This window comes from Hemicordylus capensis, chromosome 6 (assembly GCF_027244095.1).
Source record: "Hemicordylus capensis ecotype Gifberg chromosome 6, rHemCap1.1.pri, whole genome shotgun sequence".
Lineage (NCBI taxonomy): Eukaryota > Metazoa > Chordata > Lepidosauria > Squamata > Cordylidae > Hemicordylus > Hemicordylus capensis.
The window spans coordinates 116,298,012-116,370,100 of record NC_069662.1 but is presented as its reverse complement, the minus strand read 5'-3'; the positions used below and the strand labels follow the sequence as shown (position 1 = coordinate 116,370,100).

Below are 72,089 nucleotides of genomic sequence, written 5' to 3'. Positions count from 1 at the left end.
CCTAGTGAATGTCCTGCAAAATAGTAGGCTGTGGTTAGATACATGGACTGCATTTTTGTGGGGTGGGTAGTAGTGGTTGTCATGTGAATCAGAGAGGGAGGGAGAGGGAGGGATGGAGGGAGAGGTAACTGTTGCTTCTGCTCCCTGGTACACTTTCTGCCAGTTCAGACAGGCCTCTTGAAAGAGCTCATAGTTATGCTTTCAAGAAATGCCTTTTATCATGTTTGCCTAATAAAAAAGGCATATTTCTGAAAAGTGTTTTCTCAAGAGGACTAATGCATATTTACTTTCTTTTAGGATAGTTGAGCCAACAATGATAGCAATCAATCAGAAAATCGTTCATCAGTATACTTTTATTATTCTGTGTCTCAAACTATCAGATGAACTCCATTTTATTTTGTGGGTAGTTTGCCTGATGCACCTTATGAAAACTGCCTTAATGTTTTTAACACTGACACGCAGTGAATGTGCTGATAGACCAAGGCAAAGCAAAGGATTATTTATGTCTGGAGTGGATGGATAAGAGATGAGGACAATTTTCAAATGGATCTTTCTCCAGACACTGATAGTCCATGAACTTTGTAAGATCTGGTTCATGTTAGCTCAACTGGCTAATGGGTTTTCTGACTGTATGGTTTTGAACCCCATAAACCCCATAGCATTTTCTTTGTATTATTTGAGGTCATCGACATGACCTAACAGTAACTGCAAATTAAGATTTTCACCAATATCCTTTGGCAAGTGCTGGCAGGATCAGCAACAAAATCATCACCCCATTTGCAAATAATGCAGAACCGAGAATCCAGTAGACCCACGGTTCCGCTCCCTGCCCCCCACCCAACACTTGCCTATCCACATTAGGATTAAATGGGCAGGAACCAACTTCAGTCAGGGATACTGCAGAGTGGAGAGGGAACTGGCTGTGTGGGCTTCCTTCTGGCATGAAGGAAAGCCCTGTCAGCCAATCACAGCTGGAGAGAGGGATGTGCTTCCTCCCTCAACTCTGGTTACAGCTAATGCAGCTGGCAGTTCAGCATTCAGATGTAACGCTGGCAGCTGCAAACAGGGGCGTAACGATAGGGGGGCAGGCAGGACACGTGCCCTGGGCGCCACTTGCTAGGGGGCGCCAAAAAGTACCCTCGCCGATCCCCTGCCTTTGCAGGAAAAAAATATTGTTGTGATTTTTTTTTGGTGTGCACTGCAGCAGTCTGCCAATTTCCAAGAGCTCTCCCCCTCCCCCTCCCCCCTGTCCCAGTGGCCCCCCCCCCATTGCTCAGCTCAGGCACTGGGCACCGCGGCGTGGGCGCCTAAAGTTTGCAGCAGTGCCTGCTTTGCAGCTTCGTCTCTCTCTCTTTCGTGTCACATCACAGTCTCCGAGAGTCTGCTGACGCTCACCCGCTGCCCCGTCCCGCCACCAGTCGCGCATGCGTGTCGGGAGGACACGCCGCGCATGCGTGTCTGGCCTGCCTGAGACTGGGAGGAGAGCTCGCCACGCCGCCTTCATGTGCACTTCCACTTTGTCTTGCCGTGTGGTGCGGTGCGTCGGGCTGTGCCTGGACAAGGAGAGGAGTGGACTGCAGTGGAAGGATCCCAGCGTACTGGACAAGCAACAAGGACGGAGTTCGGAGGACAAACAATAGGGGTGTGTGTGTGTGATCTCTTGTCTTTTCTTGCGAAATCTCATCCACTCTGTCCAGCCTCGCTAAAGGCTGAAGGGGAAAGGGTGGCGGGGGAACAGGGATGACGACAAAAAACATGCAATCTAAACCAAGACCCAGAAACTGGGGGCGTTCTGAGTTTCTTGCAAACTTGTGTGCAGTGTTGCTCCTTCCTACGTGGAGTGGACACTGCTGAATACTTGGGGATTGGCTTAATGCTATGTGCTTCCACTTCGGGTTTTTTGTTTAAAATGCTTTTAGCTAAAGAAAGAGGCAAGGCTTCACTTTGATTTCTTTCTGAACGAGAAAGTCATTCAGCTTGGTGTGCTCCTAAGTTGTGTTTAGGCCGACGTGGTTTCCCAGCGGGGCTCTGTTTGGGAGACCATTGTCTGCTGTTGGTAGGTGCGTCCTGAGGTGTCCACAGCTGCGTGTTGGAGATGGGTGTCTGTGGGAGAGAGGGAGGGAGGGAGGCAGGCGGGGGGCGGGGGAGGAGCCATGTAGAGAGAAAAATTCAAATGAGTATCTCGTATGGAAATATGAGCTGCAGTGGCGGGGCGGCAGGGGAGGGGGAGGCGCTGAGCAGGGAAGGGAGAGCTGATCTGCAAAGAAGCGAAAAATTTTTATGGTTGAAAGTGGGGGTTGGGGGGCGCAAAGGCGAGCGGACAACACGCTCTCCCTCTCGGCCAAGTTAGGGATCCTCTCCAAATGCCTGCCTCCGCTCGCACAAGGAGGAGGAAGGCACTGCGGGCTGGCCTTCTGCAAACCGCCTCCCTTCTTCCTCCCTGGAAGAAGGGGGGGGAGCAATTTCAGTGTTTGCCCTAAGCACCGTTTTCCCTAGTTACGCCTCTGGCTACAAACCTCAGGTAGGGGCAGTGAAACTCACTACAGCCTGAGGTTTTAAATTGGAATTTGGGAAAGGAAACCTTGGGTCACTTTTCTGATGGAACCAGAGTTTCACTAATTCAGATCTACAGGAAAGTCAACCTCAGGGTCTCTTAACTCCAGTTTCCTGTTAGGTGTGAATGGAGCCTAGAGACCGCAGGTCTCGAACTGTGGCCCATTGGCTGTTATGGGATTCCAACTCCCTTTATCCCCAGTCACATGGCCAGTAGCCAGGGATGATGGGAGTTGTAGGCCAATATCTGCAGGAGGGCTGTAGTTTGAGATCCCTGCTGTGGACTTATTCACAAGTTGTTACAGTATATCCAATGCATGTATAACCTGTGTATAGTGTTTGCATCTGTACACATGTACAGTTATTCACACTTATGTTCAGTACACATATAATGGTAAACTTAATATCTGTTCTATGCATTTGAGGGGGCCTGCACCCAGATTCACTTTTAAAATTACTGTAATGCACTCTACATGGGGCTGCCCTTGTATGTAGTTTGGAAACTACAGTTGGTCCAGAATGCGGCAGCCAGGTTGGTCTCTGGATCATCTTGGACAAATTATGTTACTCCTGTATTGAAAGAGCTACACTGGCTACTGATAAGTTTCCAGGCAAAATACAAGGTGCTGGTTATAACCTAAAAAGCCCTAAATGGCTTGGGCCCTGGGTATTTAGGAGAACGTCTTTTTCTTACTGGACAGAGAGCGAGCAATCTTGCCTAACAAGCATACTTGCTCAAGAGCCATCCCAGAGTTTGCTACTAAGCCACGTGGCAACAAGCAGGAACTCTTTCCATGGACAGGAACTGTCTGTGATTTCTACAGCGCAGTAAGAAGTCAAGACTTCCCCAGCCATGGTACTCTCAGTCTCTGCCTCGTTCTGAGCAAATTGCCTGCTTGACTGCTAGAAGATTGCATCTCTCCCAAGTTCCTGTTCTCCAGCTACAGCCTCTTTCCTTCAGCTGAAAGCCCCACCGCTCTCAAGCCTCTGATCCTGGTAATATGCTGCCTTCACAAGCCTTGGATCCCTCTTCCCTCCTTTCTACTAATCACTGCCATCCCTCTCCTAAGCCCTCTCTCCTTCCTTCTTCTCTCTAAATGTTTTATTAGGATTTGTTAGATTATTAGATAGCTGTAATTATTGATTGCACACACATACGTTAGTTAGGCACATTACACTACACTTTGTACATGTTCTTATTTTATCCTGATGAGCAACTTTTTATAATAAAGCCCATTGAACTTTCTGAGTGTGTCTCTCTCTATCTCTGTTTGTGCACCCAGATCCTACATGGTCACCATCTCCAAGAACCAATTCAGTTTGTGTATGATGTGACTTTGCCTCTTTCCCTCTGAGCATGTACAGAGTGCGAAACCATTGAGATCATCAGGAGAGGTCCATCTGCATTTGCCATCAACTTGTCTGGTGGCCACTCAGGGATGGGCCTTTTCCGCTACTGCCCAAAGCTTTGGAATGCGCTCCCTGCTGAAATAAGAGCCTCTCCATATCGGACAAATTTTTAAAAGTCTAAAGATGCATCTGTTCACCCAGGCTTTTAATTAAATAGTGTTTTAATAGTTTTAACATTGTTTTAAAATATTTTAAAATTTTAAATTGTTGTAATGCTTTAATCTTTTCTGTTATCATTTATTTTGTTTTAATTAATATTTTAACTTTTCTGTCATTTATTCTGTTTTAACTAAAGTTTTAACCTTTCTGTTGTAAACCGCCCAGAGACGTGAGTTTGGGCGGTATAGAAATATGTTAAATAAAATAAAATAAAATAAAATAAATGAGTGCATATACAGTTATTTACACAAAAATGTGTTCATGTGTGTCAGATTCTTGTAAGCATGTCCAGTGCAATGTCTGAACAGGGCCTAAGTGTCTGTCTTTTCCCAAATGATCTTTCTTGCCTTCGTTTCACATGGATGGTTATTTGCCCAGATATTGCACAATTTTTCTATCCGTACACAGGCTCATGAATCATATTTTAAAGACCTTCAGCTGATGCAGAAAGTGAACTACTACTGTAGCTTTTGTATTTGTGTATTAGAAACCTTCTTGAAGAAGGTTAGCCTCAAGGGTTAGGGGATCTGTAGGGGTGCAAAGACTTGCGTTTATATTTCTAAGCCTAACTCTTTTGGAAAATCTTTGGGAAGCCTGGTGGAGATTCCCAAATCTTTGGGAACCCTGGTGGTGATTCCTCTACTATTGTGAGTTTTAGTCATAATCCAGCTTGTGTTTTCTTTGTTTTATTGAATTGTTTTCTTGTTTTTATTGATGCTTGTTTGTTTTAAATTTCCGTTAGCTGCTTTGGGCTCCACTGCTGAAGGAAACACAGCATATACATTTTAAAATAAATTAAAATAATTTATGAGTGTCAAAGATGCCCTGGAACAGGGGCGTAGCTATAATGGAGCGAAAGGGTTCAAAGAACACGGGCTCCCAGCTCCTGAGGGCCCTCCAGCTCCACCCCTCCCTATTTTTTTCATTATCTCCCTCACTCTGGGGGGCTGCCAGAGAGAGGGATGAACACGGGCCCCCTCTCCCCTAGCTACGCCTCTGCCCTGGAAACTGCAATTAGGCTAAAATTGTTGGGACTTGGAGATGCTTTGGTGTAACTGTTTCACCATATGATTCTGGTACCATTATCTATATTGTTTATATATGTATTTCAGTTTTCACTGAGTGTTTGTGAATGTAAAACAGATTTCCCTCCTGTAACAATGGAGATCTACACATGGAAGCAACTCCCAAACATATATTCCCTTGCTGGATTGGTACCGAAACAAGCAGGCTGGATGTGGGTCTAGATGTTATGTATCGTCTGACACAACAGAAAATGGATGTGGAGTCAGGCACACATTGATTGTTTATATCCTCCCTCTCCTCCATCATAGAATTCAAGACAGAATATCTGGGATTGCTGGGCAGTCTCCCAGTCCAGGCATTGCCCAGACACAGACCTGCTGCTTAGTTTTATTAAAGTGACTGTATCATGCACTCTCACACCATGCCCTTGGACCATTGCCATTTGCCTTGTAATGCAGAGGTGTATCCCGAGCCAATGTTCCGAAGTGCGCATGTGTTGCTACAATTGTAAGGGCCATGCTAGCCAGTACGTGGCAGTTACATGAATGTGACCCCTCATATTTCCCCCCATCTTAAAAAAATCTACAGGGAGGGGAGAGATTTGGACCATGGCATGGGGGAGGGGGTTATGCGTGGGGCTGATATTACAATTTTAATTGTCTGTGTCGCTCTGAGACAGATTGTGACTATAGGATCTCTTCTGTGGCTAATAATAGCTTGGGAGAGGTGATTTTGGATCAGGGCCATGTAACAGGGGCAAAGGTGGGAGGAAATTTAGCCTTGAGGTAGCAAGTATGAATTGTTCCCTTTGCTAAGCCGGGCCCACTCTGGTTTGCATTTGAAAGGGAGACTACATGTGTGAGCATTGCAAAATACCCTCTGTAGGGGATGGGGCTGCTCTGGGGAAAGCATCAGTTCCCTCTCTGAATATCTAAGAAAGGACTGAGAAAGATTCCTGCCTATAGCCTTGGAGAAACTGCTGCTATTATGTGTAGATGGTCTGACTCAGTATATGGCAGCTTCCTATGTAATTGTAACCCATTCTTACATTCTAAATTCCTGATTCAAATTATGCCCTCCCCCAATGACATTCTGAGATAGGAAATAGAGGGGGTGGGAGAGTTCCAGTCATGTGATCCATCACCTCCAGTTTGGTCCCCAGTAAACCAATAGTGCGATCAAATTCAGCATTCATGTGGGGAGAGAATGACCAAGGAAGTCTAACACAGACACTTTGAATTTCAGAAGAGGAAACTTCTCCAAAATGAGGAGTATGATGAGAAGAAAGCTGAAAGGGAAAATCAGGAGAGTCACTTAGCTCCAGAATGCATGGAGTTTACTCAAAACCACAATACTAGAAGCCCAGTTAGATTGTATACCCAAAAGGAGGAAAGGCACAACTTAGTCTAGGAGGATGCCAGCATGGCTAACAGGTAACATCAAGGAAGCCATAAAAGGGAAGCAGACTTCCTTCCAAAACTGGAAGGCCTGCCTAAATGAGGAGAACAGAAAGGAACACAAATTCTGGCAAAAGAAATGCAAGGTGACAATAAGGGAGGCAAAAAGAGAGTTTGAGGAACATTTAGCTAAAAGCATCAAGGAGAATAACACAAACTTCTTTAAATACATCAGATGCAGGAAACCTGCCAGGGAGGCGGTTGGACTGTTAGATAATGAGGGAATAAAACAGATTATTAAGAAGGATATGGAGGTTGCAGAGAAGCTAAATGAGTTCTTTGCATCTGTCTTCACGGCAGAGGAGACTGAGCATATACCTGTTCCTGAAACAGGCTTTTTGGGGATGGAGGTTAAAGAACTGAGTCAGATAGAAGTGACAAGAGATGATGTTCTAAACTGTCTGGAAAAACTAAAAACTAGCAAATCACCAGGGCCGGATGGCATCCATCCAAGAGTCTTCAAAGAATTCAAATGTGAAATTGCTGACCTCTTTGCTAAAATATATAACTTATCCCTGCAATCAGGCTCTGTACCAGAGGACAGGAAAGTAGCAACTGTAGCACCAGTTTTCAAAAAGGGATCCAGGGGTGATCCAGGAAATTGCAGGCCAGTTAGCTTAACGTCCGTTCCAGGCAAATTGATGGAAAGCATCATCAAGGATAAAATTGTAAAGCGCATAGAACAACAGGCCCTGCTGGGAGTGAGCCATCATGGCTTCAGCAAAGGTAAATGTTGCCTCACAAACCTTTTGGAGTTCTTTGAGACTCTCAACAAGTGTATGGCTCAAGAGGATCTAGTTGACATAGTATACCTGGACTTCCAAAAATCTTTCGACAAAGTTCTTTATCAAAGACTCCTGAGAAAACTTAGCAGTCATGGGATAAGGGGACAAGTACATGTGTGGATTGCTAACTGGTTGAAGGACAAGAAACAGAGGGTAGGGATAAATGGAGAGTTTTCACAATGGAGGGAAGTAAGAAGTGGGGTCCCCCAGGGATCTGTACTGGGACCAGTGCTTTTTAATTTATTTTTTTAATTTATTCATAAATGATCTAGAAGTTGGGGTAAGCAGTGAGGTGGCCCAATTTGCAGATGATACCAAACTCTTTCGAGTAGTTAAATCCAAAATGGATTGTGAGGAGCTACAAAAGGATCTCTCCAAACTGGGTGAGTGGGCGACAAAATGGCAAATTTGGTTCAGTGTTGGCAAGTGTAAAGTGATGCACATTGGGATGAAAAACCCCAACTTCAAGTATATGTTGATGGGATCTGAGCTGTCAGTGACTGACCAGGAGGGGAATCTTGGGGTCATGGTGGGCAGCTCATTGAAAGTGTCAACTCAATGTGCAGCAGCTATGAAAAAGGCCAATTCCATGCTAGGGGTCATTAGGAAGGGGATTGAAAATAAAACTGCTAATATTATAATGCCCTTATACAAAACTATGGTGCGGACACACCTGGAGTACTGCGTACAATTCTGGTCACCACATCTAAAAAAGGACATTGTTGAACTGGAAAAAGTGCGGAAAAGGGCAACCAAGGTGATCAGGGGCCTAGAGCACCTTTCTTATGAGGCAAGGCTACAACACCTGGGGCTTTCTAGCTTAGAAAAAAGACAACTGCGCGGAGACATGATAGAGGTCTATAAAATCGTGCATGGTGTGGAGAAAGTGGACAGAGAGAAATTCTTCTTCTTCTCACATAACACTGTGGTATCAAGCATGACGTCTCCTCAGCTAAGCAGGGTCTGCCCTGGTTAGAAATGAATAGAAGTGTGAGCACTGTAAGATATTCCCCTCAGGGGATGGAGCTGCTCTGGGAAGAGCACCTAGGTTCCAAGCTCCCTCCCTGGCATCTCCAAGATAGGGCTGAGAGAGATTCCTGCCTGCAACATTGGAGAAGCTGCTGCCAGTCTGTGAAGACAATACTGAGCTAGACCGACCAATGGTCTGACTCAGTATATGGCAGCTTCCTATGTTCCTATCCCATGAAATTGATTGCCAGGAAATTTAGGACCAGCAAACAGAGGTACTTTTTCACACAACACATAATCAACTAGTGGAATTCTCTACCACTAGATGTGGTGCCAGCCAACAACCTGGATGGCTTTAAGAGGGGTTTAGATAACTTCATGGAGTAGAGGTCTATCAACGGCTACTAGTCGCAAGGCTAAAGGCCACCTCCAGCCTCAAAGGCAGTATGCCTCTGAGTCTGAGTACCAGTTGCAGGGGAGTAACAGCAGGAGAGAGGGCATGCCCTCAACTCCTGCCTTTAGGCTTCCAGCGGCATCTGGTGGGCCCCTGTGTGAAACAGGATGCTGGAATAGATGGGCCTCCTTGGGCCTGATCCAGCAGGGATGTTCTTATGCTCAATAGTGAAAACATTCAAGTAACAGTTTCCCAACATAAATTACTTAATGCATCTTTCCAAACTCTTTAAAAATAGTTATGAGAGAGACCCTTTAGTAAGGCAGTCAGTTATTATGGTTTTGCCCTACGATGTCAAACTCCAGAGGCCAATTGATGTTCCTTATTGCAGGGGAGGATGTTCACCACCGGGAGATGCAAAGCACATCTGGAATGCTCTGAGTGGGAAGTCATCTGAGCTTGTAAGGTGAAATATACAACTCCCACCTCCAGCTCAAAGGAGGGACTGATGTAAGGTGTGAATGTGAATGAACAAAGAAAACAGTAACTCTGCAGCTTCTGGGAAAGGCAGACTGAATGCAAGACCAGTCAGCTCTCAGTGCAGTCTTGCTGGAACACTTTTGCGGTGTAGGGGTGTCTCTCTAGGGATCTGATATGAGATAGTGGACGCTGCCTGGAACATATGAATACGAACGTGACAAATATTTATATATCACTTTTCAACCAAAGTTCCCAAAGCAGTTTACAAAGATATACATAAATAAATAAAATGGCTCTCTGTCCCCAAAGGGCTCACAATCTTAAAAAGAAACATAAGGTAGACACCAGCAACAGCCACTGGAGGGATACTGTGCTGGAGAGTGCTCACCACTAAAAAGGTGCCTCTTTGCTTAGGTAGCAGGAGATGAAGCCGTCTTATAACAAGTCAGACTATTGGTCCATCTAGGTAAGCCCAGTATTGTCTACACTGATTGGCTTAGTATTGTCTACACTGATTGAAATCCAAGATTTCAGGCATGGGTCTTTCCCAGCCCCACCTGGAAATGCTAAGGATTAGACCTGGGAGCTTCTGCATGCAAAGCAGATGCTCTACCACTGAGTATGGCCTGGCAGGAGTAAATGCTGTTCACCTTCACCTGATGCTCAGCTTGTGTAATATTTGTAAATCAAATATTACAAAGTCACCATAAGCCTCCATGATCTCTCCTCCAAAGGAGGATTGTATAGCACTGTCCCTGGAACTCTGCATCACTCAGGGAAGTGTGCAACATTATATAGGCATTTTGTTTTCATCTTGCACCTGAGTTTCCCATTAGAAAGCCAGCCTTTCTAGTGGGAGTGGTATTTACTTTCCAACAACGCCACTGCGGTATCTGCCCCCCCCCCGCCCACTAGCGAAGTACCCTCTGTACGTCTACATCCCTCATTTGGCAGATGACCCTTGCTGACCTTCAGCCACTGCAAATCCCTGCATGCTGTAATGTGGATGGCATTAAAATGTAACACGTACCTGCCGAGACCAACATTATACTATTTATGAAACCATATAATTTTAATAACCAAACTCAGCAAGATTTTATCACCCTCCACCTGTAATTTAGAACAGCTGACTCATCAGCCCATAATTGCAGCTTGCCAATGCACTGCTTCACTAAAACTAGCAAAGTGGCATGCTATTCTATCACCGCTGCATAAGCACCCCACCATCTTTCATTTGTCTCCAAGGGAATCCTCTCCAGAGAGTTATAGTTAATTAAAAGATCAGATTAATGCAGGGAGGAAATCCAATTGCAAACTCTTCACTGCCTTGCTCATTAGAAATATCTATATTTTTTAATACCTTCATGATAAATTAGCTTTCAGGAATATTTTTGTTGTTTGAAAAATGGGCAGGTGTTTGAAAAGGCAGTTTGCTTTCTATCTTAGCTATGCCTTTAAAAGAGAACATCATTCCCTCCTCTATCTCTTTGCACATTATTATCACATATTTATGCTATACTCATGGCCCAATTTTAAGAGTCGCTGCATCAGCAAAGAAGTAATTAGGCCAGAAAAATATATTGACAGTTCTGTGTGTGCTCTATGCCGAGCATCCAAAGTCAACAGGAAGAAAGCTTAAATTCTACACCAGAGGAACCTGAGTTCTATAATCAGATGAAATACAACGAAGTGGGAACTTCCTCTTTTAGAAAGACATTATGATTCTGGACATTATCCTTGGGGGCCTGTGTGATGCACAGCGTTGTGGAGCTGTAATGCCCCAGGGATGTTGTGGACTCCTCAGGCAGCCTCACCCAGTGCTCTGAATGAGTGGTTATCCAAGCCCTTGCTGTTGCCGTTTGCCCCATTTGCAACAATGAGGGAAAACTGTATCATCACTCCTTGTGCTACCAAGCATTAGGTGTGCGCAAACTGGCTCAAGATCGAGCTGATTCATGCTCGAGCCGGCCATTTTAGAGGCCTTCATGTGCTTAGAGAGGGCCAAAATGGCCTGAAAATGGCCCAAAACAGTCTGTGGGAGTCCAGGGGGAGGCCAGCAGAGTGAAGGAGAGCTGCTGGACCCCTCCACAGCTGCAGCAGCACCCCCCAAGGCTGCCAAAACCCTTGACAGCAGTAAGTGTGATTTAAAATAATAATAACCATGTCTGACACCCCAAAACCACCTGAACCAGCTTGAATTTGAACTGAGCCAGGTCCCTCATTCACGGTACCAGAACCAAACATGCCCGGTCTGGTTCAAATCCAGCTTGGTTTTGTGCACGTCCCTACCACCCATTCATAGAAGCATCAGAGCTGCCTAGGAGTTATAGATCTGTAATGCTGTTCCTTTAATAACCGCTAGCATGGAATATGCCTTTTTCTTCACTGCCAGGAAACCTTGAGTTGGCATTTTCATTGAGCTGTTATTCACATGACTCCAAGAGCTCTTTCCTGATTAGTCACCAGTAGCACAGATCCCATCAGTATGTATGTGAAATTGATTGTGAAGTAATCTCCATATGGAGTATTTTACAATTAATGCAGCTGAACTTCATTTGCAATTTTGTTGTCCTTTCATCCAGTTGGGGTTTTTGTTAATCATTGGGAATAACTCAGTCACCTCACTGCATCCCTCCACATTATTTATCAACAATTTAAATAGCAATGGAAAATAGCTATTTTTTTCCTAGAACTTTCTAGAATAATACTAGGAGAATAATACTTGTTTCTTAGTCACTGTTTCCTGCTATTTGTTTGCTCATCCATATCAGGATCTGTTCTTATCCCATGATGGCTAAGTTTACTTGTAAGTCATTGGTGAGGAACCTTTATGAAAAGTTTTTCTTTCATCTAGGCTCACTTCAGCACTGGAGTCTGATTATGAGAAAAGTTGCAGGTGGAGACAAATTGCAAGGAGATAGGTTATGTGGGGCAAGAGAGGCAGATGATTCAGCACTCACACTTGTGCACTGGTTTGGCTCTTAAAAGTGGGCCCTGACCTCCTGCCTTATATGTGATTTGGGCAGACCTACCATAATAGGTTATATTTGGCTCTCAAATGGCCTTTGCATCTAGAGAACTTGTGTAACGTCAATGTAAATTCAATGTAAGGGTAAAGTGATGGACACTGGGGCAAACGACCCCCCTACCCCCACTTCACTGATGGGGTTTGATCTGTCAGTGACTGACCAGAAGAGGGATCTTGGGGTTGTGATGGACACTTGTTCCCTCCCTCACAGCACTAGAACCAGGGGTCAAACGGAAGTACTTTTCCAGGCACCACATAATTAATCTATGGAATTCTCTGCCATGGAACATGGTGATGGCCACCAGCTTGAATAGCTTTAAAAGGAGAGTAGACAAATTCATGGAAGACAAGTCTATTAATGGCTACTACCCTTGATGGCTATAGGCTACCTCTAGGTAGGGATGTGTGAACTGGCTCCAAGTCAAGCCGGTTTGGAATCACACTGGTCTGGCTCGAGAGCCTGCCCTTGAGCTGTAGCGGGCCTGGTTCGGTTCAACCTTGGCCAGCTCAGCTGCCTCGGGGCTGGCTAGGGTGTTCTAACCAAATAATAATAATTTCTTTTGAACCACGCACCCAGTGGGTCTAGTGGCCTCAAGGGGTGCTGGTGTAGCCACAGTGTGTGTGTGGTCTCCGCAGTCTCCCTCTACCCCCACTGGCTTCCCCTGGTCTTCTAAGGGCCATTTTGGCTAATTTTAAGGCTGTTCTGGCCCTTTGGAGGTCATTTTGGAGGCCACCGTGTTACAGACCAGGCCTGATCTATATACCAAATATGCTCATTAGCTAGTATATAAAATAGGTCTGGACCAAGTTCTTTTATATTAGTGACCACGTATGATCTAGATGCAAGGAAGAAAGGAGATCAAACCACTCAAAGATTCAATGGGCTTTATTGAGTACAAAAGGCTTACAACATAATCTAGCAAAGCAGAAAGCAGAACCCTCTATCAATATTAGCAACAGTATTTAAACAGAGCATCCTAACCAGTACCAATATTCACCCGTGTGCCTAACTAACATATGTGTGTGCATTAAATCTTCCTAAAGGCTAATACAATTGAGATATAGGCAGAAAAGACCGGGGGGGGGGGGAGGAAGGAAGGCTGAGGGCTGGCATGTTTCGGGGAGATTAGTAGAGGAAAAGAGGGGGGGAAGGAGAAGGGAGCAGTAAAAAGGGAAGGGATGAGGGAATTCCAGGCAGCATATTTACCCCGGATCAGAGCCTTGAAAGTGGAGGATCACTTCAGTTGAAGGAGTGGGGCACTTGGCTGAGACAGGAGTTGTTGCAGTGCTCAGATCAGGCAGCTTGGGCAGCAAAACTCAGGCATTGCTGTAGTTTCTGTTCATGAACAGAGTTCCTGCTTTGCCCCGCGGCTTAGCAGCAAACCCTGGGATCCTGTGAGCAGCTTTTTGCTGTAGGCAAAAGATTGCTGAACTCTCTGTCTAAAAGCCTCATTCTTATAGTGTATATTTTCTTTGATCCTTGAATAGAATCTATTCAAAATCTCATCTTTTCCTGGGTGTCCAAAAAGGTGACAACTTGCTGCTACCTTCTGAACAAAGTCTTAATTATTCAGGATATTGGCCAGTCCAAAGAGATCTCTGAATCTCATCTTCTGTAAACTCTGTGCGCTCAGGAAGGGAGTGGGGAGAGCATTGCCCAAGGCAAATCTGCACTTGAGAGCCACAATGGCATCTTCCCAAAAGGTGTTAAAAAGTCAGCAGTTAGTAAGGGGATTCAGGATATTCTGTGTGAGGCAGCTTGTGTACCTCTACCCAGTGTTTAATTGAAAACAAGAGAATATTTAAAGTATACATGAAAAGGTGTGTGTGAGATTTGTAGCATTGGTGAGGTAAGGATTAAAATCTACAGGCATTTACTGTGTATGCATTTTGCCTTTGTGGAACCTCCATAGCAATTGAAAATGATTAACACTGGCTTCTTGCAACAGGAAGGGGGGAAATCAGCCTCTGGCAGACTCCTCCATAGACATAGTGAGTCAGATGCATTTTAGCATATGAGTAGCCCAGGCCAAAGCCTTTGTGTTCACCCATTTTACAAAACAATGCTGGATTCCTCCTGCTCCAGAGAGCAGTTTGACCTGGGTGCCAGTTCACCTCGAGTTCAGGTATCATTTCTTAATATAAAAATGAAATCAGACACAGGCCTATATTTCACCATACTTCTGAGTTGGTACCTCTGGTTCTGATATGTTATAGACCGTTCATAACAACCGCACATACACCCTGGCCTTTTGCATAGCTTGGGTCATAACCTGGCCATGCAAATGGCCAGGGCACATGCGCAGTGGCCTCCAAAATGGCCACCACCACCTGGAAGAGCCTTAGAGGACCAGAGGGAGGCCGGCAGGGGGAGAATGAGACTGTGGAGACCCCCTCCCCATGGCCACAGCTGTACCCCGCAAAGTTGTTGGACCCACTGGGTGAGTGATTCTAAAAAAAAAACCCAACAACATTAGAACCCACAAACTGGCTCATATTTGATCTGGGCTGGGGGGGTTCATTGGGTAGCACAAAACCAAGCTTGCCTGGTTCTGTTCGAGTCCAGTTTGGACTCAAACCGAACTGGGCAAACTGGTTTTGTGCACACCCCTTCCTCTAGGCTCAGGGACAGTCTTAGTCCAGAGTTACCTCCAAGCTTAGTGCCTCCTCTTTGTGCTTCCCAGAGGTAACTGGTGGGACTTGGTGAGAAATAGGATGCTGGACTAGATAGGCCTTGGACTTGATCCAGTAGGCCTGTTCTTATGTAACTTTTAAGCAGAAAAAAATCAACAAACTGTTCAACAGAGGCGTATTACTGTAATTTGCTTAGGAGCTCTGGCCACAGCTTAGGAACTATTAGATAAGATCCTCATCTAGTGCTAACTGAATCTAGGAAGAAGCAATCCTAACCAGTTTCATGAGCAAAAAGGCACCATAGTATGACAACTATATCCACGTGTTCCATCACAATATCGAAAATGAATGAAGAATGCCACCACGACCTCTGTATCAATTTCCTATAAAGGTATTCTTGATTAATGAGCTGGAGAATTATATTTCTGGAAACAGCTATTTTTAAAGCGGAGAACCACTAGTTGTTCAACAAAGCTAGAAGAAGATAGTTAAATGAAACTGGAAGGAACTGCATCAAGTAGTATCAGATTTTTTAAAAATCTCAGGTTTTTTTTAAAAAAGTTAGCTCTGTTTTCCCTGCTGTGCTTGTTTCCTTAGAACAAATTAAATCTACAGAGCAGTTTATGTGTCTAGGCTTTAATGTTATTTCATGTGGATACTTGAAGTAGCAGAAATCCACAAGCATTGCAAGATCTGTGATTTTTTTTTAAAAAAAATAGAAGCTGAGCTTTCTTTCTCTAGGAACAATAACCTTATAATTTGTGTTTATTTTCAGCCCATAAATTTGGACCATGAACAATTCTTTAGAACCATCCTTCTGCTATATTGTGCAATGTAAATGTTAGAAACACTGTTGATTTGATTAAGTTTGGCATTGTATTAATTACTGAATCTTCTGCCTTGTATTAGGAAAATGGCAGAGTTGTCTTGTGCTTTTTTGGACCCCTTTGCCACCCAGACTCTGACCTAGAGAGAACCCTATCAGAGGAAAAGGGATAGACTGCACCAGGTTGGATACCCAATTCCAATAAAAGCCCTGCAGATTCCCTCAGATCCACAACATCCATAATCAGTTGCCCACTTGGAAGAGCCCTGGCTAGCATCCATTGTCCCCTAGTAAAGCTCTTGTCCATCCTCAGAACTCCCTTCATTTCCCCTGAGTCCCCAGTAGTGGAGTGACACAGTTCCAGGGCTGAGTTCCAGTGCCAAAGGTGGAGTGCTTGTCTGGCTGGTCGGGGCTTCCCTCATGATGGGAGTACTCAGGAGGAGGGGGAGACACGCTCAGGTAGTGCCTCCACTAGAGCAGGGCTGGCCTGAAGATCCAGGTAGGGGTGGGACTCTTCTTGGCTTTATAATAACTGCAGTTGGCACCAAGCTTCTGTTGGTTCAACAGCTCCCTTGTGAGCCTGTGCCTCCAGCTGGCTTGCCTGACCTGGGTACGGACATTTGCTTTCTTACCCACTAAGATCTGCTGTTGTGAATTTTAGTATCATTAAAAATGAGATTTTATAATATATTTTAATAATGCATTTAATAGTAATTACATTTAATGGTGTGGTTGCATCCTTAAGAAATCGCATATCTGAACATCAACTGCAATATGAGAGGGCAATACAAAAAGTGGATTCACACAGGGGCGTAGCTAGGGGAAAGGGGCCCCGTGTTCATCCCTCTCTCTGGCGGCCCCTCAGAGTGAGGGAGACAATGAAGAAAATAGGGATGGATGGAGCTGGAGGGCCCTCAGGAGCTGGGGGCCCGTGTTCTTTGAACCCTTTCGCTCAATTATAGCTACGCCCCTGGATTCACAAAGTATACCCAGAAGTGACAGCAGCAGTTCTGGAGGGCCTCTTACTCACGTCACTATTTTTTGTCTTTACTACAGGGTGGAAAGCTTCAGCTGGCCTGTGCCTCCCACTTTCCCCACCTCTCTAGTAAGACTGTTTACATTTTACACATTGATGTTGCATACTTCCAATTTGTCAAAGTTCTGCAGCATTTTGTCCCCTGCTTCCCCGCCACACACACACACCTTGTGCTGAATCTCCTGAGCTTGGAATGGGAGAAGAGAAACAGTGTGGTTATAAGTGTCTCCTTGTTCTCTGGACATTGTTGCTGGTTGTTAATCCTTTTCTGAAATCCCACATATTGTTCCTCTTTCTTACCTGATAATTTCCCTTTAATTACTTGGCTGCAATCCTATGCACACTTCCCTTGGTTTAAGCCCCACTGGACATAATGGCTCATATTTCTGAATAAACATGTATACGTTGTGCTGTTGGGACCATCATTTCCTCCTCCTTTATTTTTTTATTTTATTTTGTTACATTGCTGCTGTTATGCTCTTTCAGTTACAGGGGAATAAGTGATATAGCACAAGACGGCAATAATGCTAAAAACTCTCTAGACTTCTTCTAAAATGATTCTGTAGACTATAATGAGAAATCACTGAAATATACATTGTTTCTAGACAGAAATGGATGAAAATGACAAGGATGATAGCACCTTCTAAAGCACTTTACCACCAAAATTTCAGGCAGATAGATATGGGTTTTTTTGTAAAGGTAACCCTTAAATTTGGGCATCATGCCACTCTACAACTAGTTCATTTCATCACAGAATTGGAAGAAAGTTTTACAGATGGTAAAACCTTCTGAGGTCATGTTGTTCCCCAAATTTCAGAGAAATAGCTCCAGCACTTTTTGTGCAGGAACACTTTAAAATCTTGAGGCCTGACTCCCCCCACCCACACGCACACCATTTTAAGCTGAACAACTAGAGCAGCTGGGATGGAAACAAGGTTTTTGATGCACTCTCCTACTTCTTCCCTGCATACTCATGGTTCTCATCTCCTTCTTGAGGGCGGGAGTTCCATTTGATGTAGTGAGGCTAACAACTGAGTAAGCATGAGTGAAAGTGGAGTTTCATTTTTACAAATTAAAGTAAAGGGGCTTTAAGATCATAATATTGATTTAAAAACATCTGTAAAGGGCTATGACCAGAAGAAAAATGCAGTACCAAAATATGCTAAGGTACAGACAGATGGGGGTACTTTGGAAGCCAATTCCTTGATATATCATCTAAATGGAAAACCACTCCTTCTCAAGCGTCCTTTTAAAATCCTTTTTTATTCCTTTTAAAATTCTTTTTTATTACATATACTGTACTATAATGTATAAGTTAATGTCTTTTATGCTGTTTTAAGACCTCCATGGCCCATCTACACCTTTTCCCTCATTGCCCAAGTTGTTCTGCCAATGTTTTAGTTTTTTAAAAAGTCAGAATAAGTGAAGCCTGGAAAGTAACAAGTGTTTTATGGGAGTAGCACTAACGTAACATAATGTAATAATAAAAGCAGCACTGTTGGACTGCATTCACCTGACCCAGGGCCCTACCAGGGCACTCCATTTGTCATATCAGGCCCTGCTCATGGTCCTACTACTAGCAGAGATCTGGCTGGTGGGGACTAGAGACAGGGCTTTTTCAGTTGTGGCCCCTCAGCTTTGGAATGCCCTCCCGGAAGGGCTTCACCATGCTCCCTCCCTCAGTGTTTTTAAGAAACCACTGGAGACACATCTTTTTTAGAGAGACTTGCTAATCTCTTATCCTATGCTTTTATCTGGTAGGTTTCTTAGTGTTTAGCTTTACATTGATAATTTTTAATTTCAATTTTAAAACTTGTTATTTTAATTGTGGTTGTAACCTGGTCTTTTAACTTTTTTAACCTTATGATTTTTTAAATTCCATATTGCATCTATTTTGTTAATGTTGTAAGCTGCCCCGAGCAGTACAGCTAATTAATAATAATAATAATAAAATTAATAATAACATAAAAATATCTCACGGAATTAGAATATCATCTGTACGCTCTGTAAAATCTCCCTGTCATAGGAACATATAACAGGAAGCTGCCTTATACTGAATCAGACTATTGGTCCATATAGCTCAGTATTGTCTACACTGACTGGCAGTGGCTCTCTGTGGTTGCAGGCAGGAGTCTTTCTCAGTCCTCCCTGGAGATGTCAGGAACCTGGCACCTTCTGCATGCAAAGCAGATGCTCTACCACTGAGCTGAGGTTCCATTCCCTGTCTGAAAGGGCCAGAGGTAAATGATCACAACAGGGCAGAGGAAAACCTGTGTTTCAAATCTTGAATATCTTGTGCCAACAGTACTGTACTAAATGGACCACTGGTCTAACACTGCACTAAGCTCCTTCTATCCAAGAAAGTGTTTTTAGAGACACTTGCACCTTGCTATTTATTTTGCTTGTATCTTGCTATGGTTTTTGCCTCTGGAGACAAACCCTCTATAGGATTATCCTTTGTGTAAGCAGGTTTTTTTTGTAGCTGACTTTGGATATTCAGATAAGACAATGGGCATCTCTACAGTACTAATGATCAGGGATGACCACCGGCAGATTGCCTTAAACATGCTCATCACAACAAGGAAGCAGAAACAGAGCTTTTTCTGATAAATGACCCACAGAAACAAATATAACCTCATAGTAAGAGCAACTCAGTTGACACTGTCCATATTATACATCCATTGAGCCGTGCATCCTTTAAGCAAGTCAGTAAACAAAACATATTTGGCATTTCAGTTAAATGCGGAAAGTGCACTGAAACGAAAGACCTCACTCTTTATTTGATTTCTTGAAACATTTTTTAGGCTGTACTGTTAATAACATTAAGGAGGAGATGAGCAATAAAGATATTGGTGCAGAGTTTATTATGAGAAAAAGCCCGCTTTAGGAGTCGTCGTCTTTCACCACTTAGCCGGGCTCTTTGTGTACACATCCTTCCATTCAGAATCTTTATTGCTGTTTGACTAAGGAAAAAACGCATTCAAGAATGCAAGCCAGAGCACACTGTCGGCTTCCAAGCTTTCTCTGTGTGTGGGTCCAGGTACTGCTCATAACCATGTTGTTTTCTGCCACTCACGTTTGCAAGCCCTTTACTCGGTGAAACTCAATACTTCCCATACAAATAAAGCAAGTTGTCTGACAAATTGTATTCTCCCTGGCTTTTGTGGGGTCGGTCGGTGACTTTCTTTTACTGAGGGAACAAGGAGAAGTTTATAATAGGATCAGTTTTGTTTGCAATTTGTTTCTAATAGATGCCAATAAGCCGGTTAACTAGGCTCCAGTTAATGGAAATTTTATTGGTTTTCCTCCTGCAGTGCACATGACCTTTCCTTGCAAGCCTTTGCGATCCTTGAAAACATGTATCTGCTGCTTTCCGTCAGTCCTTCTTCCAGCAAGGATATGACCACTGACTCTTCTGAACTTGTACACCACCAACTCTTTGCTGGAGAGTAGGCAGAAAATACTTTGATCGCCCTGTCAGTGGCAAATTTACAGCAACATTCTGGCTTTTGTTCCATGTGTATTTCTCCAAATATAATATCTCCCTCAAGAAATCAATGATAAGCTGCTAAACTAAAGAGCATGGGAACATCCACAGAGCAGTAAATTAATGGTCTTTCGTGGATAGATGGTTACAGATTTCATCATAAAAAATGGATAAAAGATTACATATCACACAGAGCGAAACTTTTAATAACTCAACATGACTTTACTTAATGGGTTTTATTCATTTTAATCATTATAGTGTCAATGATGATTATAGCCTTATTAGATTCTAGTGATTGAGGAGCCTGTTTATGAGAGATTGAAAATCTTAGGCTGCACCAGGGTGTAGTGTGCAGGCACAGTTGGTCTGCTGTGCAACTTCATCTGAAGGAGGAAGGCTTGTCAGAAGATTTTCAATTAATATTTTTACAGAATTGCTCCTGTCTTTATTGACCGAGGTCACTGATGACTTAAGGATTCCACAACATCAGCTTCTCCAAACAGTAGGCCAGTGGCAAGAATAAATCAGAGAGAGAGAGAACTGGATTTTTTTTTTCTGTAAGGAAGCTAGAAATGGAGAATTTTAGAGTGAAAGTGGGCCACTCTCTACAGCCTTTTAGTAAGACAAGGCAAATTGGAAATGGATAAGCCTGTAATCCTATGTACACTCAGTGGACAATAAGCCCATTGAACATCATGGAAAGTACTTCTGAGTAAATATGCCTAGGACTGGGTGGTGACTGACTGAAAGAAATTCAGTATCCTTAGGGATGTGTGAAGCTTCAGGGTTATTTTTTTCCAGGTTTGGGCTGCTTTGACCGCATTTTGCCATCTGGGAGGTGCAAAGTGGGGTCAAAGTGAAGCAAACTGGGCTGAACCCTTTGGCCCCTTGAACCTTCTCTTTGGTCAATCCCCACCCCACATCCTTCAAACTACTTTAAAGGACCAGTAGGGGCAAGTAGAAAAGGTTCTAGTCTTTCTTGTTGCTGCCTGCCATGGAAGAGAACTCATGTTTTGGGCGGCATAAAAATGTGATAGATAAATAAATAAAACTAAATAAGAGGAAACAACCACATTCCACACTTTGACTTTAAAAGGGATACCTTCTCCATAAGTCTCAGGAAACTGCATGGGTGCTGCTGGGATTTGTAGTCTTTTATGAGACTGCAAAGGGTTTCACTCAAAGAACTAGATCCTGCCAAATTGACCAAGGATCCTTCGGAACTCTAAAGTGGTCCCCAAAGTGAAGCATCTCCATTTTGCACAGGTCTAAAAATTTTATCACGATGCTATTTCCTGTTATTATACTCTAGCATAGCTAATAGTAAATCTCTAATATTCTGCTTCTGCAGATATAATTGTGGCTGGCAATAGGAAAATCCATCCTAATGCAGATCAGCGTAAAGGGGTAGTTGACAATGCCAATGCCGGAGTACACAACCCCTCTGGCACGCAGACAGACAATGGGGCAATTCTCACGACCAACAAAAATCGAGCTAGGAGAGCCTAGCCTGATTTTTGTTGGTCGTAAGAACCACCGGGCTCACAGTCGAGCCTGGTGGGTCTTGAGCGGGTAACCCGCTCGAGAACCCCTGCTGAAAAGCAGGTTTGCGGAGCGAGCGCTCCAGCAAACCTGCTTTTTAGGCTCGTGAGTAGCCGCGGCGCGGCTTCACGCCATGCCTACTCATGAGTAGACCCCCGGCCGGGAGGCTTAAAAGCAGCCTCCCGGCTTGGGGGTCTCCCCAGTATGCCCTGCGCGCTCACACAGGGCATACTGGGGCTTGGGGGGGCCACATGGCCCCCGCTCCCCCCATCCCCCGCCAGCTCTGTCTTGGAGCCGGCCATTGTTGGCCGCCCAGGGCTCCCTGCCCGCTTGTCTGCGGGGAGAACAGGCTTAGTCCGCTCTCCCCACAGTTCTAACAAAAGCGGGTCTCACGGATCGTAAGACCCGCCTCAATAACTGAGGATGCAAACATTATGTCTTTGTTTAATTTTGTAGGCATTCTAATGGCAATGTGTCATCAGTGGCAACTGATAAAAGGGAAATGGCTGCTGGGAGAAAGATTCAGCTACGGAGGCAGAGGACCATTTTCTAAACTGGAAAGCATTTCAGCATCTGCTATCAATAATGGTATTAGATAATGCCTTACTAGATAATGGACTACAAGACAACCTTTCCCAAACACTACCCAATCTTTTTGTCTTAAGATACAAGCAGCATACACATCTTTATTTATCATAGTTATATATCATATGATCTCTCTCTCTCTCTAAGCAGTGTACACAATTTAAAACACAACCAATATAAAACATAGTAAAAACAAAACAATTTCCAGAATAAAAACAGTCACAACAATTTCAAAGCATAAAAACAAGTAAGCAGTTTGAAATTAATTTCAACTAAGAGTCTGAGAAAACAGATGTGTCTTGAGGGACTTTTAAAAAGCAATCAGAGATGGAGAAGCTCTTATTTTGACAGGGAGCATATTCCAAAGCCCTGGGGCAGCCACAAAGAAGGCCCAGTCCCGAGTTGCCACTCAACAAGCCAGTGGCAACTGTAACCAGACCTCCCCAACTAATCTTAATAGGCGGCGGGATTCATGACAAAGAAAGCACTCTTTTAAGTACTGTGGATCCAAGCCATGAAGGCATTTATAGCTAATAACTAGTACTTTGTATTTCGCTTGGAAACATATCGGCAGCCAATGCAGTTCTTTTAAAATTGGTGTAATATGGTTCCTTCAGGTTGTCCAAGAGACCTGTCTGGCTGCCACATTCTATACCAATTGTAGTTTCCGGACTACGTACAAAAGCAGCTCCATGTAGAGTGCATAACAGTAGTCAAGTCTGGAAGTTACCAGCATATGCACCTCTGTTTTAAGGCCATTTACCTCCAGAAATGGGTGTAGCTGATGTATTGGCTGGAGGTAAAAAAAAGCATCCCTGGCCACTGAAAAACCAGAGGGCATTTTGGATACAGGAGCACATCCAAACTATGTACTTTTTCTTTTGCTGGGAGTGTAACCCCATCCAAAATGGGCATTTCACATTCTTTCTCATTCATTCAAATTCTGAGAAGGTTTGCTCAGAAAATTCCACTCAGGGCTGCAATCCGCCCCCTCCCCGCCACCTGAGGCCCCGCTTGGAATGACTCTAGAGTTGGGAATTCTCTCTTGTAAGAGATACCCTTCTATTACAGCAGAGTGCACTAAGGCACAACACACAGGAGTCTGCCCAGGCATGTGTGTCTGTTAAGAGCCAAAGAAACTTGGAGTCAGTTCATAGTTTCAAATCAATATAAGGAGTCTTTATTGGTGAACTCCATTCTAGATAGTAAAGTGGAGAGATAGGATCTCTAATCTAGCTAGGTAGCTGGATGCAGAGGGATGGTTTCTGCATCTCTGCACATACGGTGCAGGGAGAGAAGAGCGTGTGTGTTGCAAGGGAGAAGAAAGGGAAGAGGAAGAGGCAAGGCAGGCAGGCAGGAAGTCCCTGAGAGTAGCAATCTACATATCAAAGGGATAGTGGCAGAGCAGTAGAGAAGGGAGGACCAATGTCTTGACCCCTCTAGCCCTCTGACTCACTAATTTGTCCCCCTCTATCTCTGAGACATGAAACAGCGCAGGGTCCTTTACTTCCAACATCTAGCCCTATTCAAACATTCACTGACATTCTGAACAGCAAAGCAGCCATCCAAGAGGCTTGCATGCTTGCTGCTTCCAACTGCCACTCCAGACCTGTGTGTCATCGCAGCTCAGATGGGTGGCTTGCTGCACAGAATGTCAGCTGTTACGTTGAACAAGTATACAGCTGTCTGTACACTCGGACATGTTTTTGGGTACATGGTTGTACCTGTGTTCATGTTAAAAGTGAACCTGGATACAGGCCCCTGAAATGCAGGATACAGATAGGAAGTGTACTGCTGTGCCTGTGTTGAACATAATGCGTGAATAACTGTACTTGTGTACAGTTCTGTACCTGTGTACTTTGTACACTCTTTGTACATGTGAATAGGGCTCATATGTAATATGTCATTGTGAGGCTGTTCTCACACACGTGCAAAACCAGGCTAAGGGAGCTCAGCCACTGGGAACCACTGGGATTGGCCCGATCCTGGTGGCTCCACGGTGGCAAACCCAAATATTTAGCCACCCTACGCTCCCTTAACCCCAATTACTTGCTCATATGTCAGCCGCAGCTGCAGCTGGCAGACTCAGGGAGGGGAGGGGGGATCCCCATAATGCACAGCACACTCGTGTGGTGCATTATCGGAGCTCCGGGGGGCAGGGTGATGGGCAGCGGCACGTCCTGGCACCCCAATCCTTGGAGCTGCTGGAAGGAGCTGCTGGTCATCTGGGCGGGCAATCTGCCCGTCCAGGGAATGGGAGAAAATAATCTATAATGAGGGCAAGTGTAACCTGCTCTCACCATGGACTGCCCCGGAGCCCTTCTCCTGGATCGTGAGAAGAGGCTCTGTGTTTTTCATAGGGCATTATGGGGGGAACTTCATGGCAGCTCTGCACTGCGGTTTCTGCTGCCAAAGATGCAGTGTGTGTGTGTGTGTGTGTGTGTGTATCTGTGTGTGTGTGTCTGTATACACACACACAACAAGAAGTCTAAAGGGGGAAAAGGACAGCCTATTAGTAAGTGTGGTAAGAGCCCCCACATTCTCAGAATGTATCTGCCACCTCAAAATCCGCCCTCAAGAATGTCATTGTCTGCCACCCCAAATCTGAGGCTAGTTCAGCAAACAAGCACAGTTAATAAGCTGTGCACTGTTCCCCCAAGTACAGCCTATCCTCTAGTCTCCCCCTCTTCCATTACTGTAAGAAAATATCCTATTCAATCCTCTGTGAAGAGTCCTGCCAGGGAAATGTCTAGAACCCTGTTAACAAGCAATTACATACCCAACATCTGTGTGAAGCCTAAACCCAGTAGTCAGGTCAAGACAAGCCACCTATCAGATCCAGATGCACCAAGAAGCAAGGCAAAATATTTGGTCTGACCTGCAGATTCCAGAGAGGGAGACATTTTCCTGGTTCTGATCTTCATTCCTATACATTGATCATTCAGGGAAGGGGCAGCATTTTGAATTTTTATTCTGGTGTTTGTGTAACAACAACATTTTTTCTGGTGTTCTATGGCACAGGTCCTTATTTGCCACCATCTTTATATATGCCTTCTCTGGACATTTGTGCTTGGAGTATCATAATGCTCTGAGATGGAGCTTCAAAATACAATTTAACATGGAGCACTCAAGATCCTTGGAAGCATCCTGGCTTAACCCTTCCTACATGATCCTTGAAAGCATCCTGGCTTAACCCTTCCTACATGATTTTGGCATGTGAATTTAGAAGCAGGTGTCCAACTACATGACTGACAAATAGAACAACTGAACATGACTACTATCCAGTGATTTTTGAAAGACAGGTAACAAAAAGAGCGACCGTCCCTGCTAGGTGGATGGCGATTCAGGGGTGGACCCACCATTGCGCGAACGGGTTCAAAGAACTTGGGCCACTGCCCCTCAGGGGCCATGCCTTGTGCCCCAGCCATGCCCCCATGTCTGACACCAGACAAATGGGGCTGCACAGCCCCATTTGTGGAAGAATTTGGCCTTTAAAAGGCAGGGAGAACCTCTCCCAGCCACACTGCGAAGACGGCGCTGGCCGATTTTGCTTGCAAACGGGGCCACACAGCCCCATTTGCAAACTAAACTACACCCCCTGTGTCTGATGCTGATGTCTGATACAGGGGGCAGGGCTAGGGGATCTGCAGCGGCGGGTTGAACCTAGGAGCACTGAACGCAGATCTAAAGCTTGTTTGTGCCAGTAAATCAAATGTCTGGACAAAGAAGAACACCAATTACCCTGTTGGTGCATCACTGCAGAGATATTGTGACGACTCTGAGGGTGGATAAGTCAAAAGAGAGAGAAAAGTACGTATTTGGACTCCCAGCATGGTGCAAGTGTCTTTATTTGTAAAGTGTGGAGGAAGAATAGAGACACTTATATTTATCAGATGGCTCTAGCAAGGAGGGCTCTCCAGTGAGTCTGACAACTCAGCAGATCTATATCGCACAGAGAGTGCACATTTCAGCAGGTTCTGCATGCAGGAGTATTGAGTCAAACCTATGCTGAGAATGCAGTCAGAGAGAGATCTGAGTTATCAGGCATGGCCAGCACCTGATTCGCATAGCACTAACTGCTGTATTAACAACTGTTTGGTTTCACATTACAGCTCCTACCTTCTGTTGCAAGGGAGAGGATTGTAATTCTAAAGGAATGGAAACCATCATTCTCTTCCCTTACATAGATGCCTTTCTAATGGAAAAAGTCAGTCACCGATGAATAGTTGACACTACATTGAGCTGTTTTCCTAAGGGCAATATTCCTGTAACAGCTTAAAGTCACCCAGTACTTACAAACTACCTGCAAGAAGTCTTTTGATTCGACACACACAATAAAGGTGCTACTTTTGGCACAGTCCTTTCTTGGTTTTGATTAACAAGGGTGACATTGTTTCATTCTGTGTGAGCTACATATGGTTCAACTGGAGATCTCACCCTCCCACTCCCCTCTGCATCTACACTGCATGAGAGGATTATAAAATACAAAGGGCTAAATAAAAACACTGCAATTTAAGCCTCTAATTTAGGCTGCATTCTCACAATCGTAAGGATCCGGGTTTAAAAGTTAAACAGGATCAGTGAGCCCCTTGGAGTTTATTGTGAGAAAGTAGAATTTCAGGACAATTCTGGTCCTAGTTATCTATCCTAGTTATCTATCCTAGTTAATAGATAACTAGGATAGTTCTCTATCCTATCTGTTCTAGTTATCTATGCTAATCAAATGCTGCTTAACTAGAGCAGTTTGACCAGGATTGCCCTGAAATTTGGCATTCTCACAATCAGTTCTGGGGTTCACTGACTGAGTCCTAGTTATCTGTCTTGGTTAAATGTTGGTTAACCAGAGCAGTTTGACCAGGATTCCCTGAAGTTTGACATTCTCACAATCAGCTCTGCAAGGCTCACTGATTGAATCCTAGTTGTCTAACCAGGTTAAATGCTGGTTAACCAGATCTGTTTGACCAGGATTACCTGAAATTCTGCATTCTCATGATCAGCTCTGCAGGACTCACTGATCCTGATTAACTTTTTAACCAGGATCTTTGTGGTTGTGAGAACACAGCTTCAACAGCATTTATTTGATCCTAGAGAAGAGGAATTTATTGAGTTCAGAGCTTTGGAAGGTAGAAAGTGTGTAGTCAATCAGTGTGTAGAGCTGGGTTCCTTGGGGAGAGTGGGCTTGACCCGTTCTCCCCACAGACAATCACGGAACCCTCCTTGGGCAGGCGGATCACCTGGCAGTTCCGGGGGTGGGGTGAAGGAAAGTGCCGCCACGTGGCACCCCACCCCTGGAGCCCCATAATGCACCACGCAGCTCCCGTTGCTACACATGAGCAGCAGAAACCGGGCTGGGTTCCCTTAGCTTGGTTTATGCTGCTCATGAAAATCGCCTCAATGTGTTCTTTCCCCCAGCATTCCTTTCTGAGAAATGAAGCCCACATCTGTACAGAACATGCATTCAGCAAGGATTTCCAAAACACTTTAATCACAATTGCCCCAACTCTGGTCTCTATTTACCGGGGACATACTTTATTTTTAATTTTTTCTAATGGTCTCTGATAAAATCACTAGTTAGCATCCACAGTGTCCCCGGCACAATGATCGTTAACACAAGAAACATCCCCCACCCACCCCTCCCTACTGACACTCCTCCACAGCCCCCCAAAAGACATGGCTGAGTGTCGGGGGAACCTTGAGCAATGGCATGTGATGTGGCATAGAGAGCAGTGCCTCTGCTAGCGATTCCCTTCATGGCTTCTGGCTATTCCCCCTCCCTTTGCAGTCCCCCCCACTCTAGTCCATGCTGTTGATGAAGATTGCCTAACTCAGTCATGGCTTTTCAGGGGTCTCAGGAAGCTTTTGCAGGCTGGAGGGGGTGGGGAAGGTGCTGTGCACTGGCTCATGTACCAGAGATGCACATTTTTGACTGGGGTTTGCGTGGATGCATCTTGTTTCTTGTGCACATGCATCAAAATATATGCACATGAACATTAAGGGGCCACACAGTGCCCAGTCTGCCATTTCACACGTTGCAGATGCTGTTGTGTACTTTGGACTATGACTGCATACTATTGGGCAATTATGTCTTCCAATATATCTTTAATCTTTAACTATCTTGCACTGGAAATCAGCAAAGAACAGGCTATTGCAGAGTAAATGAATACAGTAAGGCTACTCAACTTTGGCCTTCCTGCAGATGTTGGCCTACAGCTCCCATCATTCCTGACTTGGCCACTGTGGCTGAGGATGCTGGGAGCTATAGTCCAAAACCAGCTGGAGGATGCAGTTGAGTAGCCCTGGGTTGCAGTCTACAACTGACAGAGCACAGCAGAGGTTTCAGCAATCCATAAGTGCAATGTTGATAAGATCTTTGGTATCAGAACAGTATGCACTGGAATAATGACCTCAGAATTGTGATGAACTCTCTGGTAACCTCTAGGCTTGACTACTGCAATGCGCTCTATGTGGGGCTGCCTTTGTATGCAGTTCAGAAACTTCAGTTGGCCCAAAATGCAGCAGTTAGATTGGTCTCTGGGTTTTTTTGGAGAGACCATATTATGCCTGTTTTAAAACAAATGCATTGGCTGCCAATAGATTTCTGGGCAAAATACAAAGTGCTGGTAATTATTTCCAAAGCCCTAAACAGCTTAGGGTTTCCTGGGAGAGCACCTTTTTCTGCATGATCCCCACCGCACATTCAGGTCATGGAGAGAGGTCTGTCCCCAGATGCCGCAGCTTGTCTGGTGGTGACTCAGGAACAGGCCTTCTCTGTAGTTGCTCCTGGGCTATCAGCCTTTAAAAGAGCCCTTCAGATACATTTTTTTAGCCAGGCTTTTAGTAATCTTTGAATGTTTTAACAGTTTGTCTTATTTTGTTTCAGGAGGTATATAAATAAATAAAATAAAATGATAAAATAATATAGACCAAAGGTTCCCAACCTGTGATACTCCAGCTATTCCTGAACTCCCATCATCTCCACCCACAATGAACTGTGGTGCTCCACATATGGAGTACCACAGGTTGGGAACTCCTGAGATAGATATATAACAAGAATGTCCCAGGGTGGTTGGTGTGGGGTGTGTGTGTGTGTGTGTGTGTGTGTGTGTACACGCATATGTGTGAAATGTTGACAGTTACGTGATCAGGATGTTTGTTTGATGTTTGTTTATTTTCCACATTTTTTAGTTACTTTCCCATGGATGGTTCAGGGAAAGCTGAAAACAATATTAAAAATAGTATAAATTGAAAAGAGCAGAAATGTGTACAAAGAAAGCAGCAAAACCTAGGCTGGAATGGTTTTTCAGGACAGGATTGTCTCTGCTGTTCTGCAAAGCATCAGCATTTGGATAATTTCATGGAGGAGAGGTCAGTCAATGGGTAATAGTCGGAGGGCTATAAGCCACCTCCAGCCTCAAAGGCAGGATGCCTCTGAGTACCAGTTGCAAGGGAGTAACAGCAGGAAGGAGGGCATGCCCTCAACTTCTGCCTGTAAGCTTCCAGCAGCATCTGGTAGGCCACTGTATGAAACAGAATGCTACTAGATGTGCCTTAGGTCTGATCCAGCAGAGCTGTTCTTATGTTCTTATCAAAAGCAACAGGGACTGCCAACCCTCCGTTAGCAGTATATGCCACAGTGAGGATGCTAGGAACATAGGAAGCTGCCGTATACTTATACCATTGGTCCATCTAGCTCCGTACTGTCCGTACTGACTGGCACCAGGGTTTCAGGCATGAGTGTCTCTCCAACCCTACCTGGAGATGCCAGGGATTGAAGCTGAAACCTTCTGCAGGCAAGCAGATGCTCTACCACTGAGTTACAGCCCCATCCCCTAAGGAGAATATCTTACAGCAGACAGTGCTCACATGTAGTCATCCATCTCAATGCAAACCAAGGTGAACCCTACTTAGCAAAGGGGACGATTCATGCTAACTACTGCAGGATCAACGCTCCACATCTATGCTCTGCACTGGGCTTCTGCGAATGCACATTCTCTGCAATGCTCTGCATTGGTGGACTGGATGGTCCATCGTTTTCTTTCACTGTATTCAAATATTCACAATCATACATTAACAAATACAGAACAAATGTTCCTGTGATGAGGGACTCTGGTTGTCTACTACAGCAGCCTTTGTAAAAGGTAACAGTCTCAGCAATCATTCATTCCAGTGTCCATTTCCTTTTGTAAATGTATTCATCCCATTAAAGTATCCATTTCAGCAATGAGCAATGTTTTTTCAAGTCAACCCATGATGTACAATGAGTGATTAGATTTACAGATTCACAATTTTAGCTGCAACCAACAGATTTTCCACATGAGCCTTTTGATTAGAGATATGCCAGTTGCTCAACAAGCTTCACTATTACCAGAGGATCAACTTCAACTTGATCCCATCCATTAAAAAGATAATAATTTCCCCCCAGAATTTTCTGATGGAAGAGCAATACAATCATATATACAGAAATTGCACAAACTTTCCATGAATTAAGCCAGGACAATTACTAGATCCCACTAAGGGTCAAACCGCACATGACACTAAATGCATGGTTAGGCCTGCCATTTTTATTTTTATTTTTAATGGAAATAGCTATGGTAGGCCAATCAGGCCTGGGAATACCGTATACAGGAAGCGGTTATATAATCCCTTCTCAACACATTGTCCTCTTGGAAGAAATCACCTAAGAAGCTATTAGGCCCAGTATCTAGTCCTAAGAGGATCTGTCATATTATCGCATAACGGCTAAATTTACTCAGGAACATTTGTTGAGAGATTTTGTCAAAAGGGTTTGGGGGGTTGTCATCCCCCCCACCCCCCAATGCTACCTTTGTGCTTTCCCACACTACTAGACTCCATCACCAGCACTGGACAGAAGGCAAGTGATGATGGCTTGTGGATGGGATGTGTGTGTTAGCAATGACAGGGCCTAGGGGAGCTGCTCCTGGCCTCTTAGTGCTCCCCCAATTCTTGTAAAGCATCCCGAACCAGCCCCAATGCTTATAGAGGGTAACCCTTACCAGATTCCACTTTGCAAGCATCCCGAACAAGGCTCAAACTCAGACCGGTCCCCCATTCTGGAGGGCTGGACCAGTTTGATGTCAAACCCGATTCAATTTGAGACAGTTTGCACACCGTAGGGTTCAGAAATTGAGCGGACAAATTAAAAGCCAGAATTGAGAAGCAAGCCAGGGTCAGGGGAAACCAAGGGTCAAGCTGAACAAACTGTCAGGAGCAAGCCAGAGGTCAGAGACAAGCCAAGCCAAGCAAACACACAGGAGTAATAACCAACGGCCCACCAGGACCTAGTGACTTTAACAGTGTTAAATTAACACTGAGAAAAAACTTACTGCGGACAGGAAGCTCTTATATCCTTTCTTTTGTGTGAAGAGCCAATTATTGGTTTCAAGGACAGCGACAGCCTAGGGTTGAGGGCTCAGAAGCTGCCGCAGTGCAGGAACTGCCACAAGAGGCTGTGGTACGCAGTCTCAGCCTGCACCCAGGCAGATCTGAAAGTGACTGGCCATGGGGTTTAGGATCAGCAGCTGCAAATCAAAGGGAGGGACCAGGTGAGAAAGTAGGAGCAGCTGTTCCTAGCAGCCACCCTCAGCTGCTCACCTACCCTTCCAGATGGCTGTTGCCATGAAATGAGTAAACAAAATGTTTTGTAGTTGCTTCCTTCACAAATACAAAGTAATCTTATGTAGATTTAACTAAGAGTTTATTCAGAAAAAAACCTCAATTTTTCCTTCTCCTTTCACTCCCTTTTCCTTTCTGACTCCAACCTCCCACAATCTCTACAAGATCCCCACTGGAACAAACATCTAAACAACAAAACATAACCTATTACTGGATATAATACAATACATATTACTGGATATAATACAATATATACAACACACCCCCTCCCCTTTATAACAACCAGTTTGAATTAATTTAAAATTCAGTGACAAAGTATTTAAGTCTTTTAGGTGGTCTCCTGTCATGCACACTTCTCTTAATTCTTGGGTTCTCTGGCACAGGAACTGTTAGTGATATTTTTTCTGGTACAGAGTATTGTCCATCACTTTCATCAGCCTCCTCTGTGAGGTCTAAACTGGAAGCAAGATCAAAGTCCTCTCCAATTCCTCTCTCGAGACCAGGATCTCTTCCCCTCTTTTCTCATAGTATGCATGCTGGAAAGTCTTGAACTGTTCCATTTCTTTTTATCATCCAGTATGACAGAATCTCCTCAGATTTTGATTATTTGTTTTGATCCAGAATATCAGGAAAGTCCCTTTCTCACTTTATAAGGCAGCCGTACTCAAACAAAGTCTCCCATCTGAAATGTTTGCTGTTTTGCACCCCATTTCTGATCCACATACAATTTTAGTTTTTTCAGGGTGAGATGGCATGGAAAGCCTTATCAGTTGTTGCCACTGTGTAAGTTTGGTGGTAACTCTGCATCCTCTCAGCAGTTCAAAAGATGATATTCCTGTAGTGGAATGAGGAGTAGTTCAGTATGCAAATAGAGTTTAAGGATTGCCTCTTTCCAGGATGGTTATTGCATAGTAGTCAGTAATAAACTTTCTTTCACTAATCTGTTCATTCTTTCCGCTAAGCTATTCCCTCGAGGATGGTACAAGGAAATAGTTTTGTGTTTTATCCCATGGTTATGCAAATATTGCTCCATTTCAAATGAGGTAAGCTGTGTCCCATTGTCAGTCACTGGTTCTTTAGGAAGACCCTATCTCGCAAAAACTGCAGTCATGAACTGGATCACCATGTTTATAGTAATGTTGTCAGCAAATGAAACTTCTGGCCACCTGGAATAGTAATCCACCATCACTATAACAGATCTTAGGTTTGGGGGTTAGTTATCCAAAGGCGCCATTATATCCAGAGGAGCGAGCAGCTGCCAGATAGGATAGCGTTAGGGAAAGGGGAGAAAATAGTGATGCTGGCCAGCAGCCAGAGGAGGTGGTGGCTGGCTGGCCAGCTGGGCCAGGCCGGCGGGAGGAGGCGGCAGTGGGGGGCCCACCAGCCAGAAAGCACAGCAGGGGTGGAGAAGAGTGGGAGAGAAGAAACAGGCCAGCCGGCCAGTGGAAAGCCCAGTTGACTGGGCAGCGGAGAAGAAGTGAGCTGGCTGGCCCGCTAGCCAGAAAGCACGGGGGGAGGGGGGAGCAGGTGGGGGGGGGGTAGAAGTGGGCCGGCCGGCCAGCCAGCCAGAAAGCTGGGTGGCCTGGTGAGAAAAAGGCAGCGGTGGTGGATGGGCCGGCCGGAGGCACAGATGCTTTATGCCCTGCCCAGCTAGTTATATATTATTTGGCCTTCAGGCCCAGGCAGTGAAGCAATATAGCTTTCTGCTTTGCTGGAATTAGGGGGGTCAGGGGGTCTGTATGGTGTGGAGGATCTATATGGTGGGGAGGTAACTGCAGATCAGGGGGGTCTGTATGGTGAGGAGATAATTGCATAAGCAAGACCTCCATTGTTTCCAGGACAGAGTAGGTTCTCCTGGGGTGGACAAGAAAAAAGGTGGTGGTGTGTTATGAGCCATGCTGCAGTGGGCATCTAGTGAACAACAGAGTCCAGGATTGATAAGGGGGAAGTACCTTCAGGGGTTGTGCAGGGCAGGAAACTGGGGAAACTATCAGCTGCAGCGATAGTAGAAAGCAGTTCAGGAATGTAGGCCCAGTAAGGCAATGAAATGAATTTGCAAGAGCATTCACAAGCTTTCAGGCTCACACGCTTAGCTGGTTCAAAATCTCATCACCAAATGTTTTATAGCTGCTTCCTTCACAAACACAAAGTAATCTTGTCTAGCTTTAACTAAGAGTTTATTCAGAAACAACTCCATTTTCTCCTCCTTCTCCACTCTTTCTCTTTCTGATTCCCCCCCACCCACCCACACACACCACACACACAGACTCACTCTACAGGATCCCCACTGGGACAAACTTCTGAACAACAATACGTAAAAGATTACTGGATAGAATTCAACACATAAGTCAGATCATAAAGGGGTTTATGCTCTTTCTAAGGGCAGCTTGCAGAGAACAGCCCTGCAGCTAAGATTGGGAGACTCTTGCTGGAAGGAATAACAGTTAAAAGATCTGTTGGGAGTCAGTTGGCAGTAGGAGTGTGGACTGTAAAGTCACAGAGGGCACATTCAGACATAGCAGGAAACCTCGGATAGGCAACCCTGTGCTTAATCTGTGAAGCCAGGAATCATACATCCTGCAGACAATTGTTCAACTGCGGTTCAGCAAATGCCAGCTTTGGGACAGAGAGACCCCCTCCTTCTTCCTGGTCCGCCAAGGCTGCATCCCAGCAAGCTCTGTATGCATGCATCACCAGACTGTGGGCAAGGGGTCAGGACGTCAGTAAAATGGAAGCCATTGGCCACGATCTTCAATGGGGTGTGCTCAGTGCGATCATCATGCCTTTTCGGCATGGATAGCCCACCCTCATCAGGGGAAAGATATTTTAAGCCTTTCCTCCAGAGGCGTAACTATAGGGGGGGCAGGGGGGGCACGTGCCCCGGGCGCCATCTTTTCTGGTCACATGGGGGGCGCCGCCATGACCAATTTTTTTTAAAAAAAAAATTGAAATTTTTTGTTAATACAAATGTTTCCTGCTCAGTGCAGCAGCGCTGCAGCCGTCAAGGGAGCACGTCAGTGCCCCCTTCCCCATGAGCGGTCCCTTCTGCGCCGCCTGCGCCCCCCCCATTGCTTTGCTGGCGTCTAGCGGCCAGTCAGTGGCCTGGCTTGGCGGTGGGCGCTTGTGAGGAAAAACCTAAGTATAATGTAGTATGTTGGGGGGGCGACGGGGGGCATGGTGGGGGGGGCGCCATTTCAGTGCTTGCCCCGGGCGCCGTTTTCCCTAGTTACGCCTCTGCTTTCCTCACACCACTTGAACCCTTGCAAGAGCCCTGCAGTCATACAGTCTTGACCAAGCACAATTACTGATATGGGGGATGGCGAGGGGCACCAGTTTTCCATTACTCTGGGAAGGGATCATGATGACTTCCTCGGAGGGAATATGTATATGAGGGCAGGCAAAGGATCCTGGGGTTTGGTCCACTGTGACCAAGGATACTATTGGACTCGTAGATCTAGACCAAGCCATGCAGGAACCCCCAACACACTCCTGTCCCCATGTTGGCTTGCTGGCCAGGAATTAGCCCTCTCATGAGAGTGCCATGCCACTGGGGAAAACCAGAGGGACCATGTGCTTCGGGTCTCCATTGAACTGCACTCTCATGAGGACTATCCAACTATAGGTGCCTGTGACCCCGCTGATGTGGGGCTTCCGGTATCTCTGGTTAATAATAGAACTCACACTCTATACTTTACTCACTCCACTCAACCCTTCCAGTCTTTCAAGGAGTCCAAGTTGAGGAAGATTGGGGATGGATTCGACATCCTGTTGGATGGTTCTGCTCATGAGGTGTGGCTGAGACTGCATGCTCGCCCACCCCAGGGGAAGGGGCTGGGCCCCCCTTCCCCTAAAAACTAATACAAAAATTAGAACAGAACCACTGAAAAAACCTAGGAGCTTCCTTTTAACCCCAACTCTGAAGTTTTTAGTTTTTATAATTCTCAAGTTTTAGCTTTTAAAATAACTTTTGTTTGAAACTTAATTCTGATTGTGGATTTAGCCTGACTTTTGACTTTTAATTTGAACCGAACCATGCACACCCCTAGCCCAGTGGTTCCATGCACACCCCTAGCCCATGCACACCCCTAGCCCATGCACACCCCTAGCCCATGCACGTGGTTCCATGCACACCCCTAGCCCAGTGCTGTTATTTCCATTCCCCAGTGGTGAATGGAAATAACTGCTGCAGCACCGCTTGTGAACCTGCTTGTTCTGAACAGCATCGGGGCTGCCTGCATGTCCATCACAGCTGCCTTGCCATGAATGTTCCGGTGGCAGTATGCTGTGCATCATGTCAGCTACTGGTTTTGCCTTTAAGGCTTTTCATTGAAAACTACGATTTATTTATTTTTTGAATTTGTGAGGTTAGGAGAGGTTTGCTTTTAAGCTTAAGTTTTTAAGTACTTAAAAGGAAGAGGCTTTTTTGTTATGGACTTAGGGGCATTGCTATAGTTGAATAAGAGGTGAGAGACAAATGTCCCTGTGCCCATAAGAGGGGTGTGCTGCTAGCTGGGAAACAGCCTGCTCTTCAGTCTCCCCTCCTGGCTCCAGGACTCATCGGCAAGCTGCTGGTTCCTGTTCAGAGTGTCCGGAGCACGTGACGTTCTTTGTATAGAAGAGAGAGAGAGGACATGCTGAGAAAGATTTGTTTTCCACCATGCACATATAGACAGGGCAGGGGTGGGAGAGAATGAGAAGATGACACAGGCCCTGAGATCTATTTCCCCTTCTTCTTATCCCAGGACCCAATTCAATCTTTCTATGCCACCTAATGGCACAGCAGGAAAATGGCTTGACTAACAAGCCATTGGTTGCTGGTCCAAATCCCCACTGGTATGTTTCCCAGACTATGGGAAACACCTATATTGGGCAGCAGCGATATAGGAAGATGCTGAAAGGCATCATCTCATACTGTGTGGGAGATGGCAATGGTCAACCCTCCTATATTCTACCAAAGACAACCACAGAGCTCTGTAGTCACCAGGAGTTGAAACTGACTCAGTGGCACACTTTACCTTTATGCCTGGGTATGAGCCTGGGTGGCATCGCCCTGTTGTTGAATTTGCTTACCTTGCATGACTCCTTACCATTTTGGTTCGGTGTTTTGTTTCTGGGGCTGAAATGGTCCTTGCTGGGGTTCTCTAATGCTTTAAGAAACCCTTGTATAAATTCACTTACATTCTTAATTATTGATTTTCCTGCTGATGTTTCAAACAGTTTTATTAATGAGAAGCCAGACATATTTACTTAAAACTGTATTCATCCCCTCTATGCTTGTGCTACCTTCTTACTTACCAACCCAACTTAAAAAAAAAACAAATTCTGTATAAATGGGTTTTGCTGAACATCAAAGCCTACAGCCAAGATGAAGGTAGGTTTTTAGTGAGGAAATGGCATATCTGAGCAGTGATCAGTTGTGCTCTCCAGGCAAGTCTATTTAAAAGCACTTTCCATTTTAAATATAGCAATAAAATACTAGGCTAGCAAACCTTCTTGATAAGGCTAAAAGCAATACATCCAAATCCAATCTAAATTTGACATTGCCTAGAACAAGAATTCACATTGATAAGTCAGGACTCGTTTACAGGGCAATAAATGGGTGGGTAGCTATAATATGGGTATTAAACTTGTAAAATATATTGATGGCAAGCAACGGCTAAATAAATAATTTACTGTGAGAAGATTGGAAATCTTTACGTGGTACTTAATTGACCATTCATGCTCCCACATTCTTGATGGCTTTCTATTTTGCATTTTCGTATTTTTCAGGAGCTCAGATTTCCCCCATGTGTATTTTATTTCCAACTCCAGGGGCTGATCGCAAGTTAGCACATCTCAGGAAGCAAGTCCACTTTCCATCTTTGTATTGTCAGTCAATTACATACCCTCTGACTTGCTCATTAGTTTGTTTAGAAGAATTAAAGAATCAACTGCCTTTCCTGCATATGAAGCAGCTGCTTTAGCTCCTGAACCACAACGAAATGGCAAAATACAACGGCTGACATTCAGTGCAATGCCCATTGATGCATCAAGAAGATGACCCCGTACTGTGAGAAGCTTTCTCATGGATGGGTGTGGGTGAAAGTCAGTGTTCCCTCAAAGGCATGTGCACGTGCGCATGCACACATGTTTTTTAATGTCTGCTCAGTAAATTTTAGATCCCACTCAGGTTGAATCAAGAAGGCCCCACTCTGAATGTACGTGTGCACACACTGCCTTGATACTGCTGCCCAGAGCAAAACTCATTACATACACAGATTAAAAAAACTAGAGGGAACACTGGTGGGAGTGTATTCCACCAATTTCCAGTGCTTCTGGAAGCACTCTGTGTTACCCAGAAATAAGTCCCTGGGGATCATGCAACCAAACTGCTGAAATTCGCTGCTTCCTGCGGCATGTCTGATTCTGCCCAGCAAGACAAGTTTCCTGCAGCAAAGACGTGGTGCATCAATGTCAGCCAATGGACTCCTGATTAGAGGGATTAACTAAGAGCTGGAGTTAACCCAGTAGAAATCACAGTGGATGTTAAATTGGACAGCAAGAGACAATTTCAGAGTGACTTAGGAACACCATTTCAGAACTGAAACTGTCAGTTTCAGCTGGTGCATGGTAGTGCAAGTTCACTGTATTTGGCAGAATTTGAGCATTTATACCAGTTAAGAATTTGGCCACCAGACTCCACATAGAATTTGGTGGCTGTCATTTTGGTGGTGTTATTAAAACAGTATGGGAATCATGATTATATCTGATCACAGTATGATAGCTGACTCCTTGTAGGGCTGCTGTGCATTAGAAACCTGTGCTCCAAGTCAATATATATACATCCAGTTCCTGATGAAAGATGTTACATTGGCCCTTGCGATCAACTCGGTTATTCTGGTTTGCTGTAAACCAGAAGAAAAACAAAAATATCAAATGCATGACTTTTAATTCTTCTGATCTTGAAAGCAAGCTTCATATTTAAACACTAATGATTGAAGATTGGTTTCAGTGTTGCAGTGTGTTAGGATGGCCAAGGAGAGGAATATAAGGGAGTTCAGAAAGCAATTGGCTGTGGGTGGGGTATGTAATCTATAATCTGTAGAGCACAATGTGTGGCCTGCAGAAGGTCCCATGTTGGCTCTGTGGTCACCAGGAGTCGACATCGACTTGACGACACACTTTACCTTTATCTAGAGCTGAGAAAGACCTCTGCCTGAAAGCCTAGGGAACTGTTGCCAGTCAGTGTAAAAAAAATCCTGAGCTAGATGGATCACTAGCCTGTCTCGATACAAGAAAGTGCCCTATGTTCCTAAGCATGCCAATTCCCACTGCCTGCCTGGGCTGTGAAAAGTATCCAAGTTGGCCCTTGCCAAGCCTTGCCAGTAAATTATCCTCGCCAGTAAATCACTGGATCAGTGGTCAGTGATCCAATATCTCTCTGTTCTCCTCAAGTTAGGCCACTAGAACCACGTCTTGTGTGTATCAGCTATTAAGTTTTATAACTTTGCTTTGGTCAGTTATTTGGTCCACAACGTTCCCCAGTTTTGCAAGGAAAGGGGAAATGCACACGGAGAACTCATCTTTCCTGGGAATGGGTATGGGAGAAAGAGAGTCTCTCCCATGCACTTTGCGAAAGCGAATTAGAACTTTATGATTCAAGAGTTTTGAAAACAGTGTTCTAACACACAGACCTTGTGATAACAAGCCCAGCAAAGGTGCATTTTTATATTATTGTGCTGTTTGCTCTTAAGCTGTTTGGGTGTGAAACCTTAGGGAGTATTTGGAACAGAACTGTAACAGTTCTGGCATTGTAACAACTTTCGTGTTTCAGTGCTTCTCCAATGTTCTGTGAAGTGCATTCAAAAGAAATAGTGAGTTATTTCTCCATGCCTGTACACATTATTAGGAGTAAATAGGGAGGAGACAGACCATATAGATCCATGAAAAGCAGGGGCGTAACTACTATTAGGCAAGGGGAGGCGGCTGCCTGGGGCCCCCCACGCTTCGAGGGGCCCCCCAGAGGCAAGTCACATGTGAAGTGTGTGTGTGTGTATCAGCGAGGGGCCCATTTTAAAATTTTGTCTCTGGGCCCACTCCAGCCTTGTTACGCCCCTGATGAAAAGCCTAGACTGAAAAACAAGAGATCTCTGTTCTTGCTAATTTTCCTGCCACACCATGTTAGTATCATGGAATAGTTCCTCAAAGTATATGGAACTAGACATAGGATGTTGGCCTAGATTAAGTACGATGACATTTTAACATTCTTATTGTCCTTTTTCAATGTGGTCACCTTCTATACCCACTAGCTAATGTGAAATGAATACCAGCTCCATCCCCTACGGAGCTTCTGCAGTGGATAGGCAACTGCAGAAAGATAATAAGAAAGGGCTGGTATGATTAAAATTTCACTTGGTGTTTTCATAAAGACTAGAGAGTTTTCTCCCAAGACACTAGCTTACATTTTAATAGCTGAGCTTTCAAAAATGCTGGGGTTTTTTTAAATCGTACATACGATGTTCTCTAAGTGTGCACAAAACATAACAGAACTAATTGAACAATCACTGCAAAGGAGGTCAAAACCCAACAAACAGTGCAGCATTCATAATGACCCTGGAGAGTTTTAACAGATGGACACTTGTAAATCTAACAGGATTCCTACTGGTGAGGATGCCTTAGGTAAAATGCACAATGTCTCATTAAACTGTCAGCCAGATATGTGATGCCGCTCATGTGGATCATACCAGTTATGCATCTGCACTGTACATACATATATCCATATATTAGAGATGGGCTAGAGGTGCAAAATTCATGTCTGTATCCAGATTGAACCCCTTCAGTATTCATGAACGCTCACATTGAAAGCTTTGGTCTAGTTCACTGGAGTGTGTGGAAGGGCAGAATTAACACACTAGGGCTGCAATTCTTGCATAAGTATCAGGGAGTAAACTCCCTTCAATGCAGTGGGGCTTCCTTTTGCATCCGGTCACACCATACATACATGTCCAGCCTTTAGGCTTCTCTATATTTCAGGTTTGTACAGTGCAGTGTTGGTTTCCAAGGCTGACTGCCAAGTTGGGCCTGAGTGGGAAGCAGGCTGAAGTTGAAAGTAGGGGTGTGAGAAATGGCCCAATTTGACTAGTTTGAGCTGGAACTGGGTTGGCCCCTTAAAAAGGTGGCATCACCTATTGATGCGTGGAGGTAACTTTAATGGCCTCTATGCACGTGCGGATGTCCACACCGGGCCCCTGCCGGCCATCACTGATGGGGGGCTGCTGGTAGGGCCTAGAGAAGCCGCCACTGACCTGCCACCACCGAGGAGCTGTGCTGCCACCACAGTGCATAAGGTCACCTCCCTCCCGCCCCAACCCACCCTTTTCCAGCCCTGTAGGGGAATCCTTACCAGATTCCCATTTGCAAGCAATAGAATTGGGTCAAACCAGTTTGACCCAGTTTGACCCAGTTCTATGCATGAACCGAGCCACTGGCCAGCAGTGCTGGTTCACAGTTTTTTTGCATTCTTGGCTGAAATAGTCCCCTGTGCCCTTTTTAAAAAAATACACCACCAGGCCCCACCCCCTGCATCTGATGGCAGCTGCAGGGGGCGGGGTTGATACCAGCGGTAGGGAGAGTTATTTTCCTCTGAACTACACTGATCTGCAATTGTAAAGCCCCCCTTTCCTGGACTGTCTCGCTCAAGGGTGGGTGCTTGGTGTGGGAAGCTGCTGCAAAGCCTCTTTCAGCTACTTCTTCCCTGCTGGTATGTTTCCTAGACCAGGGTTTCTTAACCTTGGGCCCCCAGATGTTGTTGGACTACAACTCCCAGAATCCCCAGCCACCAGGGCCATGTCTGGGGATTCTGGGCATTGTAGTCCAACAACATCTGGGGGCCCAAGGTTAAGAAACCCTGTCCTAGACTATGGGAAACTACATTGGGCAGCAGCGATATAGGAAGGTGCTGAAAGGCATCATCTCATACTGCATGGGAGATGGCAATGGTAAACCCCTCCTGTATTCTACCAAAGACAACCACAGGGCTCTGTGGTCATCAGGTGCTCCTGCAGCAGAGGCATCTGTGCAATACATATTTCGGGGCAGGGGGGTAGGCAAGACACGCAGAGAGAGGGGAGGTTGGAAGTCACTGGCACCATTTACCCTCTGCCATTACTGCTGCTGCTAGGGATAGCACAGCGGCCACCCCAGTCCCTGTTCACCCTTGCAAACCTCATGCTTCATCGACTGATCCTGCTGTGTTTCATGCCAATACATTATTCCTTCTCTCCCTTCCCCCCTCACCACAATAAAAATAAAAATGAAAAATCTTCAAAAACTCACAGATGCTTGGTGAAATTGAAATGCAAATGTTTCTTACGCCCTTCTCGGTGGGCATCTCCCCCGCCGTACCCCCAGAACTGAGGGACAGGAATCATGTGGAACCAAGAGTAGTCGTTTTACACACATTTCTTTCTTTTCTTTTTTTCAACTTTTAGCTGGGTGAATTTTAGGGGCTTATTATAAGCAGGCAGCTGATGAGCTGCGGAAGCTAAACCAAGATCAACACTCAAGGGAGGAGAGGGGAGCCGCCGCCACCGGAAGACGTGTGCTTTGGGGAGAGGGGATCTCAAACCTCTCATCCTCCCAAGAATCAGGGAGGGAAAGCACCTCCCAGTCGGGGCAGGGCCACTGCCTGGGAGAGTGTCTGTTCGGACCCTCTCCCATTCCTCCCCAGTCAGCGTTTAATTGAAAGCTGGCTGGGGAGAAGAGGGGCATGCCTCGCGCAGGAGGAGGCAATGGGGCACCTTGGCCGTGGGCATATTATGGCTCTTTTTGGTACCCATTAACCCTCCCTCAGCACCCCTTGTCAGGGCCAATCTGGCCAATGCCTTGAGCCGGCCCTGCCAGCCAGTTCATTAGTTTGCAGACTGGGCTGTTCAGTTCAGTTTGAATTCGAACCAAACTGTCCAGAGTGGCTCTGTGCACACCCTTAAAGGTGAGGCTAAGCATCTAGTGCCGATAACAACACCAAGTTGAGTCCTCTTTAGTTTCTCACATTTGAAGTACTAGGGTTGACTGACAAGTTCTCACACAGGGTTTTCCACATGAGCCCACTCTGGCTCAACACACCTAACATTTTGCTCCAGGTTTGTGTTCTGACACTTGCACTGTGTTCACAGCTGATCATTTCCTTTAAAAAAATATCTGCTGAATTATAAGTTTGCCTTGACTCCAAACATGGGGCTCCCTTTGCTGGCAATGGCAGATGGGGCTCAGTGAGCATATAAGTTATGTCCTTCTACCTGAGCTGGAGCCGGGTGTTTCATAGTCTCTGTTGACACAGCATAGACTCTCCCAGGGACAGACTTACCAATAAAGTCATGGGAAACAATCACTCCAGGCAGCAGATTTCAGAGATGTGAAATATGATTAGCTTTGGTTATCCTGTTCTGACATGACTGCCTGCTGACTTTGTGTGATTTTCTTACCCCAACATTTTTGGCAGAAGTTAGGCTTGTTTGCCACCACACAGACAACAGTTTTGTTCAAATGTGAAGAACAACAGTATGAAATGAAGAGACAAATGTATAGAAAAGATGCAACGGTGCACATTAAACATATAAGAACATAAGCTCTGTCAAATAGGCAAAGTGGTGCCTCTCAAGTGGAGGTTCTCTTATATTTAGCAGAGGGAGAACAACTGTCTTTATCCAACCCAATAGAGCATTTTTCCCCCAGTGGCTGTTGCAAGTATCTCTGTTATGTCTTTTTCTTTTCTCTAGACTATCACCTCATTTTGACAGGGGACCTCCCACCGCACAACCACCCATTTTCTAACTATGTGAACCATTTTGTGAACTTTTTGGGATAAATTAATTTATGAATTGTTTCTTATTATTAGAGACCATTATTATTATTATAGACCATTATTATAGACCAAAGGTCAGTCTAGTTCAGGATTGTGGTTTTCAAAGTGGCTCACCTGGGGAAGCTCATATGCAAGGCTTGCAGCAGCCCTCTCCCTCTGTTGTTTCCAAGCAACTGGTATTCAGAGATATACTGGCTCTGCATTCGGACGTCCCATACAGCCATTCTAACTAAGGCTGATATCCAGACTAATGTCGCCTATGCAACAGAGTTTTCCTTTTGCTTCATTTTTTTTTAAAATGGATTGTTGGTGGTCCATCTTCTCTTCATAACCTTCTGTGCCTTCTAAAAACATGCCTCTGACATTGAGGGACGCTCAGGAAGATTTAGGAGACACAGTTGATCAACAAAAATCATACTCTTCCCCCCACCCCACCCCATATGTGATGGAAACCCCTGTTGTGTTGGTGCAGCATTAGTCAATGATTAAACATTCCCACTTCCTAGTGCTGGATCTTAGAGTAATCCAGACCAAGTAGCTCAGTGGTACAGCATCTGCTTTGTATGCTAAAGATCCCTTGCATCTCCACACAGAGTTGGGGAAGACTCCTGCCTAAAACCTGGAGTGCTGCTGCCAGGCAGTGTAGGCAACACTGAGCTAGATTGGCCAAAAGTTTGATCTGGTATAATGGCTGCTTCCTAAGTTGGCTGTGCTTTCCCCATGAAAAGCAAATTCCTGTGTGTTAAAGTACTGGTTCAAACTGTTGTTAGTGGAGAGAAGAATTCCTGGATTTTGTTTATTTGAAAAGTTATTTAACAGACCAGTCCTTAAAGAATCATGGGGTGTGTGTGGGTGTGTATGGGGGTTGGGTAGCTACTAATGATATACATCATATTGGTTTTTCCATTGATCTTAAAAGGGGTGAAACCCTTAGAAGTGAAGAAGTGTGTTTAAAGCAGACTTTGTGCTCCTGAAAGACAAAACAAAACAGCCTCTTCTTTCCAGCTCTCGATTTCGGCTTGGTTGGTAACAACACAAAACAGCACAATTTTGAACAGCACGTGTTTTGATGGCATAAAACAGCACAAGTTATTTGCCATTCTTAAAGGTTAGCTCTAAAGCTGAGCCTTCACAGCTGAAGGGCTTCAAGCCATGCCACCTGATGTTTTAGATAATCCTCTCTAATAAAACGCTTGGTGTCCGTCCGTGGACGGACACCAAGCGTGCGTTCGTGCCTGGCCTGTTCTGGGCATGCCCAGAACAGGGCAAGGGAGGCACGAACGGCAGGACCCGGCGGCCATGTTGGGGCCGGGAGAAGGAGAAGTGGCCGCCGCCTACGCCAGGAGGAGAGTGCGGGAGAGGTAGCGGCGCAGCCGTGGCCACGGCCAGAGGTGGCGGTGGCCGCGACGGGGCAACTGGCGGCGGGAGTGCGGGTGAGGCGGCGGCGGGGCCAGAAGCGGCCGCTGCAAATAAAGGAGAGAGGCGCCGGGGGAAGAGGCGGCGGGGAAGCTGGCCGAGGTGGTGGCGAAGCCGCCGCCGAGGCCTGGCGCCGCCAGTAAAGCCGGGCGGGGGGGAAACCTTGGGGCCCGATCCCACCATTCCCATCCCCCCGCCAAATTACTAAGGGCCAAATTGGCCCTGAAAAATGCCGCCGCCGAACCACCCTCCCAGCTGCCCGATCCCACCATTTGTACAGGAAAGAGGAGCTCGCCAGCAGAGCTCCTCTTTCTGCAAAGGCTCTTCTCAAACTGGCACTTTGAGCGGAAAGGGCGTCCTTTCCGCTCAAAGCGCCAGTTTGAGAAGAGCCTTTGCAGAAAAAGGAGCTCTGCTGGCGAGCTCCTCTTTCCTGTACAAATGGTGGGATCGGGCAGCTGGGAGGGCGGTTCGGCGGCAGGGGCCGAAAGCATTACTAGCGCCCGTTTTTCAACGGGCTAAAATTCACTTGTACTGTAATATTTAGTATGAAGAAAGGCATTGGATATGTGGAGCAGGCAGAGTAGATTTTCCCTACCGTTTGTTTACTCCTACCCTTTATGATGACATTAGGAATGAACGGCTGCAGCTTTTGTTAATGGGATTTTACCACTGGCCTATTCAGCAGAACGTGTATTGTTTGCTACTGGGCAAGGATGAAATTAGTCACACAAAGATTGCTTCCTTTGCTATAGTTGCAATTAAAATATGGAAGGAATATCTGCCCAGAAATGTGGTATGCTGGCATGAGGCCGAAATATCTGTGGCTGTAAATAATATTTGACATTACCTGTGGTTTTAAACAACATTCATTATTCAGAAGGGCAGCCATATCAGTCTGAGGCCAGAAGTATTCATAGCAGAAGAAATGTAATGAGGCATGAAAGGTTTTTTATTCTTTTCTGTCCACCTCACCAAATTTATGAAGTGCTCTAGATAGTTGGTAGGGAAGCATATGTACATGGATACCAAAGAAGACTGATTTCTCTACGTGCTACCCACTTTGCCAAGCTACTCCCACCATATTTCCCTTGGCTCCTCCCACCCAACAATCCTTCTGCCTATTCCATTAGATCTCTACTATGAAAGTACCTCCCACCAGCTATTATTCTAACTGCCAGCCAGCTATGTCTAGAAAGGACTGTGGCAGGAACCGCCCTGAGCCATGTTTGGAAGGGCGGTATAGAAATCAAATAAATAAATAAATAAATTATTGCCATCTGCCAGGGAGGTGAGCTACTCCAGCAAATGTCTGCCTGTGACAAGTGGCTATCCAGGCAATCCTCACAGAACACTGTAACTAAATATTAATCTGTGAACGTTAAATAACTTCTGATCTGTCGGCGATGCAGCTCCAGTTGCATCATCTGTTTGTGTTTGCACCTTCTATCCCAGGGACCACTAGAGACATTAGGAGCACAGATAGTAAGCAAAGGTCTTACCCTCTGTTTTTCCCACTCTTCTTGTTTCTCTGCTCTGGCAACTGATTGATAGACTGATATTCTCAGGGCCTATTGCTCCACCCTTCTTGCTCCCATGCAGCTTAGCCATGCAGCTTCTCTCTCTCTCTCTCCTCTGAAGAGAGGAAACTCAGGCATACAGGCTTTCTATCCAATCATGTAACTTCCCCAATAAAGCTCAATTGCGTTTGGATCTTAATCAGTTGTCTGAGCTACTCTCTAATGGGCTCAACTTTTACTACTCATGCTGGCTCTGTTATAATTCGTCAAACTCCCCTCCAACATGATCCACCTCCAATAGAATGTAAAGCCAAAAGCAGTGAGTGTCAGAAGGTTTCAAAGGCATCTGCAGCCTAAATGTCATGCAAGGCACTCATATTCTTTTGCTACCCTGATAGTGTATTGATTGAAATATGGATTAACTATTTACAGAGGCAATCCAAGGCAGTTAACAATCAGAAATTAAAACAAGGATAAAATGTCAACATATACAACTAAAATTATAAAAACGAATAATACAACCAAAAAACCACAGCAGCAAATCCCATCTACAGCAGAGACTATAGCCAACAATCATGAAAGTTGGTTACATGAAAGAAAAGAGCAAAATACCCTGCAGGCTATTTTTTTTAACAACAGCATGTTAATCTACAGCTTTATGCAGCCTTTTCTTATTAACCTTTTCTACATGAAAGCACAACAGCTTAACTATAAGCAGGGTGCTAGAAAAAGACCTCATTTAGTCTGCATATCAAGTAAATAGGATAAAAAGAGCATCTATATTAGAAAAATAGAAAACTACTTTATAACTGATCCTGTCTCCCTCCCCCAAGAATGCTACTGAACAGGCAGAATAAAAAAATAGTTTATCATATTACAATATAAAAAATTGTTGGAGGAGTTAAAAAGACCATGCACAATATTTCTTGGGCCAAGTTAAATGACAAAAGAGCACATCTCTTGTTAAGAAGAAATATGTACATTAGGGCTTCTAGAAACCACAATTATACTCTTCAGTGAACAGTGTTCTGATGTTTTGTTAGAAGATTTATTTTTTTCAGGGGGGAAATAAGATTTTTTCCAGCGGAAAAAATACAGTACTCCTGAAATGTAGTTAAAAAGCAGTAGAACGACATCTCTAAACTAAAGAGGAGCCAAATGCAGCTGAATGGCTACAGCTTCTAAAGACTTCATACCCACTAATCAAGATAAACTACTTTCCAGTAACAAGAAACAAAACACAACAGTCAGGTTCACCACCTCTTGGTGGGGGTATACAGTCTAGCTTCCTCTTGCAATTTGGCACTCTAGAATTTTCACTCGTTCTAAAACTAAACTGGTGGAGAAATCGCCTGGTAAAACTGCTTATCCTCCACATCTGAGTCCAAACTACATTTTCTGAACTTTTTCAGTACAGTCCCAAAACATCTCCTGATTTTGGCAGTTTTTCAGCACCCCTTGGAAAAATCCTCCCTTTTTTATTTGCATCACCTACAGTGTCAATTGCTTTTTCCATGTCTTCAGTGTTAATATCAGGTGGCCCAGCCTGATTGATAACATCATGTGGTGAAATCATCCTGTTTGCTGCATGGTTGCTGATTGGCTGGAATCACCAATGTGGTCGATCCAGGAAGGAGGAATTAGCAGCATGACCCCCCCCCCGCCTTTTAAAGGCACTGAAGCAGTAGTAGCCAAGGGAATGGCACTTAACAGAAAGAGCGGGGGGAGAGCAAATATTCATATTATTTGCGTGTGTTATGGCAAAAGAAATTCTACACCACCAAACTTCTAGCCCCACTCATCAATTTAAAATGAAGACAATTTTATAAGATACTACTTTCTTCTCCGAATGCTAGTCTAATGTTTGTATCTGGGGAGCTTAAGTGAAAGTTTGCTTTCCTGCAGCAAACAATTTTTTTATTGATTTGATTTGATTTGATTTGATGTGTATACCGCCCTTGCAAAATGGCTCAGGGCGATTTACAATTAAAACACACCACTAAAACAGTAAAGAGCTAAAACAAATTAAAAAACAATATAACAATTAACTATTTAAAAACATTTTAAAACAACAATTAAACAATTACAGTGATTAAAACCCCCGAGATCGGGTTTTTAATTTTAAAATAAACCATAAATTAAAAACCCCACAATTTAGGAAGCTGGGAAAGCTTGGGTGAAAAGAAAGGTTTTCAGGTGTTTTTTGAAAATTACCAGAGATGGGGAGGATTGTATCTCAGCAGGGAATGCATTCCACAATCTCGAGGCAGTGACCGAGAAGGCCTGTCTCTGTGTAGCCACCAAACGAGTTGGCTGTAACTGGAGACGGACCTCCTCAGATGACCTCAATGGACGGTGGGGTTCATAATGAAGAAGATGCTCTCTTAGATACCCAGGGCCTAAGCCGTTTAGGACTCTGTAAGTTATAACTAGCACTTTGTATTTTGTCCGGAAACCTATTGGGAGCCAGTGCAACTCCATCAGTAAAGGAGTAACGTGGTCTCTCCGAGATGACCCAGAGACCAACCTGGCTGCCGCGTTCTGAACCAACGGAAGTTTCCGGACTACGTACATAGGCAGCTTCATGTAGAGCGCATTACAAAAGTCAAGTCTGGAGGTTACCAGCAGATGTACCACAGTTTTGAGGTCACTGATCTCGAGAAACGGGCGCAACTGGCGTATCAGCTGGAGCTGACAGAAAGCACCCCTGGCCTCCGCCTCAACCTGAGAAACCAGGGAGAGATGTGAATCCAGAAGTACTCCCAGACTGTGAACCTGTTCCTTTTGGGGAAGTGTGACCCCATCTAGAGCAGGCAGATCAAAATCGTCTCTGGAGTTCTGACCCCGCACAATACGTACCTCTGTCTTATCTGGATTCAGCTTCAGTTTATTCTCCCTCATCCAGCCCATTACTGCTTCCAGGCAGGCATTTAGGGAGGATATGCCAGCTCCTGAAGAAGTTGACATGGAGATGTAGATCTGGGTGTCATCAGCATACTGGTAACACCCAGCTCCAAATTCCCTGATGATCTCTCCCAGCAGATTCATGGAGATGTTAAAAAGCATTGGAGAAAGTACGGAGCCTTGAGGGATACCATACTTAAGCTCAGATTTTGAAGAGCAACAGTCTCCAATCGACACCATCTGGAATCTATCCGAGAGGTAGGAGCGGAACCACTGTAAAACAGGGCCTCCCACCCCCAACATCCTCAGACGTTCCAGAAGGATACTATGGTCAATAGTATTGAAAGCCACCGAGAGATCCAAAAGGACCAACAGAGTCACACTTCCTCTGTCAATTCCCAATTGGAGAACATCCATCAAGCCGACCAAGGCAGTCTCCACCCCATAGCCAGCCCGAAAACCAGTTTGAAATGGGTCTAGATAATCAGTTTCCTCCAAGACCACCTGGAACTGAGAGGCCACCACCCTCTCAATTACCTTGCCCAGCCATGGGAGGTTGGAAACAGGCCTATAATTGCTCAATTCCAAGGGATCTAATCAGAGGCGTATCTAGGGAAAATATCGCCTAGGGCAAGCAGTGAAATTGCGCCCCTGTCCAAACAGGAATGATGGGTCTTGTAGTCAACAATTTCTGGAAATCCCTGTTAAAAGGAACACTGTACCATCTAGACATGGTTGTTGATCAAAACCTGAAAACATGAGCCATCTCTGTAAAAGACTTAGAACAGTCAGGAGTTATGTGAGGATTCCAAGTGTCATTTTCTCTGTCTCATCTCATGCTTTTTTAAAAACATGACTTTGTCCTAGAGGATCACCTGCCCAAATAGCCACTAGCAAAATAGGGGAAGAAGAAGGTGGCAGGGGGAGTCTATAAACCAGTGAATTATTCCTGCCAGCCTTTGTCTTGTGATGATTGTTGGCTTGTGATGGGGTATATGTGCATTCACCACACTAGTGCTTACTTTGACACCAGGAGGGAGGAGGATACATTAGTTTGCCACACTAGACAGAGGCATTTACAACAGGAGCAGACAGCCAAGTTCTGCCAGAGCCAAAACCAGCCCCTGCCAGACTAAGAAATCATTGTAATTTGCCCCTTCCTATCACAAGCAGTGTGCTGTTCTTTTATTATTGACTGTAACTCTCAGATATCCCAGTCATGGATGGAAAATTCAGGGTCAATTTACAAGAGACACATTTTCTACATGGGAGTTTCTTCTGTGCAGGTGTTGTGCAGAAACCTATGTGTAGTGAGCGCCAGGGGCATAGCAAAGTTGGAATGGGCCCAGAGATGAGATTTTAAAATGGGCCCCCAGCCCCCCAAAGTCCAGGGCCTCCACACACCCCAGGCCCCCAAGGATTTAAGTCTGATATTTCAAAATAAGTATGCTGCCTGGAAATACATTTCACTGGATACACACATGCACACTTCACAGTATATAGTGATATACATTGAGTACTATATGTTTGTGCTACTTTTAATGCCTAGAACACACTAGAAACACTAATTATTAAAATGGCCCCCTCACTGCAGATTAGCAAAGGAGACTTTCAACCATGCAGGGTGAGCCTATGTTTGTTTTCTCAGAATTCTGAATAAATTCAGTAAAGTTTGATTCCAGGAGGTTTTTCACACAGGGCTTTTAAAGCCCTATAACACACATCTCCTCTGGAATGGAGGTGCTGCATTCACATGTTGGCCAGATTTACCCTGAAGTCCCTGTGAGTTATTGGGGAGCAGTTCACACATAAGAGAAAAAGGGGAAAAAAGCACAGCACATGCTTCACAGTTTTCACTCAGACCTTCTCGGTTGCAAAACAACTTGAACATAAGTGCATTTATGAGTGAATGAGTGAATGAATGAATGAATGAATGAATAAATAAATAAATATAATATTGTTCCAGAAGTTTTTGTAATTTTCTGCCATGATCAAGCCACTTATAGGGCTTTTTAGATAGTTTTTGTTTTTAAAGGCAGCAAAGTTTCCACTCTGTTTTAAATTAAATATTCAGACTTCTCAGTCTCCCCCCACCACCACCCATATCAAAGCCCTATGGCAAGCAGATCCCTATATATGGGGTGGGGGAGTAAACCACAAAAAGGAATTCACAGTACCTGGCAAAAGCTGTGCTGGATGTTCTGGGCAGAGGGTCTGCTGCTGCAGAGAACACTGCCTGCCTTCTTCTTTCTGGCTTCCTTGGGGCCTGCCGAGTTCAGGCTTCAGGGAGGCCTACAGGGAGGCCTCTCTGTAAGCCCCGCCCACCTGCCGATCAGCTGAGAGGCGGGGAGAGAAGAGCTGCTCTGCAGTTTGCAGGCCCAGCCCGTGGAGGATCCTAGGCCTCCCAGAAGGCAAGCAGGATGGTAAGTGGCTGAGGGGCCCTGGGGCTGGGCAGGTGGGCAATGGGGTGGGGGCGGCAGGAACTGGCGTGGTGCCCTCCCCTCAGTGGCGCCTAGGGCACGTGCCCTGGCTGCCCCACCCCAGTTCCGCCCATGGATCTAATGCAGGCTTCTTTAGAAGAGGTCTAATGATTGCCTCCTTAAGACAAGGAGGCATCCTGCCCTCCCTCAGAGAAGCATTTATGATATCCATGAGGCTGTTTACAACAACCTCCCTGCTAGATAGAACAAGCCATGTTGGACAAGGGTCAAGAGAACAAGTGGTAGGCCTCACCAATCCAAGCAGCTTGTCCATATCCTCAGGAGTCACAAACTGAAACCTATCCAGTCGACTCACATAAGAGGAGTCGTTGGGCACCTCCAGCTCAGACATCAAATTAATTGTGGAGTCTCCATCTATGTTGGCCCAAATCCGAGAGATTTTATCTGTGAAAAGCTCTTTCAACACATCACAGCGGGTAACTGATGACTCCAAATTCTGGTTCAAGGGAAGGGGGGCAGATACTAATCCCCTCACAACCCTGAACAACTCCGCTGGATGTGAATTCGCAGAGGCAATATGGGCAGAAAAGAACCGCCTCTTTGCTGCACGTATTGCCTGAGCATAGATCTTTAAATATGCTCTATGTTGTAATCTATCAGCTTCGAGTAGAGTCTTCCTCCACTTGCGCTCCAGTCACCTACCTTGCCGTTTCAGCCCCTGTAGATCTTCTGTATACCAAGGGGCCAAATTTGAAGCGGGTCAGATGGGACTCTTGGGAGCAATCGTGTCTACTGCCCTGGTGAGCAAGTTGTTCCAATTCTCAACCAGGGCATCAACAAGATCACCAGCAAAGCCAACATTAAATCCCTCCAAGGCTTCTTGGAATCTTAATGGATCCAATAACCTCTTCGGGCGGACCATTCTAATGGGCCCCTCGCCCCTGCGGAGGTGGGAAATGGCTCTAAGTCCAACCTTAACCAGATGGTGGTCCATCCATGACAATGGGGAAATCACAGGAGTCCCCACCCATGGAACACCACCCTGATCAGAGTAAAAGACCAAATCAAGCATGTGACCTGCAATATGCGTCGGTCAGAGACCACTTGGGATAGGCCCATAGCTGTCATGGCTGCTATGAACTCCTGAGCTGCCCCGGACAGATTGGTCCTGAAATGAACATTGAAGTCCCCAAGCACCAAGAGTCTGGGAGACTCCAATGCGAGTTCCGCGACCAAGTCCGTGAGCTGGAAATGGGAAATGAGGACCGCTGGAGAAATGAGTACTTGCCTGCTGTCAGGCAGCTCTCAGGAGCTGGGTGGTTCATGTCCTTTGAACCCATCTGCCCTATTATAGCTCCACCCCTGAGTCAGAAGGATATGCTGAGCTTCAGCATGTAGCCAGCCAATCAGGAGCAGGGGAGGGTCTTCATTATCCTCCCTTCCCTTCTGCAGTGAACACATCCCAGAGGATGCATCAGCTTCACATCAGCAACCCTCATATGGGGCACACAAATAGTGTTGCTGCAACATGGGGAGGCAGGAGGGCTTTGAGTACCCCCTGGGAACCATTCAAGTACCCCTAGAGTATGAGTATGTTGGGAAGCCCTGCTCTGAATCATAATCATACATAGTATATTTAAGGAGTTGCCATGTATAACTGGAAGGTGGTCATAGGTAGTATTAGAGGAGAGACAAGCATCCCCCACAGACAAGTAGCTCACCCTTGCCCCCAGTTGCTGAACTCATGTAATTACTTAAAGGAAAGGCACTAATCACACCTCAGATGGCTTTCTATATCTAATCTAATCTAATCTAATCTAATCTATCTATCTATCTATCTATCTAGAGAGCGCAGTTCACCATGGGTTCCCTTCTATCTTTTGATGACAGAACTGGTATGGGAAGAGAAGTGTTTATGCCACTGAAATCAATAGGACTTCAGAGAAATTTTAGGAATGGAGAATAAATATGAAATGCAGTGGCTGATGTCCAGAGCAGCCTAAAATGGATGCTCCAGATATTCCTGTGTGGCTGTGGATTTGCTTTGAAGCACAAGAGCATATACTTTTAGGAGTTCACCCATGGTCAGAAAGTACTAGTTTGACATAGACTTTTAAGAGCTCACTCATGGTCGGAAAGTGCTAGATTGGACTGGAAACACATCACTGTGGTCAAACGACGTGATTCCAGTCTAAATAAGCACTTCTGGAGTGCAGGTGAGCTCCTAAAAGTATTTGTGCTCCACTGTCACTTTTCAGCAAGTGAGCAGCACAGGGAAATCCAGAGCACTAGGGAGGTGCAGAATGGTTTGTTCTGACCATGAACAGCCATTCCAAGTGTGCTGGGCTCAGAGCAGAATGCCCTTCAAATGATGGGCCTGTTCTGAGCTCAGAACAGAATAATCCCATTCAGAGTCGCAACACTCGGAACGTTCTGAGCGATATTTTGAACTCCAAAATCATGCTCTTCCGGCCTCTGCACAAGTGCAGCAGTCATTTGCCTGGTCAGCACCACCACACAAACGGCTGCCATGCATGCACAGAGGCCAAAATGGGACTCGGAACTTCCTGACTTGGAATGAGATTCAGTCTAGGCATTTGGATACAAATCCTGTTCTTTGCATATCCCTACAAAGCATCAGTATTAGGCTATTCTGGATATCAGCCAGTGTTATTTCTTTTTGATAAATCCAAAGGAATGTTGCCCTCATCCCCACCGCCCCCCTTCCCGGTGCTTCAACTGAAGGAGCTGAAGTCATAATTTATTTTTATTTATTTATTTATTTAACATATTTTTATACTGCCCAAATCTTACATCTAGGGGCAGTTTTGGTGATAATAAGTATCTTAAATCCATTCACCAAGATCCAAATGAACTATACAACTAGCTTCACACACCTAAGGGGGGGGGGTGTCTTTGGCCTTATTTTTCAAAGAGCACCCCCTCCAGTCCACACAGCAAACTGATTTTGAAATTTGGGGGAGTTTCAAAAGCAGTGTGTGATATCACATGGAGACTGCTGCAGAATATAGCAATCCCTTGTGTGTATATAGCAATCCCCAATGGGGGTCGTGCTCCCCTTAAAAGAGCAGGCTCATGATTTGGGGGCCATCCTGGACTCACAGCTCCTGCTGGAACAGCAGTGGAAGCCGTGGCCAGGAGAGCCTTTGCCCAGCTTCATCTGGTGGGCCAACTGCAGCCTTACCTTGACCGGCAGGCCCTGGCAACCATGACTCATGCCCTCATCACCTCTTGGTTGGACTATTTCAATGCACTCTACCTGGGGTTGCCTTTGAAAACGACTTGGAAGCTCCAGCTGGTCCAAAATGCCACAGCCTGGCCGCTTATGGGCAGCAGAAAATATGACCATGTTGCACCTTTGTTGTGGTCGCCGGTCACTGCATTGGTTGCCATTTCGCTTCCGGGTCAAATTCAAAGTGCTGGTTATCACCTATAAAACCCTTCAGGATTTGGCACCTGTGTACCTTCAGGACCGCCTCTTCCATTCAACTCTGACCCACCCTGTGAGGTGATCTCAGGTGGGCCTTCTCAGAGTTCCAGGTCCAGGGGAGGTACGTGGGGCCTGGGTTCATGGGAGGGCCTTCTCTCCTCCTTGCCTCCTGAGATTCATAATGCCACCTCCCCTCTGACCTTTAAGAAGCTTTTGAAAACTTACTTATTTTGCCAGGCTTTTAGTTTGTGTGTGTGTCTGTTTCCTTGTTTTCTCTTGTTTTCATTGTTGTTCTAATTTATGTAAAGCGCCTCAAGTCTATGGAAGTCAGGAGGTCAATAAATTTGCTAAATAAATAAATAAAATATGTTTCTAATGCACACAGGTTATTCATACAGGATTGGAATGAATGAACTAACTTCCACTGAAGGTGGAAATTAGGCCTATCATTTAAGGCAGGATTCCCAACCTGTGCTAATCCAGATGCTGCTGAATGACAACTAAAATTCATTGTGGCAGGGGATTATGGGAGCTGTAGTTCAGCAACATCTGGGGTATCATAGATTGGGGGGGCCCTGATTTAAGGAGCAGTAATATAACAGAGGAGAGATAGATATTTTCCCAACATGGGTTTAAAGTAAATAGCAATCCCAGAGAGTTTGTACAAGGAGAATGCTTGTAGGAAGAGAGTCCTAAATTCAGAATCACAAAGTCTCCTTGGCGTTTCTGCTCAGTTTAACCTATTACACTATGTGAAACTAGCAAAAATTGCTGATTTCCATAGTGCTGATATTGCAGCCTTTTAAAATCCTGAGCGTGAAATAAATATCTGGATCTTAATAAATGTCTCATTTAGATATGGTTAATATATTTAAATGTGAGAAGATATAAATGATATATTTTTATTGCATGTCTTGCTACCTTTCCATATTGATTCAGATAAATGCAAACTTTAAAAATTGCAAGGGGCTGTCTAAAAAAATTGTTCTCTTAGCATAAGTTATCTATCGGAACAAAACGTTATTATGCAAAGTTCTGAAGATTAAGTAGACTGTATCAGTGCAATTAACATCATATCTTGGGAATGAAGCAGTGACTATATCATGTAAATGTAGTGATAAAAATTGCACAGAGAATGAGATTGGAATTCTAGAACACAAAAATCAAAGTAGCATTTCTTTGACATTCCTTGCAATTACTCTTCATTAGATGAATTGGCTTTGTCAACATACCGCAATTCTCATATCTGAGAGATGGTCAGAAAAAATGAGATAATTATATTATATGCCACATACTTTAAACCCATGTTGGGAAAATATTCATAAGGCTATAAAAATGACTAACAAAAATGTATTAGTGAAATATATCTTAACTTTGAAGGGAATTGGTAAGGGCAAAAGGAACAGTTATGCATCCTTTTAATTGGGTAAATCAATGAATGACAGACAGTTATTCCTGCCAACCAATCACTACCTTTGTCAGATAAAATGGTGGTTCACTTTATTCTACAGGTAATTCTTCAAAATAATTTGACCCCATTTCTTCTGTTGAATTCTCTATGTTGTAATTGAATCAATGTCATAGAAAGAAAACCTTCGAATTTAACAAGTTTACTACGAAGCACTCAATATTTCCTTGTTCCTCTAGCTTCAACGTATCACCAGATTTCTATACTCCTTTTTTATTTTTATTTTACCATCTTAAAAAATAATCTCCTAATACCATTGGTTAAGAATCTGCTCATAGTGGCTATTTTTCTGATCTGTGGTCACTTCATGTGGTTCCTGAGGTGCTTTTGGTTAATCCATTCCTTGATCCAGACCAGGTTTTGAATGGGGCTTTAGTTACTTATATTCCAGGCCTGGAGTAGACTAGGGGCTAACAAACAGCCAGCAGCAAGAGCACTGAAGGCAGACAGCACTTGCCTCTTTGTACATAATATCTATTTTATTAAACTTTTAATATTCCTGATTCCACTCCACTGCCTTGTCCTTTCATAACACAACTTTCCCCCCTGGATTCTACAGCTTCCTGTGAAGATTAGCATCTTGTTACCAATAGTGAATGGGTCATCTGACTGTCAGAAACACAACCACAATTTTTGCAGCCTAACATGAAGCATTGTAATCTAGTTTCAATGAAAGTAGATCTTACTGATGGCAAACGTGCCATTTCGACTCACTTCACTGAAAAAAGCAAGGAACAAACGAAACTGCCTTATACTGAGTCAGACCATTGGTCCATCTGGCTCAGTACTGTCTACACCAGGGCTGATCAACCCTGGCTCTCCTGCAGATGTTGTCCTACAATTCCCACAATCCCTGGCTATTGCTACTGTGGCTGGGGATTATGGGAGTTGCGTTCAAAAACAGCTGGGGCAGTGGGCTAGGTTTAACAGGCTGGTTTACACAGTGGCAGTGACTTCTTCAAGGTTGCAGGCAGGTGTCTCTCTCAGTGCTACCTTGGAGATGCCAGGGAGGGAACTTGGAACCTTCTGCATGCAAGCATACAGGTGCTCTTCCCAGAGCAGTCCCATCCCATAAGGGGAATATCTTACAGTCTCATTCAAATTCAATCCAGGGTGGATCCTGCTTAGCAAAGGGAACAATTCATGCTTGTTTCCACAAGACCAGTTCTCCTCCCTTTTAGTCTCAGTTACTACAAGTCAACTTGTGATGAGGTGAGAGGTAATGATAGTATGACAATAGCAAGCAAGTCTGGTGATAGTTGAGAAAACAAAGGGTCAGCATCAAGGAATAGCAGGAATTACTGCGGCAGTGGAGGGGACGACAGAAAGCAACAGAATACTGCAACAACTTCACTGAGATTGTATTTTGAAACCTCTGAACCCAGAGTTCCAAGTCCATATACCCGTTCCATGCACATCCCTATATCCCAGACAAAACCCGGAATCATTGCATTTTGACTTGTTTTCCTACACATTCCATTTTTTCTTGCATTGGTTGCCTCTAGAGAAAAGGCTGTTTATGGAATCTTATCTTTATACATCCAACAGGGTAGAGAGTAACCACTATTGCATCGAATGGAAAGTCCAATAAATGAACACACTTTTACACACACACACACACACACACACACACACACACACACACACACACACGCCTAGAACAGATCTGTTTAAATAGTCATAAAGCTGCATATCTGTGTAGTAAACTTTGACTTGCTAAGTGGATTCAAATACTACATAGACTTTGTAAACTTATAATTAATCAGTTAAGACTATGAATTGTCAAAATGATCTCTCTTGGGGCTGGCTGGCTTAACAAGAGTACGAAGTGGATATATTCTTATTAGTAATGACTAAGACAGATGATCAGATTTATAACAATTTGCCCCCTAATAGGTATAACCTTTATTAAACAGACTTGCAAACCAAGAATAGGAAACATTGGCTGAAGTTAACATTTCTTTATCCACTTCAAAGCATATTGTTAAATGGTCTTTTATAAGACCTTTTTTTCCTTTTTTATCCATATGAATGTTGGTAATGTGCTTCCTATTATCACTGATTTACTAGTAGTAATTGCATTTTTATACGGAGGTCATTCACACAATCAAGAATTGTGTTCTACCTGGGTTTGGGAGCTGTGTGTGCTCCCAATTTTTATTTGTATGGAAGCAAGGTTAGAGGAAAACCTGGGTGGAAGTGATTGTTTGGAAGCAAGGTAGGAGGAGAAGCTACCCAGGTTTTCCTCCTACCTTGCTTCCACACATTCGCTTCTATCCAGGTTTTCCTTAACCTTGCTTCTACACAACCAAAAATGGTGAGCACACACAGCTCCCAAACCCGGGTAGAACACAATTCTTGATTGCGTGAATGATCTCTATAGCTTATATACAGCCCATGGAAGAGCAGGGAGCCTGCTGGGATGAGCATGAATGGCTCATGCAGCCACGGGCAGGATGACGGTCGGTTCCTTTTAAAAGTATGTGATCAGCCCCTTACTTGCTCTTTTGCTACCCCACCACTTTTCTGGGCGCAGCACTCACTGTTCAAAAGGCCATGCACAGCTGCAGTGCTGCTCTCAGCAGCCTGTGTGCAGCGTCAGCATGCGCAGGCTGCTGGGAGTAGCACTGCAGCTGTGTGCTGCCTTTTGAATAGCAAGCACCTCCATGCCCAGAAAAGCAGTGGGGCAGAGGAGGAGAAGATAAGGTCCCGCTTGCCTGCTTTTTAAAGGAACTGACCCTCATCCCACTGAACCGGTTCAAATTCCAGTGCCCGAACCAGTTTGGCACTTCCCTAAGGGGGCACCGGACCAGTTCAGGCACATCCCTAGCACGCTTTGCCTCCATGAATGTGGAAAGCCTGTCAACGCTAATGCTGCTAGCAAACATACAGAGGCTCTATGACTCCTAAAGATCATGTTACCCCTGCAGCAACACTGGGATAATAGCAGCAGCATCAGTACAACAATGGCACAATTCTTTGGATCCACAGAGGCTCAGTGTGTTTGCTAGCAGCGTTGATGGGCTTTTCATACTCACTGAGACAGCGAGGCAAGTTTCACGATCAGTGAGACTCGCCTAGAGTAGGTTTAGCCTACTCTCCCTGCAGACAATCATTCAGGCAGCCCTCGGTGGCCAGATCGGCCACCCACACGACTGCCAGCTCCGTCACGGAGCTGGAGGGGGCTGCAGGGATTGGGGGCTGCGTGGCCCCCGGAAGGCCCAGAATGCCCTGCATGAGTGCATGGGGCATCCTGGAGTGACCCCCAGGGTGTGGAGGCTTATTTCAGCGGAGCCGCACTGTAGCAATACACGATCAAATAGACGAGCACTCGCTCCGCTAACCTCGTCTAAGGGGAGGGGTATTCAAGCAGGTCACCCGCTTTGGAGAATCCGGGCTCAACCACAATTGGGTTAGGCTCCCTTAGCCCGATTTTGGCCGATCGTGAGAATCACCTCAGCATGTGCACCCCACTCTACCACAGGCAGCACACTGCGCTGTATGTAAGCCACTGTCGTTCCTCCAAGAAGAAACTTCCTCCAAGGAAAAGAAATGGTTTGTCTCTACCACTTTCATTTTATCCTCACAAGAACCCAGTGAGCTAGGTTAGACGGAGTGACAGTAACTGGTCCAAGGTCACCGAGTGAACTTCATGACTCAAGAAGATTGCTGTTCAATTCTCCCTAGTTTGTCCAACCACTAACCAAAGGGGCTATTTCATGTTTAGCAGCGGCGGCGTCCTCGTTCTGCTTCTGTTTGCGTTCACTTTGGGAGTGAGGTCATTCACACAATCAAAAACTGTGTTCTACCCAAATTTGGGAGCTGTGTGTGTTCCCAATTTTCAGTTGTGTGAAAGCAAGGTAGGAGGAAAAGCTACCCAGGTTTTCCTCCTACCTTGCTTCCGCACAATCACTTCTATCCAGGTTTTCCTCCTATCTTGCTTCCACACAACCAAAAACTTGTAGCACAAACAGCTCCCAAATCCATGTAGAACACAGTTGTTGTTTTTTAAATTGTGTGAATGACCTCAGTGGATTAATAGCAATAATTTACTACTTTGGCTTTATATCCATGGTATGCTTAAATGTAGAGATTCCAGGATTTCACCCACCTGGAACTCAACTCATGCCTTTCAATGCAGAAGCCTATCCACCCCATTTCAAATGATTTTGAATTGGATATGAAGAATGCATTTTGCATCTTTCCAAAGCTCTTTGTTATATCTTCTCCTGCTTGCTGGCAGAATAGTTGTATGGTCATGATAGAATCTCAGCCCTGGTTCTTTATTAGCAGCAGTAGCAGCCCACGCGTGATGGAGGAAGGGCAGACAACTTCCATAAAGAACATGTTAGCTGGGCACACCATAGTGATGCCCCATTAAGCAGAAGCCTTGCACACATGATTTATCTCTCTACCAGTGATAGTAACTTATGACAAGGATCTGATACGGGCATCTGGGGAGGGAAAGAGGGAGCACTTGCCAGCCTCATTGAAATCAATGGAGCTAGGTATGTCAGTATAGAATTGTAGGCTTTGCTGCTAGTGATGTGCACGGAACCGCGGAGGCGCAGTTCAACACCGATGGGGGTCTCCCTTTAAGGGCGGAGGGTTGCACTTAGCCCTCCCACCGCTTTCCCCCCACCAGCACTCCATTTTTAAAAAAGGTTTTTGGGGCAGCAGTGTTCCCCCCTGCCGCCCCTGCCCCCGTTGTTGGCCAGAAATACCAGAAGTATGGGCTGCATGTGTGGTTGCCACCACGTGTACACATCTGCTGCACACATAGCACATTGCATGATGTGCGCAGCTGGTGAGCGTGTGTGGTGGCGGGCAGACGCATAGCCCATACTTCCGGTATTTCCGGGCAACAACAGGGGGCAGGGGCGGCAGGGAGGAACGCTGCTGCCCCCAAACCTTTTTTTTTAAATGGAGCGCCAGCGGGGGGAAAGCAGTGGGAGGGCTAAGTGCAACCCTCCACCCTTAAAGGGAGACCCCACACCAGTGTCAAACTTCAAACTGGCATTAGAACAAACCAGTTCGAAGGCCTCTTGCATGGCCTTCAGACCGGTTCATGCACATCCCTATTTGCTGCCCCAAGAAGAAGTCCTGTAGATGCCCATGGAGGCTAAGGCATCAATCTCATGCATAGTTAAAGGAAAGTTTGTGCTGTCGAATCGGTGTTGACTCCTGGCGACCACAGAGCCCTGTGGTTTTCTTGGTAGAATACAGGAGGGGTTTACCACTGCCTTAATCCCATGCAGTATGAGATGATGCCTTTGCCGTTGTCACTGAAGTGAGCATCTGCCTCCAGCACTTTCCTATATCGTTGCTGCCCGATATTGGTGACTACAAGTATATATTTACTAGGCACAGTCTGGGAATTGTGTTTCCGAGGCAGTTTGAATCACTGGCGGAGAGTCAAATTAACAGCCTCTTGCTCCCTAGGCAAGCTGCTTTCCCGCTGCACCACTGCAGCTGATCATGCATAGTTACTAGGAAGTAAATCCCATTGACAGAGGAACGTACTTTGAACAAGGCAACAATCCTATGCATTGTAACTTTGGCATAAGCCCCACTGAAATTAATGGCACTTCTGTGTAAACATGCATAGAATCAGACTGTAAACCTGTAAGTTTTAAAAGATGTTTTAGACCCGGTCTCTGGTGTAAGGTAAGATCTCCACACAGATCAATCTAAAACATCTCACGGAGCAATTCGGTGTGATTGTATGGCTGTCCTGTTATTCTTGCCTCCATCTTGGTTTTAGTCAGACCATGAAATATTCTTGTGTCATGTATGAGCCACCCAAAAACCCGTTTCTAAGATTGCTGTGTGTAACTTTTTAAATGTGGGGCTTTACAGACCCACAAAGAAATCTTATTTATTACAGTGAAAGCAGACTGGGGCAATAATCATCAAAGTAATATTTACCCCTTAATAACTGTCTATTTTTATACTGGTGTTAGAGGTTAATAGCACTGTTATTTACTTCTCTGCCAAAAAGAACTGAAGGATGTGAAATGTAGCAGTCAATAAAGCAGAGCCATCAGATAAATAACATTCATATTATTCCCTGACAAATTCTTTTGCAACACAGGGATATAAATAACACTAAGAAAGCAGTTTCTGCATTACAAGTTTACTGATGTGTAAAATGTAATTTTAAAAAGAGCCCAAAGCCCTAGGAGCATGACGCATTGCAACATGATATATAGGAGGAGATGTATGGTAAATTCACCACCTGTGAGGAGAAGAACCTGGGAAAGTGAGACATCTCTGTAAAGATATTTGAGAGAAGAAAAGGGGCACCAAAAGGATATGCTATTGAGCTCACTTCTCAAAGTTTTACCAGAAGCTTTCAATAACTTAAACACTGATACTACAATCTTCTAAGAATTTGTTACAAGCATTTGACACCATGTTGGGGAAAAAACTTGTGTCCTATCTGATAATCAGTTTTGTTATTTATTTATAAGTTTGTCCTAGTGAGGAACCTGTAGAGAGTGTGGGAGTGGAGTTAGAAGGGCAAAAGGAAAGAGAAGGAAGAAAGGAAAGAAGTCAAATTGAGTTATTTCTTAATATAGTACTTAATTAAACCAACAAAAATGCAAGAATGTCAAGTAATTCGTTATTACTCTAAATGTTTTGAATAATTTGGAAGAGTTAAAGACCAAAAGGTGCTATGCCAATTCAATTGTCTATTGAAACTTGATGAGTGGACACAAGTGGGACAGATACTAGTAAAACGAACAGATTTATGTAACAGGATAATATGCAACAGTCTGTTGTGTCTAAACACAGGGCTACACTACAGCAGGGGGAAAGATGAGTCAGATCTGGAGTTTAGACTGCAAAGGAAACAGTGCAGAGTTCATTAGCTGTGCCTGAATACAGCACATGACTTTGAAAACTAATTGGTTGTTTAAGTATTATCTTCTATGGGATAATGGGAGACTACATGTGTGAGCACTGCAAGATATTCCCCTTAAGGCGTGGAGCCACTCTGGGAAGAGCATCTAGGTTCCAAGTTCCCTCCCTAGTATCTCCAAGATAGGGTTGAGAGAGATTCCTGCCTGCAACCTTGGAGAAGCCGCTGCCAGTCTGTGTAGGCAATACTGAGCTAGATGGACCAATGGTCTGACTCATTATATGGCAGCTTCTTCCTATGTTCCTATGTATGGGCATTAGCCTACAGATGTATGAACTAAATCTAAACTAAACCTATAGTGTAAACCCACTATAGTGAGTATACACATAAGACTGAAAATCCAGTTGTAGAAAGGAGAACTAGTTTTCTTGGTTTTAAAGCCATGTAGGGTTACAGAGAGCTTACAGAGCAAAAGAGAAAGGGCTGTGTTTATCTACAAGAATCAGTTCAAATGGGTTAACGAGAACATCAAGTAGCTTAGGCAAGAGTTAAATCCTTAGCAATGAAGTTGACTCATTTTGTGTTAACCTGTAGTTTACATGAGCTAAGAAAAGGTCAAAAGGATTGTGAGACCCAAATGATACTAAAGATAACTCATGCCTTACTTCTGGTAGTTGTAATTCCAAAGAGCAACTATATTTCTAATTTATTGCTTTGTCCCTGGAGGAATTAAAAAAAAATCACCTGCAAGACATATTTATGATCTAATTAACAGTAGCGTTAACTAATTTCCTAATTGATCTAATTAATTAACACTGACTTCCTGCTTCTTTGTTCAGAAAGGTGGCAGGCATGATTACATAAAAATTAGCACAATTGAATGTTGATTTCCCCCCTTTCTTTACATCTTTTCCCCTTATGAACATCTAAGTCCAAAGATGTCACTCTTGTTCTAAAATTCTTAAACCATCCTTCAGAAAATGTTGTCCAACTTGCATTTGCTAGGAAAATCATCAGACACCTGTGCTTAGATTTAAAACAATTGAGTTCCAAATGGGACTAGTTCCCAATTGGACCTAGCCCAATTTTTGCTGCTCATGTAACCACCGGGTTCGCAGATGAGCCTGGTGGCTTACAAGCGAGCCTGGTGGCTTACAAGCCCGCTTAGGTAGCCTGCCCCTTAAACCGGGTTTGTAGAGCGAGTGCTCTGCAAACCCGGTTTTTAAAATGGTGAGTAGCTGTGGCTACTCACAAGCAGACCTCTGACCTGGAGGCTGTAAAGCAGGGCACAGGGCATGCATGGCCCCCGAACTCCCCAGCCGGCTCCGTGATGGAGCTGCGGCCACCCAGAGCAGACTGTCTGCAAGGAGAGTGGGCTAAGCCCGCTCTCCCCACAAACTCCCTAGAGGCTCTTCACCCTAATCATGTGAAGAGCCTCTTCGGTTGTGTGGAAGCAAGGTAAGGGGGAAACGTGGGTAGAAGTGATTGTGTGGAAGCAACACAGGAGGAAAAGCTGCCCAGGTTTTCTTTCTATATTGATTCCACACAATCACTTCTACCCAGGTTTTCCTCTTACCTTGCTTCCACACAACTAAAAATTAGGAGCACACACAACTCTCATACCCAGGTAGAACACCATTTTTGATTGTGTGAATGCACTCAGTGAGTGATGGGGGAGGGTCTTTTAAAAATGACATTCTTGAAGCTCCCCAAATTTGAACACACACCCTCCGCCAACCCATTATGATTTCTTCCAAACTGCTTACAGGTTCATCTCTGGTTAATAATGGGTTTGCCCTGCTTTAAGCCCTTCCCATCACATCTGCCTTAGGAACATAGGCAGCTGCCATATAATGAGTCAGACCATTGGTCCATCTAGCTCAATATTGTCTTCACAGACTGTCAGCAGCTTCTCAAAGGTTGCAGGCAGGAATCTCTCTCAGCCCTATCTTGGAGAAGCCAGGGAGGGAACTTGAAACCTTCTGGTCTTAACGTGCTCACACTTCTAGTCTCCCATTCATATGCAACCAGGGTGGGCCTTGCTTAGCTAAGGGAACAAGTCATGCTTGCTACCACAAGACCAGCTCTCCCAACATACCTGGCAGTGCAAAGGAGAGGGCTTACAGTTGGACCTTGGTTAGGCCTTAGACACAGCCGTGGTAGGATCCAGAGTATCAGCAGCCATAGTTCCATTCAAATTTAGTAGTGACATCATGAACCAGGAGAATTATATTTCTTGTGGTTCCTGAGGCCCTGGACACTGTCATAGTGGAGTCTAGGTCCTAATAAAAGTCCCATTGCAAGCCCTTCCATCACCATTGCTGACATATGTTTTAGAGAAAGGGAAGGGAAATAGCTGTGGGTGGCTTCAGGGTTGAAGCAGGAAGGTCACTAGGTTGAGCTCCTGATGGCATCATCAGAAAAGCATAGTCTTAGATTGGGCTTTTAAGTAAAGCAATTTAATTTTGAATAGGAGAGCTGGTCTTGTGGTAGCAAGCATTAATTGTCCCCTTGGCTAAGCAGGGTCCACCCTAGTTGCATACGAATGGGAGACTACATGTGTGAGCCCTCTCAGTTAGCCCTCTCAGGGGATGGGGCCACTCTGGAAAGAGCATCTGAGGTTCCAAGTTCCCTCCCTAGCATCTCCAAGATAGGGCTGAGAGAAACTCCTGCCTGCAACCTTGGAGAAGCCACTGTCAGTCTTTAGACAATACTGAGCTAGATGTGCCAATGGTCTGACTCAGTATAAGGCAGCTTCCTATGGTTCTATGTGCTTAATATTCAATTAATACTCCCTAACGTATTGCCTGAACTTCCTGCACTTCTGGCTGTGCTGCAAAGCTTCACCTGCGTCTGATGAAAAAGAGAGATACAACTGAGTCTCATCTGTACACTGATGTCACCTCAAGCCAAATTTCCTGATGACCTCTCCCAGCAGCTCCATGTAGATGTTAAACAGCATAGGGGAAAGAATGGAACCTTGAGGAACCCCATAGCATAACTGCCAAGGGGTTGAGCAGTAGTCCCCCAGCACCACCTTTTGGAAGTGGGCCTCAAGGCAGGACTGGAACCACCTCCAAGCAGTGCCTCCCACACCCAACTTGGCCAGCCTATCCAAAAGGATACCATGGTCACTGGTACCGAAAGCTTCTGAGAGATCCAAGATAATTAACAGGGTTGGACTCCCCCTGTCTCTCTCTCTTCATAGGTCATCCCATAGGGTGACAAAAGCAGTTTCTGTTCAAAAGCCAGGCCTGAGGCCTGATTGAAATGGATCTAGATAGTCCATTTCCTCCAAGAGTGTCTGTAGCTGGTCAACCACAACATGCTCAAGCCTTGCCCAGGGAGGGAATATTGGCCACAGGCCAATTTATATACTGCTTTTCAACAACAGTTTCCAAAACGGTTTATATAGTGAAACAGAGAAATATGATGGCTGCCTGTCCCCAAAGGGTTCACAATCTAGAAAAGAAACACAAGAGAGACCCCAGCAACAGCCACTGGAGGTATGCTGTGTTGGGGATAGATAGGGCCAGTTGCTCTCCACCTGTTAAATAAAGAGAATCACCACTTTTAAAAGGTGCCTCTTTGCCCAGTTAGTAGGAGATGCAGACCAGAACTAAAGTTTTCTGAAGTCGAGTCCTGGATCCCCTCTTGATCTCCCACCCTCTCACTTTGTTAAGAAATCTAAATAAGGCTTGATCTGAGTAGATAACCAGTAAACATTAATAAAACTATGCAGTCCACGAGAGTGTGTTGCTAAGAATGCTTCTTCCACTCTTCTAGCAATCTTATAAATGAAATGTGATTTCTAAATTGCCAAGGGCTTCCTTTCCCAATTAAGAATATCTGTAGAACAAATTCTACCAAATTAGGATTTCTTGAACCATGGAAATATAACAACAAAAATAAACACCCGTAGACTTCAAGTTGAAGAAAGCCTATTTAAATGTCGAAGAAGTCCAATTTTCAAAGGAAGAGCATTCAATTTAAATGTATAACATAATTGGAACCCTTTAGGCCATTTCTTTTTCTCATTTTTTTATAATTGGGGATTAGGAAGTGCAGTTTACAATCAAACAACTTTATTTCCTCTCCTTTTTCAAACAACAAAGCTATAACTAACTCTCTCTCTCTCTCTCTCTCTCTCTCTCTCTCTCTCTCTCTCTCTCTATATATATATATATATGAGAGCCGAGAGCTTACAGCCCTCTCATTTACTTTAAAACGTGTTTCAGACACGGTGACTGCCATAAGCAAAAGAATAAATTTTGCAAGCATTATAAATGTATCCATTTGGGAAGCAAAGAACAAATATGCTGTAGACCCGGCTTTTGTCATAGATAAATAGTTCTTTATGTAGCAAGCCCAGGAGTATTTAGAGCAACCCTGCAAAGTCCAATGAAGTGTCAGCTTAAGACGGCAGCATGATCATTTATTGTCAAGAAGGACCTTCATCATTTACAGCCATCATTGGAAATATTGCTGATGATTGATACTGATGGCAATGATGATTACTCTTGCAATAAGCTTAATTAAAATAATGAAGTACTGTTGCACATAAGTTGGTTGGTGCACAGTCAGAATAATATATAAACAGCACACGGAAGTCACCAGCTCAGAGAGCACTCATATTTTAATTCTGACACAACTGAGGAACCAAGAAGGTCCTGTGTGTTGTTGCCATCTATTCCCCATATGCATACATGTAAACATAATTGCTGAGAAAGACACAGCAACAAGAATCTCTGGGATATTAATCTTTACTGCAATAAAATGCACAGCATATATTGCTGTGGATCAGTGACAGTCGACAGGTTCTCTGGAGAATTTCTCACAAGGCTTCTTGTTTGTGGCAGTTTAAAGTCATGTTTATTTCCCGCTGCTAGGAACCAACATGCAGTGATTACAAAGGACTTGTAAGGAGGGCAGGGACTTCTGGCTCTCTCACTGCAAGGAGTCTATTACCAAGTGATTGCTTTCATGTCAGTGCTTTTTAAACCCCTTTCAGGACTGCATGGAAGATCCTCTGTTCACTTATGAAATCTCATTACCTGGATCTTCTTATTCTTTGAATCCCACACAAAGCTTGCCTGAATCCTGACTTAACTTCCACTTGTAATGTTTGGTAAATGTCACAAGCAACTGTGCTAAATAGCCATCTAATGACTACATTTAAACAAACAGTCAAAAAATCTGCAGTGTAAAGAGATCTCTTAGCTTTGTGACTGAGCCATATCCATATTGCTTGGAAGGCAAGAAGAATGAGGAATGGAGGCTGCTGTTTATGTATGTATATATTTTATGTATGCACGCATTTATCAAAAGCTTCGATATCCTGATTTCTATTTTCAAAAGACACCCAAGTCAGCTAACTCCAATTTTTTTCCAAGCAGTGGTTAGACACACCAAGAAGCACCAAATGACAGTGGATAATTCACTGATTAATCCAATTCTAGATTAACCTGATTCTAATTCACAACTAGGAGCATAATAAATTCATCACATATATGGCTCAAAGCTGGATTACAATGGGCAAGAAAAATAATCAGTTAAAAACCATGCAATACAATAGCTGAGCAGATACAATAAAAGAGCATACGAGCATACAGAATCAGGGGCGTAGCTAACATTGAGCAATTGCTTTCAAAGAACTCAGGCTCAGAAGCTCCTGAGCGCCCCCCCCCAGCTCCACCCCTCCCCATTATCTTCATTATCTCCCTCACTCTGACGGGCCGTGGAGGAGAGGGGGAAACATGGGCCCTCTCAGAGCTAGGACCTTGGCAGCATCATCTCTCAGCCACAATGTCTCAAAGTGACCCGGGGGTGGGGGCGCTTAGAGTCATGGATAAAAGTGCTGGACTCCTCCCCTCTTTGTTCTTCCAGTGTTAGTGTCCACTCTGTTTCTCCAGAGATGGCTGTTTGTTTTGGTCTCTCTCTTCAGCCATGATCTATAGCTGAAATTAAGCTGCAGGCTTTTTCACATTTGTTTATAACATTTTCTTTAAATAAATCCTTGTAGTTCTTCAATACTAAAGAACTGTCTCAAAACCTCTTGCTTTGCTGCTTTCTCACCAAACTGATCTTGCTTTGCTATTTGGGGACTGAACAGCCATTCTTCCCCTACACCCTCTCCCCTAGCTACGCCCTGGGGCACTGGGTCTGAAGAAGTCTGAAGCTTAACTGAACTGGTAATATATGGTAACTCATTGCTTTGCCTCTAATATCAGATGATAGTTCTGAACTCTTTGGTTACCAACTCTGGCTAATATACACCATGCAAAAACAGTACATAGGAATCAATGTACTGAAAATAAATAAAAATATAAATATAAAACCTATTTTATTTTATTCTGTTTTGATTGTTCTAAATGTACTGCTCAAGATTTTGACTCAACACCACACGTTATGCCTATACATGCATGAATTAAGTTAAGCATGTGCATTAAATCACTTTTGGGTCTATCTAATTTACTGAAATAGAGCCAAGATATATATTGGACATTGATTTGTGGCTGGCTTGTATATTTATACATGCAATCAAGGCAGACAGAATATGCTAACAAGAATCAACATATTCTAAAATTAGCCATGGTGAGAGCACAGATAAAACATCCTAGACTTACATTTGCAAAAAGCAGTAAAATGTTAACTATTTTTCATAGCCTTTAGAAAAATTGAGAAGCTCCATGATTATTTATTTTACTAGCAATTAGTTTTTGGATCCTTCATGCCAGATTTGCCAGACTCAATAATGGGCGGGCGGGGTAGGGGCTGGGTGGGAATCATGTATGTCAATATTTAAATTGTATTTATCAATGCCCCTAGGCATTTGTAGGCTCCTTAGCCTGACAATTGTTTCAGGGGAAATAATAAAATAACCAATATGGGAATAAATCAATTAAAAAACATTTAAAGGATTACTGTTAATCAGAATGGTTACATGGTTAAAAGGAAATAAAACAGATTTATAAACCCAGAAAATCACACCAAATTTGGTTGTTAAACTAAGCTATCTAGATAACACACATGTACAAGGTTAATTGCCAGTGGACATTGGATTGTATCCAAAGGTTCTTTTCCTCCAGAGGAAGGAAACCTTTGGATACACCCATTATATTTAAAATCATAGGATGAGCAGTCATGAACTAGAATCCCAAAGTAATCAATTTTCGAACTAGGATCATTTGATATTTATCATTTCTCTAAGATTAAGTCTATAGATGAACAATGATGGGAGACTGGGAAACAGAGCCAAGAGGAGGTGATTCTTATTGACCTGTATAGTTTGATACACTGACAGCAAGTACAAAATTTGCATTTTAGTACAGTCATTGGCAAGGTCAGATGTACTTAAGAAAAACAAACAAACCATAGTTCACCCCCGCCTCCAGATTCTACCATGGGGATTCTACCTAGGGGATAAACTGCTCTGTTTAAGCCTCTATTGTTAAAACAACAACAATAGAAATCTCTCTTACAGGACAGAAAGGTCCTGTGGTTAGTAAATAGATTCTGGGAAATTAAATCATTGATGTTAAAGATTAGGGAAAGAAGACTGGTTCAGATGCTGCACGGAAGCTTGGTTAAAGTCAGGTCCCACGTGACATCTCCGAGCCTCAGGAGCACACACATCCCCTCTCCCATCCTTGCACGAGTGTCCACTTCCCATCTACGTTATCATAAACCAAGATTGGTGATGATGTTCAAAGCTACCAATCTCGGTTTTTCTAGCCCGCTTTCTCCAATTGTGCCAAGATCTGCAACTTACTTCAAACCCAGGGTACAAAATTATCTTGTCTTATTTGAATTACGTAGGCTAGAATAAACTGAGATTGATGAGTTCAGATGTCATGATTTATCTTGGTTTATTTTAAACTAGACGGGGATGCTTGCGTGGGATATTTATGTGGGGGGGAGAATGGGAACTCTTGAGGCTCAGAGGCATTGCACAAAGTCTGACTTTAGCTGAGGTTTCACGTGACATCTGAACCACCTACAGTCCAATAGCAATGAAAATAGTTCAGAGAAATGTATGGATGAATTATGTCATTATCCTGAATATTAGCTTATTACTTTTTCCTACGACCATTTCTTTTTTCTATAACAAACAGTTTTGAAAAGGAATATAAACATCCAAAAATAAAATATAATTATCAACAACCCTTAGCTTAAAATACT

General features: G+C 44.4%; 1 long non-coding RNA gene across 1 annotated transcript; it reads right to left on the bottom strand.

Annotated features, from left to right (window-relative positions):
* Positions 1–19,507: 19,507 nt before the first annotated feature.
* Positions 19,508–52,043, bottom strand: LOC128328818 (uncharacterized). The gene is made up of 2 exons (XR_008309404.1): positions 51,861–52,043; positions 19,508–19,947 (listed from the first exon to the last, which is right to left on the bottom strand). It is a non-coding gene; the product is annotated as an uncharacterized LOC128328818 (long non-coding RNA).
* Positions 52,044–72,089: the final 20,046 nt, after the last annotated feature.